Source organism: Marmota flaviventris, unplaced genomic scaffold, assembly GCF_047511675.1.
Source record: "Marmota flaviventris isolate mMarFla1 unplaced genomic scaffold, mMarFla1.hap1 Scaffold_44, whole genome shotgun sequence".
NCBI classification, from domain to species: Eukaryota; Metazoa; Chordata; class Mammalia; order Rodentia; family Sciuridae; genus Marmota; species Marmota flaviventris.
This window is the reverse complement of record NW_027288268.1, coordinates 1,450,233-1,522,321: the sequence shown is the minus strand read 5'-3', so window position 1 is coordinate 1,522,321 and position 72,089 is coordinate 1,450,233.

The following is a 72,089-nucleotide window of genomic DNA, read 5'->3' as shown; positions in this document are numbered from 1 at the left end:
AGCAGAAAATAATAATTTCTATAATAATAATAGTGTATAGTATGTATAATAAAAGTTTGTTAAAACATCACTTGAGGAAGCCCAATTATACATAATAGTATAATACACTCACATAATATTTATATTCCATATGTACTTCTATATTATACTCAGCATCTTAATATGAAGTGGTAGAACAAAGACAAGAAAAGCTTTTAAAATACTTGTTATACTGTCCTAAATCTGAGACATTTAATATCAGAGTTGATCAATACATTCTTTCCTTTAGTTACTCCTAATAAAGAAAATAATTTACAATTTGATATTTATGTTTCAATTTAACTATATAGTCTAACATCTATTCTTCATTCTATTTTGTATGATTTATTCTCTCAGAAATTAGTACTATACAGACTGCCATATAAAAGGGCGATTTGCATAACTGAAAATTTTCCCCAAACCAACTAAAAATTTTAAAACTAAAAACCCACCCAGAACAACATGACAACATTCACCCACCAAGAACATATGAAGGAAGAAATCAACTGTTCAGTATGTTCCCTTTTTTGAAACTACCAATAGAGAACAGATGCAAATAAGCTGATTTTAATCAAGTATGTATACAGAACCTCAAAATACACTTAACAAAAGATTTTGGTTGATGTTTTTCAAGTTTCTATTCAACAATGTGTTATGCTACTTTTAATGATGAGTTATTTGATATACATGAAGCAATCAACACACTACATTTGAAAATACACATTTGATTGATGGCAAGTGTGGCTTGAGGAAATTTTGGGAGGTGATGGGAATGTTCTGAACTTGTATAGTGATGACAGATGCAAAACTCTATAGAGGTGTCAAAAATCAATGAATTTTATACTTACAGAAGGGAAATGTTATGATATGCAAATTATACCTCAACAGTGCTGTTAAAAATGTATTACTTTTAATTTAAACAAATATGAAGACAATACAGACAAATGCAAGAATGGGAAGGCCTGGAGGCTGCATTCCACTGTTGCATTAACAAACCTAAATGGGCTCAGGCTGATATCATTAAATATATACATAATACCTTTTATGCATCTTCTTTGATTGACAAATTAGGGTACTTTTAGAAGAGGGGCTTGTACCTGGACATCTGGGATGAACTTCAGAGAGTTAAGAAACACCTCTGAAATTTTATGAAAAATGTGAATATGTATACATTTATATTTATATATATACATATTCACATGTATGTATATCATATATGAATTTTTCTGCAGAAAAGTTCATTCTATTATGTAGTACATGGCTGTATAAATATGCTACAGTTTATGTACACATTCTTGTGTTAGATATTTGAATTACTTCAAGTGTTTGGATATAGTTAACAAGGCTATTATAAATACTCTTCTGAACATCTTCTGGTGCCCATAAGCACCCATTTCTGAAACAGAGGAATCACTAAGTCACCTGGCATATTACCTCCATACCTACTATGTAACGACAATCCATTCCCCAAGGTGGTTGTGCCAATTTTTATTCCTAGCCCAAGTGCAGTAGTGTTCCCATTGCTCCACATCCTCACTAGGTACTGTTTTCTCAGATTCTTCATGTTAGCCAATTTTGGTATAAAGAGATCAATCATTTTAATCTGCATTCCTCTGAAGATTAATAAGGTTGAGCACCTTTTCGAATAAATCAAATATATGATTTCCTCTTTTCTGAAGTGTGTTCAATTATTTTGCTCGATTTTTTATTGAGATGTCTATCTTATTGAGCTGTAGGAGGTCTCTATTATTTTGTTGGACAAATATTTTACAAGTAGCTTCTTAGCAGTTTTCCTTTATAAAGACTTTTTGTTGAAGTAGAGCATATACATTTTAAAATGTACAAATTGGAGATCCGGGCTGACTGATCCGTGCGGCCCGCCACGCGGCTACAGACGGCGGGGCACCACCAAGAAGCGACCAGCAAGCAGGGAGAAACGTTGCTTCAGATTCTGTGGAATCCTGCCGGCTGAGCCCCCACTAAGCCCCGGGCTGAGTTCGGGATTTCAGACGGGGAAGGAAGCGGTACAGGTCTATCCCCCACAACGGAAACTCCACCAAGGAAACCAGCAGCCACCATGTTGGAGAGCTGAAGTAACCACTGCCACTCTCTGACAGATTGTAACAATAAAACAGGTGTGTGTTACTCAGCTCAGCTCCCATACAGCGGTGAATTCGCATAAAATCTCTCCTAGGCTTTCTGGGGGTGGGATTATCAGAGCAAGCCTGCATAAAGACTCGGGGAAAACTAGAGACACCTGACCTTCAACTCCCCCTCCCATTAGTGGCGAAAACGAAACCTGTCTAGCCAGCGCTGGGGGAGGGGCAAGTGGAAAAAATCAAAACAATAGAGTGCTGGGGTTCCCAATAGACACCCTCCACACCCAGCAAACGGCAGGCCCAGAGTACAGTTTGACTGCCGAGAGGCATCACTCAGGGGAAATCTGGTCTAGCAGGAGAAACCAGGACTAGCAGGAGAAACCAGGGAACTAGAGGCCAGGCCCTAGCGACTGGGCGGCTGGAGACCGCACTCCCACTGGCGACAGCCCACCCGCTGCCCCTGCGACTGGGTGGCTGGAGACCGCACGCCTGCCAGCAACCGGGAGCTGAAACCAACCAGAGACAGTCCAGTCCCACTCCCCCATTCAGACACCCCGGCAAGGAGCCTGGGGCCAGCCATAGCAGAGAGGTGACATCACTGGAGCTCGGCCATTGGAATTCCTTCCCAGTGGATTCCACTTTAGCAGGCATAGTCTACCAACACAAAGGAGAGACAACAGAGATATACAAAACCAAAACAAATCTATATAAGAGAGCAGAAACACACAGCAATCAAATAGAGCTGGAAAGTAACGTGAACATCATGAAAAAACAAGGGAAAAAAGGAGTACAAACAATGCAGGACAACTTAATTCTACAGGAGGACCTAGAAGCATCAGAAACAGGGATAGGGAAAGAAATCAAGGCATACCTAACTCAGATGGAAAGGAATATTAGAGAAGACATGAGGCAGCAAGTCCAAGCAATAAAAGTATATTTTGAAAATGAATTAAACAAACAAATTCAAATGGCAAAGAATGAGCTTTACCAGGAGATAGAGATCTTTAAAAAAATCAAACAGTAATCCTAGAAATGCAGGAAACTATAAACCAAATTAAAAACTCAAATGAGAATATTACAAATAGACTATATCAAGTAGAAGTCAGAACATCAGATAATGAAGACAAAGTTTATCAACTTGAAAAGAATATAGTCAACACAGAAAAGATGCTTAAATCCCACGAGCAATCTATTCAAGAGATATGGGATGTCATAAAAAAACCAAATTTGAGAGTCATCGGGATAGAAGAAGGCATAGAGATTCAAACCAAAGGAATGGACAACATATTAAATGAAATAATTCTAGAAAACTTCCCAGAGATGAAAGATGGAATGGATTGCCAAATCCTGGAAGCCTACAGGACCCCAAACATTCAAAACCGTAATAGACCAACTCCAAGACATATAATTATGAAGATAGCCAACATACAGAACAAAGAGAGAATATTAAAAGCTACGAGAAAAAGGAGGCAGATTACATTCAGGGGTAAAACAATTAGGTTTAGGACTGATTTTTCATCACAGACTTTGAAAGCGAGAAGATCCTGGAACAATGTATTTCAAACGCTGAAAAATAATGGATTCCAACCAAGAATACTGTATCCAGAAAAATTAAGCTTCAGATTTGACAATGAAATTAAAATCTTTCACGATAAACAAAAGCTAAAAAAATTCGCAGCCAGAAAACCAGCACAGCAAAGCATTTTGAGCAAAATACTACAAGAAGAGGGATTGAAAAATAGTGCCCAAAACTAACAGTGGGAGGTATCTCAGTAAAGGGGGAGAAAAATAACCAAAGAGGAAAAACTAGCCAAACTAAAATAAATAAATAAATAAACATGACTGGAAGTACAAACCATATTTCAATTGTAACCTTAAATGTTAATGGCTTAAATTCACCAATCAAGAGACATAGGCTAGTAACCTGGATTAAAAAAACAAATCCAACAATATGCTGCCTTCAGGAGACTCATATGATAGGAAAAGACATACACAGGCTGAAGGTGAAAGGTTGGGAAAAATCATACCACTCACATGGCCCTCGGAAGCAAGCAGGAGTGGCCATACTCATATCGAATAAAATCAACTTCAAACCAAGTTAATCAAAAGGGATAAAGAAGGACACTATATACTGTTAAAAGGAACCATCCACCATCAAGACATAACAATTATCAATTTGTATGCACCAAACAATGGTGCTGCAACGTTCATAAAACAAACTCTCCTCAAGTTCAAGAGTCAAATAGACCACAACACAATAATTATGGGGGCCTTCAACACTCCACTCTCGCCATTGGACAGATCCTCTAGACAAAAGCGGAACAAAGAAACTATAAAACTCAATAACGCAATCAATAACCTAGACTTAACCGACATATATAGAATATATCAACCATCATCAAGTGGATACACATTCTTCTCAGCAGCACATGGATCCTACTCAAAGATAAACCATATATTATGCCATAGGGCGACTCTCAGTAAATATAAAGGTGTGGAGATAATATCATGCACCATATCTGATCATAATGGAATGAAACTGGAAATCAATGATAAAAGAAGGAAGGAAAAATCCTACATCACATGGAAAATGAACAATATGCTACTGAATGATCAATGGGTTACAGAAGACATAAAGGAGGAAATAAAAAAATTCTTAGAGACAAATGACAATACAGACACAACATACCGGAATCTATGGGACACAATGAAAGCAGTTTTAAGAGGGAAATTCATTTCTTGGAGTTCTTTCCTCAAAAAAAGAAAAAACCAACAAATAAATGAACTCACACTACACCTCAAAAACCTAGAAAAGGAAGAGCAAAACAACAGCAAATGTAGTAGAAGACAAAAATAATTAAAATTAGAGCAGAAATCAACAAAATTGAAACAAACAAAAAAAAAAAACCATTGATAAAACTAAAAGTTGGTTCTTTGAAAAAATAAATAAGATCGACAGGCCCTTAGCCATGCTAATGAAGAGAAGAAGAGAGAGAACTCAAATTACTAACATATGGGATGAAAAAGGCAATATCACAACAGACAATACAGAAATACAGAAGATAATTAGAAAGTATTTTGAAACCCTATATTCCAATAAAATACAAGATAGTGAAGATATCGATAAATTTCTTAAGTCATACGATCTGCCCAGATTGAGTCAGGAAGACACACACAATTTAAACAGACCAATAACAAAGGAATAAATAGAAGAAGCCATCAAAAGACTACCAACCAAAAAAAGCCCTGGATCGGATGGGTATACAGCGGAGTTCTACAAAACCTTCAAAGAAGAATTAATACCAATACTTTTCAAGCTATTTCAAGAAATAGAAAAAGAAGGAGCTCTTCCAAATTCATTCTATGAGGCCAACGTCACCCTGATCCCAAAACCAGACAAAGACACTTCAAAGAAAGAAAACTACATACCAATATCTCTAATGAACTTGGATGCAAAAATTCTCAATAAAATCCTGGTGAATCGAATACAAAAGCATATCAAAAAAATTGTGCACCATGATCAAGTAGGATTCATCCCTGGGATGCAAGGCTGGTTCAATATATGGAAATCAATAAATGCTATTCACCACATCAATAGACTTAAAGACAAGAACCATATGATCATCTTGATAGATGCAGAAAAAGCATTCGACAAAGTACAGCATCCCTTTATGTTCAAAACACTAGAAAAATTAGGGATAGCAGGAACTTACCTCAACATTGTAAAAGCTATATATGCTAAACCTCAGGCTAGCATCATCCTATATGGAGAAAAACTGAAGGCATTCCCTCTAAAATCTTGAACAAGACAGGGATGCCCTCTATCACCACTTCTATTCAATTTAGTTCTTGAAATACTAGCCAGAGAAATTAGACAGACAAAAGAAATTAAAGGCATAAAAATAGGAAAAGAAGAACTTAAATTATCGCTATTTGCGGATGACATGATAATATATTTAACAGACCCCAACGGGTCTACAAAGAAACTGCTAGAGTTAATAAATGAATTCAGCAAAGTGGCAGAATATAAAATCAACACACATAAATCAAAGGTATTCCTGTATATCAGCAACAAAACTTCTGAAATGGAAATGAGGAAAACCACTCCATTCACAATATCCTCAAAGAAAATAAGATACTTGGGAATCAACCTAACAAAAGAGGTGAAAGATTTATATAATGAAAACTACAGAACCCTAAAGAGAGAGATAGAAGAAGATCTTAGAAGATGGAAAAATGTACCCTGTTCATGGATAGGCAGAACTAACATCATCAAAATGGCGATATTACCCAAAGTTCTCTATAGGTTTAATGCAATGCCAATCAAAATCCCAATGGCATTTCTTGTAGAAATAGATAAAGCAATCATGAAATTCATATGGAAAAACAAAAGACCCAGAATAGCAAAAGCAATTCTAAGCAGGAAGTGTGAATTTGGAGGTATAGCGATACCAGAGTTCAAACTGTACTACAAAGCAATAGTAACAAAAACAGCATGGTAATGGTACCAAAACAGGCAGGTGGACCAATGGTACAGAATAGAGGACACAGAAACCAATCCACAAAATTACAACTTTCTTATATTTGATAAAGGGTCCAAAAACATGCAATGGAGGAAGGGTAGCATCTTCAACAAATGGTGCTGGGAAAATTGGAAATCCCTATGCAATAAAATGAAACTGAATCCCTTTCTCTCGCCATGCACAAAAGTTAACTCAAAATGGATCAAGGAGATAGATATCAAATCAGAGACACTGCGTCTGATAGAAGAAAAAGTTGGCTACGATCTACATACTGTGGGGTCGGGCTCCAAATTCCTTAAGAGGATGCCCATAGCCCAAGAGTTAATAACAAGAATAAACAAATGGGACTTACTTAAACTAAAAAGTTTTTTTCTCAGCAAGAGAAACAATAAGAGAGGTAAATAGAGAGCCTACATCCTGGGAACAAATTTTTACCCCTCACTTCAGATAGAGCCCTAATATCCAGAATATACAAAGAACTCAAAAAATTAAACAATAAGATAACAAATAACCCAATCAACAAATGGGCCAAGGACCTGAACAGACACTTCACAGAGGAGGACATACAATCAATCAACAAGTACATGAAAAAATGCTCACCATCTCTAGCAGTCAGAGAAATGCAAATCAAAACCACCCTAAGATACCATCTCACTCCAGTAAGATTGGCAGCCATTATGAAGTCAAACAACAACAAGTGCTGGCGAGGATGTGGGGAAAAGGGTACACTTGTACACTGCTGGTGGGACTGCAAATTGGTGCAGCCAATTTGGAAAGCAGTATGGAGATTTCTTGGAAAGCTGGGAATGGAGCCACCATTTGACCCAGCTATTCCCCTTCTCGGTCTATTCCCTAAAGACCTAAAAAGAGCATGCTACAGGGACACTGCTACATCGATGTTCATAGCAGCACAATTCACAATAGCTAGACTGTGGAACCAACCTAGATGCCCTTCAATAGATGAATGGATAAAAAAATGCGGCATTTATACACAATGGAGTATTATGCAGCACTAAAAAATGACAAAATCATAGAATTTACAGGGAAATGGATGGCATTAGAGCAGATTATGCTAAGCGAAGCTAGCCAATCCTTAAAAAACAAATGCCAAATGTCTTCTTTGATATAAAGAGAGCAACTAAGAACAGAACAGGGAGGAAGAGCATGAGGAAAAGATTAACATTAAACAAAGACGAGTGGGGGGAGAGAAAGGGAGAGAGAAGGGAAAGCATATGGAAATGGTAGGAGACCCTCAATGTTACACAAAATTACATATAAGAGGTTGTGAGGGGAAAGGGGAGGGAACAAGGGAGAGAATTGAACAACATTAGATGAGGTAGAGAGCGAAGATGGGAGGGGAGGGGAGGGTGGATATAGGGGATAGGAAAAGTAGCAGAATACAACAGTCACTAATATGCCATTATGTAAAAATGTGAGTGTGTAACCGATGTGATTCTGCAATTTGTGTTTGGGGTAAAAATGGGAGTTCATTACCAAATTGAGTCAAATGTATGAAAGATGATATATCATGAGCTTTGCAATGTTTTGAACAACCAATAAAAAAAAAAAACAAAAAAAAAAAAAAAAACAAAAAACTATACACTTGTACATTGCTGGTGGGACTGCAAATTGGTATAGCCCATTTTGAAAGCAGTATGGAGATTCCTGGGAATCTGGGAATGGAACCACCATTTGACCCAGCTATTCCCCTTCTTGAATTATTCCCCAAAGACTTTAAGAAAGCGTACTATAGGGATACAGCTACATCGATGTTCATAGCAGCACAATTCACAATAGCTAGACTGTGGAACCATCCTAGATGCCCTTCAATAGATGAATGGATAAAAAAAAATGTGGCATTTATACACAATGGAGTATTACTCTGCACTAAAAAATGACAAAATCATGGCATTTGCAGGGAAATGGATGGCATTAGAGCAGATTATGCTAAGTGAAGCTAGCCAATCCCTAAAAAATAAATGCCAAATGTCTTCTTTGATATAAGGAGGGCAACTCAGAACAGAGCAGGGAGGAAGAGCATGAGAAGAAGATTACCATTAAACAGGGCGAGTGGTGGGAGGGAAAGGGAGAGAGAAGGGAAATTGCATGGAAATGGAAGGAGACCCTCATTGTTATACAAAATTACACATAAGAGGAAGTGAGGGGAAAGGGAAAAAAAACAAGAGAGAGAAATGAATTACAGTAGATGGGGTAGAGAGAGAAGATGGGAGGGGAGGGGAGGGGAGGGGGGATAGTAGAGGATAGGAAGGGCAGCAGAATACAACAGACACTAGTATGACAGTATGTAAAAATGTGGATGTGTAACCGATGTGATTCTGCAATCTGTATACGGGGTAAAAATGGGAGTTCATAACCAACTTGAATCAAATGTATGAAATATGATATGTCAAGAACTATGTAATGTTTTGAACAACTAATAAATAAAATATATCTACAATGGTGATGGTGATGATTGTAGTTATGATGATGATGATGGTGATGATAGTAATAGTCATGATGGTGATGGGGATGGATATGGTTTTGGCAATGGAGATGGTTTTGGTGATAGTGATAATAATGGTGGGTGGTAATGATGATGGTGGTGATTATGGTGATGAAAATTATGATGGTGATGATATGATAGTGGCAATCATGATGGTAATAGTTATTATGATGGTAGTGATGATGGTGAGTGATGATATCCATTGAGCCATTACCATATATAAGACACTATTTTAATAGCTTTAAATGTTTAAATCAGTTAACCTTTACAATAAGTAATTTCTCAGCTGTCCCTTGGAGCCCAGTGAGTGTCCTAGAAGAGTTATCATGGACTCATTCATCACAGCAGGACCCCAATCAAAATCAGGAAATACAGGAAAATGACAGGGATGTTGAAGCTATTGTTCCTATAGAATTTATTACAACTAATTGTTAAAACTACTTATACAAGAACATGGTAGCACTAAGTGAGGTGGTCTGACCATATTGTCATGAATCACAGTACAGAGATGTAGTTGATTTGCAAGTACCTAGTGGACAGCCTCAATTCAGTATTTTCCCCACATCTAGTATCTGGTGGACAAGTAAACAGGAATTCAGAAAGCCTCCATCACGAGCCTTGATGATGAAGAGACTCATGGAGGGCCACACATACACGGAAGGGTTCAGGAAAGTTTGTTGTGTTGTTAAACTTTGTCACTAAACAGTCAGCATGACTTTCTCAGGACAGTATGCATTTCTGTAAGCACCTATACTGATGCAGATATATTCACTCTGCCAGCCTCTCCTGTCAGTCCAACTTCCCAGTTGGGGAGAGAAGCCCTGCCTAAAATACACTCTCAACATCACTTTCATGTCTTACCATCTCATTTGATCTCATAAGTCATTTCTCCTAGAAAAGCAAGTTAGAATAGTTGCTTGTATTTGCACTAAACATTGAGGTTAAAATCACATAGTATAAAGTAAGGAATTCATATCTTGGGCACTAAGCCTAGAAAAAAATCCTATCTCCTTTATTACAACAATACAGCCCATCCCCTATATAATATATAATGAGTGTTGGGATCACATCCAATGCTAAAATATACCAGAAAGATGACTAGTGATCCACAGGCTATGTAGTCCATGCACATGAAGGGCAACATTGTTGTATAAGGATGCAATGATCGGGGGATGTTGGGAAAACAATAGGCTGAACAATGGTCAAAGGGCACCATTTTTTCAGGGCTCAGTGGTGCACACCTGTAATCCCAGCAACTAGGGAGGCTAAGGCAGGAGGATCGCATATTCGAGACCAATCTCAGCAACTTAGTGAGGCCTTAAGAATTCAGCAAGACCCTCTCTCAAAATAAAAATTAAAAGAGGGCTGTGGCTAAGTGACCCCAAGTTCAATCCCCAGTACCAAAATTAAAAAGAAATAAAGAGAGAGAGAGAGAGAGAGAAAGAAAAGCACCATTTTATTATAGTGCCTGTAATGGAGAGAGAAAGGGAATAGGAATGAAACCTAAGGGCATTCAGAATCCTAGAGCAACAGATGAATACTCTAGGGTCACATGAGCAAGTGAGCCATGCACAGTTGTTTAGCAGACTCACAGCTGCCCACTTTTCATACAGCAGGTCCCAGTGGGCCTCCTTGCTCCAAAGTCCCTCAGACACTTTGCAATAGCTGAGGGTGCTTGATGCCCACAAGCAATCACCAAGCAGCTAGAGTGGAACTAAATGAACACAGCATTATCTAAGTGTTGGCTATCTCCCAACTCTGAACAGTGAATGGAAAGACTTAAGTTCCAAAATTAGCTCTTACCTGATCAACAGGAAATGAGCTTCAGGGTTTTCCACAGCTGCCCTGGGTCAGGGTCAGAGTAACCTGTCAACATAATATAGCCTCTGATAATGGGAAAATTGTATTTCCAACAAGGAAGTTCAATTGATTTCTGCAGTGGAGACCCAAGAAATAGGCACCAAAGTGGAGGACCCTACTCAGACAGCAGCACTCACTAGTGAGTTGCAGAGGTTCACCACAAAAAAGCACTGGCAGTATGAATTCATTGATCAGTTGACACAATGCTCCAGGGAAAGTCTCTTGGAACTAATAAATTATTTTCTCATGTTTGGGAGGTTAGTTTTCAAGATGGTTATTGTAAAAAAAAAAAAAAAAAAAATCAAGGCATCTCTAGGTTATTCTGGAGTCTCACCAGAAAGGGACACATAAACATTTGGGATAATGTCCAAGAGGTTTCTAGGTTCTTGGCTAAGGGGATTATACAATTGTTAGTTAATCAAGTGCTAGAGATGACTCTGAAACCACATGACCGGGAAGCTAGAACAGACAGATGTTGAGTAGACCCTGTATAGAAGTCACCTCCTGTATTCATCATTGCCTCATAGACAGATGGGGTTGGAGGAACTTTGAAAGTTTAATTTTGTACATGCATACACACTAAGGAGATGGTGCAGGAATTTAGGGGTCAGCCTAGCCTCAGATGGTGAACACAAACTGGAGGTTATTATAATCTGGCAACATTAGACATTCTTCATCAGAAGAATTCCTCTGTGCTGGATGGATGGGATGTCCACTAAGAGTCAATTGGTGTCTTTGCCTCGGACCTTGGCCCTATTCCAGAGCCCATCCCCCAAGTCCTCCAGCATGCCTGCATTAGTCTATTTGGGCTATTATTAAAAAATGAACAAAAAAACACAGACTGAGTAGCCTAGAAACAACAAAAATGTGCCATAATTCTAGAGTCTGGGAAATCCAAGATCAAGATAACAGCGGATTCAGCATCTGATAAGGACCCATTTTCTGTTTTAAAGCTGTTCATCTTCTTACTATATCCTCACATGGTGGAAGGAGCTAGGGGATGTCTCTAGGGTCCTCTTATAAGAGCACCAAGCCCATTCATGAGAGCTCCACCTTCATGATCCAATTGCCTCCCAAAGGACCCCCTCCTAGTACCCTCACACTGGATGTTAGGTTTCAGCATCTTGATTTCAGAGCGGCACAAACCTGCTGAGCATAGCAACACCTTTCCTTACTGAAGAGGCTGGAATGGTCAAGCCCTATACTTCTAGATCTCTCTTTCAATGTGATTTCCGAGTGGAAATCAGGTTCCTCCAATCTGATGCACTTTTATGCAATGAGCAAGGCAAAACTGAGGATGGGGCTGTCCACATTGCCTCCTTCCTTTGGGGTCCTGGAGTCAGGATCTTGTCAGAAGCTTCATGGCTTCATGAACACTGCACAGCAGCTGCAGTGACAAGGTCCAGGCTCAGTGTCCTTCTGTCTCCACTCCAGTGTTGTGCTTTGGAGGACAAACAGACCAATGAGCTTTTCATCTCCACAATCCTGGCAGGACTCCCCATCTTCCTGACCATATGGAGTCTGTGGCTCTATAGCAAATAACCACCCCACCTCACATCCCCCAGCTCTGCAGGACTGCTCAGGAGGCTTACTGGGCCTAGAGTCTGCTCCTCTGGCCCTCCTATAATGTCACAGCACTCCTTCACCATCTGCATGTCTGTTCTGCTCAAAAGCTAGACTTGCTCAGAGAGGAAACACATTCGTTCACTAGCAAGAATCAGGGTTTCCCAGCTCACAGGTGCAAGGTTGCACCCCATTTAAGGAATACAAGGAATTTCCCTTTCTCAGTCTCTTCCTCTTTAGTTTCCTAGGGAGACTGAACACATGCAGCAAGTGGGATGTGATCCCTGTAGCATAAACAGCTCAAAAATGCTAAATAAAAGCATAAGAAAAAATATAAGCCCTCTCCAGTTGTCAAAGAATGATGTAAGGATAATGTATCCTAATATATCAATACAAAACTTTTTTTCTTTAATAGCAGTACCAGTACTGCATAAATTACCTTAAATCAGTTAGGGAAATAGTTGGCTGCTTCTATCCTTTAAGAAACCATGTGACAACTACTTTCCCCAGTTTTAGAAAAAAGTTCATGATTCTTGACCCATAATAACCCTGCTTAATGATATTTTAGTTAGTTTTCATTTCACATCATCTTTGTATTTTACCTGTCTATACTTTATAAAGTTTTTAATGGTGTGGTCAGATATTACTTTTAGCAACAGAAAAAGAAGCATTATTTTTTAAAGGTTTAAGTTTGTTAAAAGTCTTTGACCCTGTAACTTCATCTCTGGTGATTTTTTTTTTTTTTTTTTTTTTTGAGATGGCACTAAAGAGGGATTGTAAATATGTGGGGTTTTTTTTCTCAGTTTTCACATGATATTTCACATAGTATAAAAAAATCATGACATATATTATGGTCTCAGTTTGATAGTAATTACAAACATAAGTAACTTTTTAATAACACTACAAGTGGTGGTTGTGGGTATTATAGGGAATATTTAGCTTTTATGTTGCAGTCGAATTATTTATTCAACCAATATTGATGGATAGTATGTGACTATGTCAATCAATTCTAGGTACTGGGGACACAGCACTATTCTGAATCAACTAAGCCCTTGGGCTCATGTAGCTAATCTTCAGTAGGGGAAAGAGAAGCATAGATCTTTCCTTTAGTTTGTTCCTACCATGAAAAAGTACCGCATGCTGAGTAGCTTTGACAGGAGAAATTTATTCTTTCGTTGTCCCAGATCCAAGATCAAGGTGGGGGTAGGATTTGTTTCTATGATGCCACTCCACTTGGTTTGCAGATGGTATCTTTCCTCCTTTGTCCTCACGAAGTGATCCCTCTATATCCTGATTTCTTCTTTTTGCTTTTCACTTTTCTTATTTTGTTTATTTTTCTAAAAGTATGTCCAGAGTAACTTTACAATTATTTACTTCTGTCAGAAATACATGAAAGTATCCATTTTGCCTGTATTTTTACCAATATCAACTAATTTATATAACCTAATTTTCTCATTTCAAAGTTTTTTTCTACTTTTATATACCTCTTTGATATTGTGCTTGACATTTCTATTCTTTTAACATGCACTTTTATCCCAATAAAGTTTTCCAAAAACTTTGTTTTTAAACTGCACCATAAAAATATGCTATAAGCATTATAAGTCAATTTAACCATTTCCTTCATATTTTGGACATTCACACTGGCTTTATTTCCAACTTTTATTGTACATAATACTATAATGAATGTATTTGCACATGCAACTTTTTATATATTTTAGTTATTTTTTTCTTAAGACAAATTCTGAAAATGTAGTTGTTGGGTCAATTCTTTTTTCTTCTTAGGAGAACATAAGTCATACTGGATTAGGGCCTACCTTTGTGATCAACTTAATTTTAACTTAATTCACTCTTTAAAAATTCTGTCTCCAAATACAGTCACATTATGAGGTACTGTGAATTAGGATTTCCAACATATGAGGTCAGGATGTGAAGACACAATCAGCCCATAACAATAAATAAATGTATTAAATAAATTATGTTGAATATCAAAGAAAAATATGGCAGGAAGTTAGATTAGGAAATGTAACTTTAAATACACTAGCAAGAAATGTCTCTGATAAAGTGACTGGAAGAAAGAAGAGGAATAAGCTACAGAATTATCAGAAAAGAAAAAAAGAAAAAGTATTTCAAGCAGTAGACCATCCAATGCAAAGACACTGAAAAGAAAACCACCAGCTGTGTTCCAGGAGGAGCCAGGGGAGCAGTGAGGATGATGCTAGTTATTGGCATGGACATTGGTCATATGCTAGGGGCTACTTGCCTGACTCACAGGAGCAGGCAATTAAATGTTTAAAGAAATCTGTGTGCAAGTTGACAACATATCAGTAGCTTGAAATTGGCTATTATTGAAGTATTTACACCTCGGAAATTGGCAAACACTACAAATCATAGTGTGTTCTCACCAGGGGACCCAGTTGTTAAACATTTACAGTGCACCAGAGAGCCAGGGGGAGAGTTTCAGGAGGTGAGTTCAGAGAAAAGGCCAGGACAGATCCTGTGGGCTGGAAAGCCATTGCAAGGACATGGGCCCTTTCCTAAGGAAAAGTCTTTAGGAGGACTTGAAGAGAAAGGGCACATTATTGCATGTGTGTTTTAAATAGATCTCAATGCAGTACATAGGGGAAATAGACTCACAATGCATATGTCTGGAAGCAGGGAGAACAGAAAAAAAGGCTGTGGCTAGAATTCAGGCAAGAAAGAACAGCTTCTCTACTCAGCAGGAAAGAACTGGTGCTGTCTGACAAGGATTCAATTCTGAAACGTTTATTTTATAAATAGGGACACCAGCACAAATTGGAGAATGTGTGAGACTGGGAGGAGTGGAGGATGACTTTGGGGATTTTGTCTTGAGCCACAACAAGAGAAGAAAGGAGTACTCTCTGCAGAGAAGTTTGCTGGAGTCACTCAAGCTTGAGATGAGTCACAAAGACCCCCAGATGGAATCACACAGTAGGTATTTGGATAAATACACTTGAGTTTTAGAAGAGAGACCCAGATACATCTTATATCTCGAACACAAATATGCATGGTCTTCAGATGCAGAATGAAACAATACTATACATCCTCTAATGATGGTTTGCCATCATTAATCACTAGAGGGCAATATAAACTAATTTTCTCCTGTTTTACAGTCTTGAAAGAAGGGATTAAACAAATCTGATAAAATGATGAAGATTGTTAGGCCAAAAAGCCAGGTGTTCTAACCCAGAACGGAATGTACAAGACACTACATTTGATGATGTTGGCATTCTTCAATGTGGAAAACATTTATGTCAGGCCATACCAAATAGGAAGATTTGAAGGCTGACATGTTCAGAATGAGCAGAAATGTCATTCTTTGCTGAAGTTCAACCCAACATTTACTTACTATGTTTATTCAAGTGGTAGGCAAAATGTTCTGTACTGTTTCTACATGAGTTAAGGTACGTATCAGTTAATACTAGAGGATCGTGGTCACCCATGGCTCTTTTATCTTCAGGAAACAGCAGAGGACAGTCACAGTGTGACTAAGGGCCCTTGATACCCTTGGCACTCTCTTCACCTAGTTACAGTTTCCTAGAAAGGACGTGTAGGATGATCAGAGGTAACAAATGTCCAAGAGAATTTTTACCTCAGAGGCCACATCGAAGGAATGATTAACCATGTGTGATACATTAAAAGGTTAAACATGAAGGAGGAACAGAAGAAATGAGGGAGGAAGTCTCACAATTACAGGGTGATTTATTATCCATAAAAAATAAATAAAAGAATAAGGGAGTGGTTGATTTATACAAGATCTCTGGCCAGGAGCAATGCCTTGAGAAGGGAACTGCTGGCAGCCAGACTGCTTGGCTCCTGACATGCTGCCCATAAGCTACAAGTAGCAAACAGCTCAGCCCTGCTCACCTGCCTCTGTAGTAATTAAAATGTCCCAAAGCAGCCTCTGAACTACAAGCACCTGTCCTTACGGTTGTAATAAAGGGGGAGAGGGCAAAAGTAGTCTCAGATCCTGGTTGGATACCAATTCTTCCCTCAGTGACCTTGGACATGAGGTTGTGGGAATGCATCTGCATGAACAAGGAAGAGAACCAGGCAATGGATCAAGGATGTATTTTATCCAACACATGGCTCTGTGCTCAGCACACAATGCCTGTGCTTACACCTACAGAGTGATAGAAGCAAAGTCTCTACTGGCAGAAATGCTTCTTTTTCTGAAATCCTTGAAAGGTTCCTAGCAATATTATAAGACAAAAACAGTTTTCATTGGTTTGCTTTTCCCTGGAAGAATCAAAGAGACTGACACTTCCCATGAGTTCTGGGGTCAGGGTGAGGAGACCCAAACACTTCAATATGTGGTTGGGTATTTTTTTCTTGGTATAGAAAAAAGTAAACTTGTAGCAAATAGGGTTGAGGATATGGCTCAGTGGTTAAACACCCCTGAGTTCAATCACTGGTACAAAAAAAAAAAAAAAAAGATTGCAGCAAATAAAGTAAAATGTTTAAAAATAGTGCTATGGTAGCTATGTCAATCAGACAACAAATAGAGGAAATTTAAAACCATCATGATCATCAATCTAGAGTTTAAAATTTGGTATATGTAATAACAAACAAGCCTAATTGTTTTAAGCTTCTTTTAGTAGTAGAAAAAAAAATTGCATTCAAGTAAAATCTTTCCTGTAACCCCAGTTACAAACCCATAAAGGTGAATGCTGCTTAGACTGAAGCAAAAAAAAAAAAAAAAAAGAAGGAGCTGAGCCCACAAGTCCCCACCAGGTATTCCATGTGACTGTCATCAAGGTGCCATCTTGCAAACTGTTTTTTTTTTTTTTTTTTTTTTTTTTTTTTTTTTTGTCCGTAAGATGTATGGCTAAGAACAAAGTCCACTAGATAATGAAAGTAATTTAAAATTTTTTTTTAATCTTGAAAAACACACATGATTTCTTAATCCAAACCATCAGGGTCTGGGAGTGAGTAAGAAAGTGTTCCCCTTTCTGTATGAAGATAAGAATTCAGAGTTTCTATTTCATAGCCATGGCTCAACCAATATATTCGCAAACTTGTACTTAAAAGTAAATCCCAGAATTCCTTGTGGATTCCTCATGGCTGTTCTCTGTAGCAGTCACCAAGATTATAAACAGGCAACTCATTTTTCTTTCCCAATGTCTGCAACCCATTCACTTCCCACTAGCATCAATCTGTCTTGTTCTAATCCCACATAAGATAACTAAGCTTTATTACTGATTCTGAAACCATCTATATCATGACAACACTCTGCTCAGCCATCTTCAGCACTTTCTGCCTTCCCCAAGTAAGGTCCCGACCATCCTGCTAAGCACCCTTACTGCCCGTGTAGTCAAGGCAGCATGGATGGAAAATCCATCTATGGGGACTAAGCTAGACTAGGTAAACCTGAGGCTGCACTGAGCCAGAAAAAGGATTGCCCCAGCCATCTGGGGATAGAACATGAATTGAATGGCTAAACCATTCTGTAGGAGGCTAAAGTTTCTGATGGAAAGAGAACACAACAGGCCAGATCCAAGGACCAGCGACAGAAAGAGAAGGAGGAAGGAAGTCAGAAACAGGAGAGACAGGGGCAGGTGGGACATGGTAAGGGAAGAGCCCTCAAAAGGGAGAGGCTTAAGACTGAGCCTGCACCTCTAAGAGTATGTGGCAGCTCACTTCTAAGAATAGAAACTAGAGACCTAGGTGGAACCCAGTCACTATGGGAGAGCCACAGTCCCCAAGGAACCATGTCAGGAGACCTAAGACACTCCATGTGTTGAAATGCATTAATAGAGACTGCAAGGGGCTGTGTCAAGGGGCCTGTGCTTCTGTGTCAAGCACAAAAAGAATGTGAGCTGTCCTCATGCACCTGTAAGATGTGGTTTTCTAAGCACAGCCGAGCCACCATTCCTCCATAACTGTATACATGTTGTTCTCAGCCTCAGATTCTCCTTTCTTACCAACTTTCCCACAAACTTCCACTATGTCCAGACCAAATTGAAATCCTATGGTGTTGATGAAACCATCTCTAAAGTGTCCCTTTTACCCAATATAAAGTTTCAGCATGCTGCAAGGCAGAGACATGCAGTACACAAAATACAGCAATGTCTCTTTATTTGGAGGGAATATGTTCCAAAATCCTCAGGAGATGCATGAAAGCTCAGCGTACCAAATTATCTCTGTATTGTTTTTTTTTTCTATGCAATCATTCCTTCGTTTCCATGGGGGACTGTCTTCAGTAACTCCTTCAGACACCCAAATCCATAAATCCTCAAGTCCCTCATATAAATTGTATAGTATTTGCATGTAACCTAAGCACATCCTCATGTATACCTTAATTCCTCTTTAGATTACTTATAATACCTGATGCAATATAAACACTATGTAAATAGCTGTTGAACTAAATTTTTAGGAAATAATGAGAAGGAAAAAGATTGTGTATTCAATACAATTTTGTGTATGTGTGTATGTGGTGGTTGGAAAGGACCTCACACGTGCTAGGCAAGAGCTCTCCCACTGAGCCCTGCAATTTTTTATTTAATATTTTCAATCTATGGTTGATTGAATTTGTGGCTACAAAACCCACAGATATGGAGGTCCAACTGTATTTACACACCTATTATAAAGTTTAATTTATAAATTAGGCATAGTAAAATATTAACCAAAATAACTAATAATAAAATATTTTAAAAAGTATAGCAATACACTAGAAAACAAGATATTTATACCTTATTGTTTATTACTGAAACTTTCTATTTAATAATTTTAGACTGCAGTTGACCATAGGAAACTCCAAGTACAGAAAGTGAAATCACAGTTGAGGAGAGACAATGTGCTTACTTTACACAATTGCTTTAGGAAAAACATTAAATACTGTATAATTAAGCTGATTCAAAACCAGCCCTGGATTTCAGATGGAGGTACAGATTTAACAGTCTTCAGTATAAATATGGAAACTAGAACTAAGGTGATATTTTCCTGTAAGGGTAGGTATGTAGAGGGAAACAGGGCCAAAGAGATTTGGGGGTTCCATGTAAGGATCTGTTACTGAACCAAACACCATCAAAGGACAAAGTAGAGAGGTCAGCAAGGGGAAGGTAAGGAAAGCCTGGCTTCATGAGGAGTGTGTTTCCATTAGTGGAGCATAGAGTGTCATTAAAGAGAGGCAAAGGGCATTGAAAATGTTCACAAAGGATATTTTAATGTTTTTTTTTTCTTACATGAAGAAATTTTAATAGAGGAGAGGGGCCTATGTGATAAGGTTTTGAGGAGATAGGGATACACAGAAGACAGGTCAGTATCTAGATGACATGGGTTGAAAAAAATTGGACAACAAAAGGAGTAAGCTGAGAGGGTGGATATCCAATTGACCAAGCACAGTGCTGGTACAAATAAAAAATTGTGATGTGGTCTCTGGAGATTTTCTTATCATTGTCTCAGTTCAAATAAAAACACCACTTTTTCTATGAGCCCACCACAGATTTGATCAAGGACAATGATGCACATTCACTAAATTCACCAAAGCCACATGTAGAAAGCAAAATGTCCAATTATTCCTTTATGGTGAAAACGAGTCATCAAGGAAATGCAATGAAAACTACCAAGAGATTCCTCTAAAAACAAGTCATAATGGTTAAAATTAAAACAGCTGACAAAATCAAGTGTTGAAAAGAATATGGGTCAATTGGATCTCTCCTACTCTGCTGGTGGAACACATCCACTATAGAAAGTTACCAGTAGTTTCTAAAGTTAAACATATGCCTACTCTATTATTCCTAGATATACCACAAAGGGGAACAATCGTACATGTCCACTGAAGCACACAAACTAGAATGGGGCTAGCATCTTTACTTATAACAGTCAACAACTAGAGTCAACCCAAAAGCAAACCAAGACTAGGCTAGATAAGTAATTTGGAATATATTTATACAATGGAATATTGCAGAGCAGTACAGAGTACAAAGAACTATAACTACATGGACAAAGCCACAGCAAGAGGAAACTACACGCAAAGGAATACATAGGTTCCTCTGGTGAACAGATAGGGAAGGGGTACAAAGGAACCATTCAGAGTATTAGAAATGCTCTCTGTTCTATATCTGGGTTTACAGTGTACGAACACAGGTACATACATTTCTTAAGACTCAGGAAACTCTATAAGAACTGTGCACTTGATAATATGTGTGAAATCTAACAAAAATAAAAATAAAAAGTAAAAAAGCTTAATTAGATGATCAGTGGGAGTTATAGAATGAAACCAAGATTTTATTAGAAGAACAAGACCTGTTCCATTGAAAACAGAACCCTGAAGAGATGAACCATGAAATGTCATGAGATCAGAAGCCCCTACCAGGCAGAAGCCATTTATTTTTATTTTTTAAGTTGTCTGGACCTTTATTTATTTATTTATTTATGTGCTGCTGAGAATTGAACCCAGTGCCTCACATATGCTAGGTAAGCACTCTACCACTGAGCCACAACCCAGCCCCCAGAAGCCATTTCTAATGTAGCATGATGCACCCAATGCATAGACAAGTTTCTGAAACATAGTAGGGCCTCATTAAATATATAGTAATTAATAAACAGGGTTAATAAACCAAAAGAGATCTAATTAAGTAACACAAAGCAGTAGTGTTTTGAGATTAAGAAGTTAGTTCAAACCAGTAGGAGAAACAACAAGCAAAAATAGTGCTTTGGTAGCTTGCTCGCTCCCTCTCTCTTCATATGAATTAGTTTTTCTTTTAATGAGTTTATTCTTTGTAGTAAAATTGAGGCTCATATTCGTGGCTCCAATACAACTTGACTCAATTTTTACAAATCTGATACATTTGGGAAACCTTGTAAACTAAGTTTTAATTCAATCCGGAAATACTGGATTTGGGCCAAAAATCAATGATACCAAAATGAACAACAGTATACTGAAACTACAGTAAGGGATGGATAAAGGCCGCCTTTGTCAAACTTCTCCAACTTAGTAAAACCTGCTTAGCAGGGAGAGTGTGGAAACTTGGACAGAAAATCCTCCCATGTTGCCAGTTTCCATCTATTACAGAAAATGGTTATTTAACACAGTACAGGTGGAATAATCCCAATTAATGTTTCCCACATGCTACAACTTGGAGAAATAACATCTCATCCAATGACACAGTGTCATCCAATTGTCTGTGAAAAGCTGCTTAATGACCGGAACTATCGCATTGTCATACGGAAAAGCCACTTGTAAATATTATGTTTATTTGGTTTTCTATCTTTTCGGGCTCCAGTGTGTAAATTGTACAATCTCAGTGACCACACCTACACAATCAGCTCAGAACCATCAGGGCCACGGTCATATATAGCAGGGAGGTAGGGTTGGCAAACAGTCTCAACCCATGGGACTCTCACTGAGAAGCACGAGCATCTCATTTCAGTGGCTGCTGAAGTGGGCCACTTCCAGGCTCAGGAGAAAAGTGAGGCTTGATGAATTAATGAAACCTGCAAGAGCAATGGAACAGCTGGGTGAGAATGGATGCCACCTCTGGTACTCCCTGGTACTGCCACAAGGACAAGACTGAAAACAGGTGGCATGATTCTAAAGAAGTTCTAGAAAGAAGACTGTGAGGGAGGAGTATATGGCCAATTGTGTATGACCTCTCAAGATTCTTTATGTCCTTGCCAAGTCTTCTCGATTCAGGGGTCTTTGTCACCAGTCTTCAAGGGGAAATTTTCTTGTATGTGTGAGCCCAATACTGATCTGTTTAAAGAAGTCCCATTAACCAAAAACTACAAGAGGTTGATACAAAAATCAGATACCAACTTAATAAATAATGGCAAGATGTATCGATATCAAGAAGTGATATTAGTCACATCCAATAGGAAGTTTCCTTGGTCCTATGATGAAAGCCTATATCATAACCAGAAAAACGGAGCCAGAGTCAGTTTGAAGGCAAAGGTGTTAGAGTTCACATAGCTTAAGGCCACCATTTCCCCCTGTTGACACCAAGCCTACAGGTCAGACACCATCTCCTCTGCACAAAGCCGGAGAGATTTGACCAAGTCTGACCCTGAGGCCCCCATACAGGACATGCATGGAACTGCTTCTGCTATTAAGTCTTCCTGCACAGATGTTAACAGGACCCAGAGTTTTGTACATGCAGACATGTCTATCCTTCAGGACAACTTCTGTAGGCCCTTGGGCTCACATTTTTTATTGATTTTATTTGCTGAATTCTCAAGGTGTGACTTAGGAGCAACTCATAGTAATCATACACTATAAATTGTCCACAATTTCCTCTTCAATCCAATACTAAGTAGCTCTGGGATTGGGTCAAGTCAATTTACCTTGGAGACAAAAGCTATGTAATCTATGAAATTTTAGCATACAGTTTAGAATTTAGACAAAATAGCTAAAGGTCAATGATCTTAAGGAGAAATACTTGCATATTCCTACAATACAGGATTTGCACAGATACCACTGGAGTTGTACTCCATTTCTTCTTGGAACAATTCCTGTGAATTTTCTGTTCAGACTCTCTCTACCAGTTGAACTGCACATGAGGTAATTCACTTCTTGTCATACAATGATTCCTTAGATCAGTTTGGAAATTTCCAGCCTACAAAACATTGCTGCTTCATAGCAATTATGTAAGGTATTCATTATCATCATCCCTATTTTACAGATTACAAAAGGTCACATCAGAAGTTTTAAATGATGTGTTCAAGTTTCTAGCCCTGATAATTACAAGCTGTGGGTCAGATCTGGAGAATTCCAGCTTCAAATCCGGTGTTTTTGCCGGTAAGCAAAGGATATGCCTTTCTGTTGTGTTTGCCTTTTCACAATTTATAGGCAGTTGCGGCCCAATTTGTTTTTGTATCATTTGGCTTTAAATCAGTACAGTCAGTATATACAGAAAACAAGATTTAAATTTATAAAGTCATAAAATAGAGCTCAGTGTACATTCCACACATGTCACCCAGACATGGGGCTGCTCCACACTTGGGAAAGATTCGCTAATGCAACAAGAAATTGCTGTACAGGCCCCTGAGTATCTGGAGTTCCGGAAGGGAAGGATGCCAACCAAACTCGACACCAGGGATCCCATACGTTCTTCCTCGTGGACTGAAACTCAACACCTGCCTTCACAATGCACAGCAGGCCTATCCTTTTCCTTATTTGGAAGGTGCTATCACAGTGTGGATTTGAAACCTGATCAGCCCTGCGGCTGGACAGGCTCTATTGTGTTTCCTGGTAACATCAGATCCAGAGACCACAGACACTCTGGGTGCCTCTGTGCTCCGTATTCTAGAAAGTTCAATTTGGGAATCTCTAACTTTGAGACCACTGTCTGAATATGCTTCACTGTGCGCACTGATGACTATAAGACAGCTAACCAGGAAGTGTTGCCCAGCAGTTACTGCTGAAGCAAAAAGCAGGATAGTGAATATCTTTTCTCCTTGTTTTATCTCATCAATGTAAACTTATTAGTCAATTAATAACTACTTCTCTTCAATCAAATCTATTTCTCTTTCTTTGGAAATGGGCCTAAATTGCACATGAGAAAGAGGAATGGAGTTTAATTACTATATCTTGGGCCAGAGAAGTCAGAGATCCCATGTCCTGTTATCTTCTCCAATTTCCTCCCATCGAAGGGAAGAGAGAGATAATTTGTAACCTGTGCCCATTCAGAAATACACATGTAAAACAAAAGTTAAATGTCCAGATATCAGTGAGGTCTGAGATGGGAAAATCTTTCCATCTATTGCCAGAGCTGAGGAGGGAAGGTGCAGAAATTAGTGGAGATCAAGGACAATCACTTGCATTATTTCTTTTCTATTTTTCCATTTGCTGTCATAGTAAAGAATTAAATTCCCTGCTTTTTCAGGGCTTAATATTCTCAGGAAAATATCTTATTCATATGATAGACTAATTCAGGTAAAGGCATATAAAGCACATTATAACTAAGTTTTAATTATAATTTTATTTTTCAAATTATCCTGGCCATTTAAAGTTTCATCTGATTGGCGGGCTATAAGAACTAAATCAAAATATCTGTTGCAGATACATTTAGCATAAAGCAAATATTTAAAAGGAATTTTGCATGTATTAATTGCTGATTCTTTCATATGCCAACATAATTGTTAATATGAACAACTAACATTATGCTTATAATGATTCCATATGACTGCCTTGTCCTTTTTAATTTTTGCAACTCAGGGGATTAAACCCAAGGATTTGCACCTGCTGGGTAAGTGCTCCACCATTGAGCTACATCCTCAGCCTCACTGGCATTTTTATCATCCCATTTTATAGATGGAAACTGGGGCTTCTGTGGAGACCTCTGATTCACAAACCACTACTTGTGATGAGGGGCTAGTTTGCAGAGCAATAGTTTCCCTCTGGAAGTTATATGCAATTGTACAATTGTTTTAAGATTAATATTTTAACAGACAATCTTGAATGTGGGGGTTCTGGATTATTGACTAACTATATCCACTAACAATTCTATTTTTCTACATGTAGTAGGCATGCCATGAATGACCAAATAAACTTCCAAAGAACAGATGAATGAAAACTGCTTGTTTCCTCAATTTAATAACTTACTAATGTCCCTGTAACACATTTGCTACCTTATTTTCATCACTGAAAAATGAAGAAGACTGAATCTTAGTTGATATTTTCAAGCAATTTCAAAAATAATTTTATTAAAAAATTTAATTTCATATACACTATGTTGATCCACTGGATCCACACCTGTCAGATGGCAGGGTACCTGAAAACAAGAAATATATATGAAACAAGAAATATAAATGAAATAATGCAAAAATTTTTAAAAGATTAAAATCACCACAAACCCCAATATCAGAAGCAAGCATTCTCAACATTTGTTTGAACTATTTAAAGTCACACTATGTATATAAGCTCACATATAAGATCATGCCCTTCCAAGTTAAAAGAAAGGTATAATGATTACAATGTCATTAAAATAATTCAGTGAAAGAATTTTACATGCAAAAAGGCATATTAAATGGCCAAGATAACTGAGCAGTGATTACATTTTCATCATATTATATTTCAGCTTGGATCCCAATGTCATATGCAAATTCTCTAATGAGAATTTATTGCTGAGGTCATAATAACAACACAACCATTTCCAATCTGCAGTTATTAGAATTTGGTTAGACATTATATTAAATATTAAAGGTATATTAAAGTGCTGATATTAAGTTGAAAAGGAATAAACTAATATTCTTTGGAAATTTCCAAATAAGCACAATTGACTTTTTTAGTGAGTTAAACATATCAGCATGTTAGCTGTGGAAGAAAGGTCTACACCAGGCCCCAAAGCTCAGTGTTGATATTTTAGAGACAGATTTCTTTTACAAGCAGGCTAAATCCTAGAGTAATGCCTCCCGATTCTCTCTTCTAATAGTTCTCTCATTTAACTGGGGGTGAGGGAACAACTGTTTTTATTTTTGTTAACCTTTGGTAATTTCAGTAGCATCTACACTAGACAGGGAATTTTACACAATTCTGCTAGGTGGATGCTTGTATCCATTCTATTCACTAGGTGCACAAAAGCAAACAGGAGGAAGAGACCTTAAGGGTTGATGATTGCAAATATAGCGAGAGAATTGCATGTTTTGAAAGGCTCATGTGTCAGTCTAATGCATGTTGACACCTTTTTGTAGGTCCATCTAAATAGATAGAGCTTATTAGGAAGAAACTGCACATGTGAAATAGATAAAAGGAGAAACATCCTCTCCCATTACCTTAGGTGGAAATTGAACAGCTGCTTAATTCCCCTGGTTGGAGCCCAGCCCTCCATCAAATGAGCAATGTCTTTCAGAGGATGGTCAACGGCATGCAGATCACTGAGTCCACTGGATCAACACCTGTCAGATGGCAGGGTACCTGAAAACAAAAGGCTTTTGTGGATCAGTTGGCACCATCTGTGAAATACTCCTCACAGCTGTGGTCCACATTTTGCTTTTCCCCTCTATAGAAAGTAGGAGAAAAGGGGGATACTCAGATGGTTATCATGCAACTGAGTGACAGGTCTTTCTTTTCAAGGCAGGATGGCAGGATATCCCTAGTCAGAGATGGCAGGATGGGTCACCAGGGCTGCAAGCTCTGTGACAGTGGGCAAGGGAGATCATCAAAGTTTCTTTCATCCATCTTATTTATTTGAGATTGACAGCTGTTTGATTCTGGCCCTACTGGCAGAAGAATGGACATTTCACATTTTATTGACATTTCACTATTTTATGCCATCTGGTTTCATCATGGTGGCTGATTTAAAACTCCCAACGTGGAGCATCACTGTTCAATAAGAATAGTAGAGAACACACAGCTGCTTATTTGGTTATTTTGTCAGAATCTGAGAAGACATTTACATTTCACACTGGCCCAAATGGCTAATGACTGTTTGTTTTAGCACTTCTCAACTGTTCATCTCTATTAGTTTACACATCTCAACACAACACAGAGAACTGATGAACACCAGAAGTGAATGGCACACACATGGCCCTGAAGTCTTAAGAGCTGATCTTAATGTTGCTCAGACCGCCAGAAATATCAGAATGGATCTTGATTTCAAAGGTTTTTATGGGGGGGAAACTTCATAACCTCCTTTAGCAACCATAGTTCCATTAGGAAATCGATTGCTCCACTTCGAAAATTATACATTATCCACCAGGTACTGGATCAAATCACTTCTAAAGCACTGATAAACAGTTTATTTTATTATTTTTGGTGGTTTTCTGCTACCTCTTGCATAGGTTACAAAGGACTTTATGGGGGTGAATTTTACATGTGAATTACATTTCAATTTAAAAAGTGACAAAGAGCATCCCATTACATACACACACTTTATTTACCTAAGTATGTAGGCATGCATGCATTTACTTCTGTGTGTTCTTGTTTGTTCAGCTTTCAAAGGAAATACAGTGCAAGTAATATAAAGAACATCTCCCAGCAATGGCAACACTTTTGCTTCTCTTCCATCTCCAAATGTAGAACCCTTGATTCTCTCCAATCATAATTCCTATCCACAGCTTTTACTTCTTATATTTAGCTTGACATTTCCCATACAATTTGCCTTTTGTTTCTATTGGCATGTACTTTCCATGACCTTAAAGAATCAATTTATTTATTTTTGCTTGATTCTGTTACTTATTTTCCATAGTATTGATAAAGCCTCTTGTTGCAGATCATCTTGCTACATAAGCAAAACTCCCCCAGGTTCACTTTGAGATACTTGGTTCCCACTGTCAGGTCACCCACACCTGGTTTCATCTCCCTCCACCCAATCCATTTCTTCAGGGATCTCTGAGTACTGTCAAGCTCATTGTTCACTGTGCATACACACATGTTCCTAGTTCTTTGGGGCTACATCATTACCTATGAGCTGAGCCTTTTCTTCCCATCATTTGGCAAACTGATGAAAAACAGAAAACATTTTCTACTTTCTTTTTAATTCTCTCTTTTCATTAAGATTGTTCCCTATCCTCAGAACCTAGTCAATGCATGTTGCTGAATTATGGGAGCCATGTTCACCAAGGTCAATTTGAATTTCAGTCCTCTATTCCAGGGCCCTATCTGTCCCCACGTGACTGTCTCAGCTGCAAATGCACGAAGCATGCTTTCCATCCCATCTCACCCAGGTACATTGATAAAGCTGTTAAACAATAATAGGCCAGGGCCCAGGCACTGGGTAAACACCTGTTCTTTTACTCCAGGTATCACTGATCACTGATAGCCACTCTCGGTACAGACCTCCAGCCAATTCCCCTGTGATGCCTACAATGGGTTCCCCCCCTGGTGACTTCATGTATCTATCTGGAAACAGTTGCTTGTTCAAAGGTGTTTCATGACCAAGATACAAGCACAGTTATAATGATAGATTAATATTTAATAGAATGTTAAATCATTTGCTAGGTAAAATAAAAGGACCATGAGGGTTCCTTAATATGTCTTGCATGTAAGAGAAAATAAGGCAATTAATTATTGTACAGGGGAGCAATGTTGAATAGCTCAATCTTTGCACTCTACTTATTAAAAAGTTCTAAGGCTTACTAACGAGATATTTATAACATGCACATTATGATTCACTTTTGAGGATAGTACAGAATCAATGACTTTCACAACAGACTCTTCATTTTTCTCATGCCTGTTTTTGTTATTTAACATTACTTTCTATCTAGTAGCTTGTAATTCTGATGCAATGGAGTCTTTCTAGGTTGACACCCAACCTTAAAATAAAATTAAACACAAAAGAAACCCAAGGTTAAATAAAAAAGAGATTTGGGTCCTAAGAACAGGGATGGATGGCATAAACAGTGTCATTTAGGATTTTAGTTTTATTTTATGATTGACAAACATGGTCAAATGAAAGCTGCCTAGAGGTATTTTACCTGTTCTTGAAGACCCCCTACCCCTGTGACTATCACAAACACTAAGTATAACTTGGCTCCTCTTTAAAGAGCTTTGTCAGAAGTTTCTCCTTCCTTCATCCTTCCTTTACCCACCCAAACTGCACCCATATTCACCACCGCAAAAATTATGTGGGCTGCTGAGTCAGAGCTGTGGCTCTCATCTCAACCTTGTCCTTTATAATTGTGAGAAGTTGGACAGCTAATTAGTTTATCAGTTTCTTCATCTGTAAAATGAAAAATATGTATTACTTTTTGGAGGGATTTAAAAGGTTTGTTAAACCAATATATTTTTAGAAATACCTGAATCTTATCTGTCTCATGGTAAACAGATTAAAAAACTTTACAAGGTTGAGTTTCTACAGCTTGAATATCCTTTATCCAAAATGATTAGGACCAGAAGCATTTCAGATTTCAATTTTTTTCCAGTATTGGAACATTTGCATATTCTAAATGAGATATCTTGAGAACAAGACCCATGTCTAAACATGAAACTCATTTAGATTTCATATACACTTATAAACTTGAAACAAAGGTAACTTTAGATATTACTTTTAATAATTTTGTCCATTAAACAGTTTCATGGTGTGAAATTTACCACTTGTGAGGTCATATTGCTCTCAAAAATTCAGACTTTCAGGTTAGGAATGCTGAAACTGTATTATATTCTTGCACAAAATACTTTCTTCTACTTATGAGAAAACATTAGATATATCTGAATGGAGGGATATTTTGTTTTAAAAAGAACTCAGGAGCTGTCCCAGTATAGGAGAATATACTGACATAATAACTAAATGCAGTGTGGAGCCTGGATTGGATCCTAGAAGAGAAAAACAATATTAGTGAATAAACACTGCAGTTAAATTAATAGCATTGTACTGATGTTAATTTCCTGGTTTAGATAATGATGCCATTGTTATATGAGATATTAACATTAGAGGAAGCTGGGTAAGGCATACTCAAAAATCTTCTGTGCTATTTTTGCAACTTATCTGTATGTCTAAATCATTTTTAAACATTTCAAAATGTTATTTTTAATGTAAAAAAAAATCTTAAAATTCTATTTTGCTCTTTATAAAATCTGCACATTTTTAGTATAATTTCTTTTACCTCCTATTGTTCTTGGGGCCATCTTTTATATTTTTATCATTGTAAACTGATGTCATAAAAGAGGCTTTGTGGAAAGAGGAAACCAAGTATGGCTGTTGGCTTTGCCCATGTTCACAACACTGTTGATCTTGGCAAGGCAGCTGTATTGGGGTCAGAAGCCTACCTGGAAAGGGCTCTGTGGAGAAGGGGACACATGGATGGAGGAAGCAGGCATGTGCAGTGCTTTCAGGGAGGATGGCTCTGAAAAGAAGGAGAAAAGGACCAAGACATCAGTGACAATGGGGACCTGAGAGGGCCTTGGAGATGAAATCTGTTCCAGCATATTGGTTTGTTCATTATAATAATCTAATACAAGGGAAAAATGTGATGATGGAGGTGGAGCAGAGGGAGCTGCAGGAATAAAGCCCTGGGTTGGAGAGAGGTGGGCCTTAGAAGCAGGGAGCTCTAATCCTCTTTTTTTTTTTTTAATATTCTATTAGTTGTTCATAGACCTTTATTTATTTATGTGCTTATTTATTTATTTATTTGTATGTGGTGCTAAGAATTGAACCCAGTGCTTCACACATGGTAAGCAAGCGCTCTGCCACTGAGCCACAATGTCAGCCCCAGTTCCTCTTTAACAAGGTGAAAGGCAGGCTTATAGGCACACAGATAGTCAGCTGAGAGGTTGGGAGAGATGATGAAAAGGCTTTTTAGTTATGAATGGTCCTGAACTTTATGCTGATTTGACATGATTTTTGAACTTTATGATGGTGTAAAAGCAACATCTATGCGGTAGAAACTGTACTCTGAATTTTGAATTTTGACCTTTTCCCAGACTGGTAATGTGCCATACAAGACTCTACCAGAATGCTGAACAGTGCAGCAGCTGCAGCTCCAGTTGGCCCTGTGATCATGTGGAAAACAATCAAAGCTACAGAGCACTGTGATGCTAATCTAGGAAGTTCAGGGGACTAGGTATAGTAAATACATTTTTTTTCCTTATCATATTTTTAACTTACAATGGATTGATTGTGAAATAACTCCAACCTTAGTTAAAGAGCACCTATACTTAAATCTCCACAAAAATGATGATAAAAAATAAGATAATATATTGGGAACATTAGTCATTGTTCTCCAGAGAAACAGAACAGAGTAATACACACACACACACACACACACACACACACACACAACACACACACACAGAGTCCAGTTGTACCTCTTAACGTTGAGTTCCACATTCATGGTTTCAAAGAACTGTGGATTAAAAAAAAGACAAGTTTTCACTGAACATATGACTTCTTCCCCCCCCCCCATTATTTCCTAAATGATTTAATTGCATAACAACCATTTATGTGTCATTTACATTGTATTAGATATTATAAATAATCTAGTGATGATTTAAAGCATTACGCCCTATGCAAATACTACACCAAGGACTTAAGTGTTTACAGATTATGATATCCTTGGGGGTCTGAGAACCAACCCCTTTCAAACACTGAGGAATGACTATGTATGTTTATGTTTTGGGGAAGGGTATTAGACACAGATTGATTTATCATGTGAATTGACTCATATATTTATAGAGGCTGAAAAATCCCATGATCTGCCTTTTGCAAACTGGAAAGCTGATGGTATAATTCTGTAGCAGTCCAAAGACTTGAAAAAGAAAAGCAACAGACCAAGACCCAGAAATGCTGATGTACAATGATAGAAGAAGATGGAAGTCCCAGTTAAATAGAGAAAGTATTTGCCCTTCCTCCACTTTTGTTGTTGTTGTTTTGTTGTATTCAGACCCTTAATGGACTGGTTGATGTGCACCCATAATGGTGAGAGTATGTCTTCTTTACTCATTCTACTAATTCAAATGCTAACTTCTTCACGAAGCACCCTTATAAACACAATCTGAAATTCTGTTTTGCCTGGTATCTGGGGATTCCTTAGTTGACCCATACAATTAACCATCATACAAATGAAGAGTGAGGAACAGAGGTGTTTGGAGGGGTTCTTGGGAGATTCAAAACTATGTAGAATGGTTTCAGGGAGGATGAGCCAGTGAGCCCACTAAGGTCATGATCAGTATCCAGGGTTCCCTTGAGGTGAGTGTTCCTAAATTTAAATAAATTCTTTCTCCCTTGTGGTCTGTTTTTCTCCAACTGCATTCCGTTTTTTGAACAGAAAAGACTTTGAGCCAGGGTCTTAATGGTAGTGATAGTGGGAGGGAAGGGTGATGGAAAAGGGTATGTACCTAGGAATAATTCTCATGTACATAATGGTGACTGAAGAGAACCCAGTGGGACAAAAGAAGGAAACTCAGAAAAAGAGGAACTATGTTACTTTCAGTTTGTTTGTTTGAGTTGCAGATACTTAGTGTACTGTTCTCTTCCTGCCCTTATTCCACTCCTGAATGCCTTTATTAATTAGATTGTATATCCTATAATCTGTGGAATCTCAGAATAGGCAAAATAGGTAAGAATGAATGACTCATCCCAGGCGTTAAGAGGATCTGTATTTTTCTTTTTTTAAATAATTGTTGTTTTTAACTAGTAATGGTTTGATGCATAAGCATGTATCCTTCCATATCCTATTGTAAGCATTCAAAATATATAAATACACCTTTAACAAACATTTATGGAATCATATATGCTATGGATTTTTTTAAAAAAATGTTTTGTTTTCTAATTCTGTTTAAAATTTACTTTTTTGATTGATTCAAAATACATGTATATACTTTGGGCATATAATGTGATATTTTAACACATGTATACCATGTGTAATAATCAGATTATGGTAACTGGCATACTCACCACTGTCAACATTTTATTTTTCTTTGTATTGGAAACATTCAAAACACTCTATTAGCTATTTTTATGTGTAGTAGAATTAGTTGTTGTTGACCATAGTTAGCCTACTATGCTATAGAATATTAGAAACTATCCAACTGCTCTTCTGTACCATCTTTTCTCCATTCCCTTCTTGCTCTTACCTTTCCCAGGCTCTGGTAATCACTACTCTACTTTCTACTTCTTTGAGATCAAATTTTGGAGTTTTCATATATAAGTGATATCATATAGTATTTGTTTTCCTAATGGTAGTGATAGTGGGAGGGAAGGATGAGGGAAGAGGGTATGTGCCTAGGATTTGCAAGGGAGAATCTACATGTAGACATCCAAAAAGTCTCAACCCATCTCATTTTTAAGGAGTATGGTAGTTTGCACTGGGTTTGGGTCTTGATTCCAAGACAAAGATGGAATAGCTGGGTGGCCCACCAATTCTGCCTTCCCATTAATTAGGTTTCTACTCTTCTTATTCATGATGTTGGTCATTTGTTTCTGCCCTGAAGGACTGGATTTCTAGCTACAGCATATTTTACATTTTGATTCTCCTCAGCTACACTTAGCTTTGCAAATCCATATTCAAAATGCTTGACATGATGAGGACCTTATTCTCTTTAGCAACTTGCTTCTAGAACCGGCTCTTGTCTCCATTCATAGTTCCTGGGAGTCAGACATTCAGGATGATACACCGCACCCTCATCCCCAACTGTCTGCTTTCTATCACAGATAAACAGGGACTGAGCTTGCCCAAGATGAGGCAGAGCATCAGGGCAGGCAAAGCAGCCCTGATGCTTTCCTGAGGAGGAAAGCAGCTCAGGACATGACATTCAGGCAGAGAAGAGAACTCTGCTCACCAGAGATAAAATATAGACCCAAAAGCATGCCCCCAGTGATCTACCTCTTCCAATCACACACTACCTGCCTACTTACTACCCATTTAATCCATATCAGGGAATTAATCCACTAATCAGGTCAAGGTTTTTATAATCCAATCATTCTGCCTCTGAAAATTCTTGTATTATCTAAAACATGAGCTTTTGGGGGAACACCATATATCTAAACCATAACAGTTGGTCTATAACCCTAAATATCCATTAGACCTTTCTTCACTTTACTCCAGCAAGGTTAGAGATAGTTTCCAATTCATCTTCATCTCCCTCACTTACCACAATCCCCAACCCAAAATCAACATTTGTGGATACATTTTTAATTTTATTAATATTATTTTTCATTCCTAAGATTGAACCCAGGGGCACTTAACCACTGAGCCACATCCCCAGCCCTTTTTGTATTTTATTTAGAGACAGCATCTCATTGAGTTACTTAGGGCCTTGCTAAACTGCTGAGGCTGGCTTTGAACTCATGATCCTCCTGCCTCAGCCTTCTGAGCCACTGGGATTACAAGCGTGTGCCACCATACTCGGTGTGGATACATTTTTATTCAAAGAATGGAAAATGTGCTAGAAAAGAGTTCATCACATTAACATTAGGCCAGGGGATAGATTTGCTAGCTTGGACAAATGGGAGAAAAGTGGACATGGAATATCTCAGCAGCTACAGCCAAATCAGAACCTGAAGGACCTGCAAAGAAGGAGTGAAGAATCACCAAAAGTGAGATGTATATTTAAGAGATGATAATAAAGAGTAATTGAGTATAATGAGTTGTAGTTGGAATATTTTCCCCCAGGTATACTCTTCTTTCTCTGAATCCATCAGCCAATGGCAAATATAAGGCAAAGAAAATGACCATTTATTTATGTCCCTGGCCAGAATCATCTCTGGTACCCTGAGCTCATGGTTCCTTCCTTTCTTATGGAAAGGTACCAATAGCTCATACCTTCTTTGGGGCAACCAATAACATTGTTGCTCTGGGTCACTTCTTTTGTTCTCAGCATCTGCTTTTGTTTGGTTCCTCCAGTATCTGTGTTTCTACCATAGTCAATTCTTTGAGTTCCAGGTATGAATTGAGTCATCAGGCTCCTGCCACAATTAACCAAGTATGTGCCTCAAAACTCTTCTCCCTTTTTCAGTTTCTTAAATCATTCTCTCTAGAGACACTTGCAATGGATGCTATATGGCACAGAGCCAGATAATAGTTAGGGGCAACAGCATCCTGTGCAAAAAGCACACACCACCCATCCCGTGGCTGCAGAACTTTGTACCTCTCCTCCCTGATATACTGTCTGTGTCCCCATGACATATCAGTGATCTCCTATGCTTCCTTCATCTACATTTTGAGGAAAAAAGGGAAGAGCACCAACATACCCCTCTGGTGAGAGTGTCATCTATGACAAACTCAGGGCTGTATGCCAGTCATGAGAACATGGTAAGAGACATTAAAGGGGCCTTTCAGACATGAATATCATCAGCAGAAGCACCACTGTGAGACGAGACAAAGCCACATCCTAAAAACTCATACAAAGGAAACCTAAAAAGCTTTGCCTCTGAGAGTATGTGGACCCATGCTGCCTGCCTGCCTCTCATTGCCATGGTTCCTGAACTACCTGCTAGGATGCATGCAGGAAGAGGTCACCAGGGTAGCAGCTAACAAGGAGCCACCTGAGAAGATCAGCATCTCCTCCACTCACTGGCTTATGTGCAAGTGGCTTTGAAGTATGTGCTATGTGTCAGGCCCTGGCACTCTGCTGGGAATGGGTTCACATCCTCATAAGATGAAGCAGAGCCCCATCCAAACAAAGAGCAGGAACTCTGGGGTAGGAGTTGCTAAGACAAACCGAACAAGCATTGCTGGCAAATCAGATGAGAAACATGGGTCAGGATTTAGTGCATGGTTCACCTAGGAGTTTCACTAATCTGAAACCACTCAGTTGATGTCTTCCTAAGATGAAGCTGGTTCTCATTATTTTTCCCTCTAAATTTGTATGAAAAAATTTAAACATCAGTATTTGAAAACCAGCAGGTATTTCACTCATCCAAGTAATTACTAAACAACACTACTCTACTACTGGGGCTCTTCTCTCACACATTGCATTTTTGTATGCAACTCAGGAATTTGTCATCACCTTATACTGGAGGAGGCTGGGGTACAGGGCCACTAAGAATCAGTTCTAATACCAGACCTAGCTGTTCTTAGTAAACAGTGTGAAAAGAATATCATGATAAATACCGAGCAAAGTATACATGAAAAATCAAAGGAAGCATGAGCTCGTGCCAACTGAGATAACGAATGGAAACTCAGGACATGTGAGGACCAAGCAGGGCTGTCTGCACATTGATAAGAACCTTCCTTCTCCTTCCTCAAGAAGCAGTAAAAATTTTTTAGAAGTAGTTTAAACATAATATTTATATTTAGCAGGGTTTGAGTACTTTATAGGGGATCATTGTTTAACAAGTCCAAGAACATGACAAGAAGTCAGACTGAGTGGAAAAGTGTGCCTTGGTTAGATTCAGTCTTCCTGCATCTTCTTTCATTTGGGGACATATGGTTTGACTTACAGTGAGGGGAATAATAACCTGTAAAGTGTCTTTTTTTTTCTCAAGCATTCTGTTGTCAGAAATTGAAACTTGGCAGCCTGGGTTATATTTGGCTTGTAGTTATGTTTGTTTAGGTCCTAGATTTTTTTTTGAAACAGTTTATTGAAGTGTAATTGACATACAATAAACTGCATGTATTAAAATGTATACTTGGGTAAATTTTAATATCTGCTCTACCATTCCACCACTGAGTTATATCCCCAGGCCCTGTCACCCCTTTTTATTTGCTCCCTTACTTTATCCTTACTACCAATCCTTTCTCTACCTGCTATGTCCAGAAAACTATTCATTTGCTTTTGGTACTTGAGATTAATTTGCATTTTTTAAAGTTTTATATAAATGGGATCACCCAGGATGTGTTCTTCACTCAGGAGAACTGTTCTGAGATTCTTCCATGTTGTTGCATATACTATCAATAGTTATTTCTTCTTACTTGATCATAATACTCCATTGTTTAGAGATACTATAATTAGTTTTTTCATTTCTGTACACTTGGGTTATTTTCAGTTTGAAGCAATTATAAATAAAAATGCTTAGAATTTTGGTCTATAAGTCATTGTATAAATATATGCTTTCATTTCTCTTGGGTAAATTCCTAGGAGTAGAATGGCTAGAAGATATGGTAGATGTAGCTTAACATTTAAATAACCTCCAGACTGTCTTCTAGTTGGCATCATTTCACATCACTATAAGAAGTAGATGAGAGTTCTGGTTCATTCACAATCTCTCCAACACTGTCAGCCCCCCTAGTTTTTTGTTCTTTTAATAGATATGGCATTTCACTGATTTGAATTTTCATCACCCTGATGGCCAACCGAGATTTTAAGTATCTCTTTTCATTGCTTATTGTCAGTTGATCTATTTTAATTTGTGAAATGTCTCCTTGAATTGTTTGTCTACTTTGATTGGTTTTTCTTTTGGGAGGGGCTTATTAATTTGTCTTAAGTTTACATATGTATATAGTACGTGAGTTTGTATATATACCTTTTATCAGATATGGCTGTTACCAATGTTTTCTCTCAGACTGTAGTTTGGTTTGTGGTTTTGTTTGTCTGTTTGTTTGGGTGGTTGGTTTTTTGTTTTGTTTTGTTTTTGTCTTCTGATGAGCTGAATTTTAATTTTAATAAAGTACATTTTTCTTTTATGGAATGTCTTTCTGCCATTATATCTAACAAATCTTCACCTAGCCCACAGCCACAAAATTTTTCTTTATAAATTTAGGTCTATATACAGTTTTGAATTAAATTTTTGAGAGTGTATAAATTAGAATCAAAGTCAATCTTATTAAATATGAATAGCTCCTTGTTCTATCATCATTTGTTGAAAACTATATCCTTTCCCTATTGAATTATCTTTTGTTGAAGATCATTTATCCACGTGTGTAGTTTTGTGTCTGGATTCTTTATATTGTTATATTGATCTACTTGTCTCGAATTATGCTAATTATGTTTCATGAAATATGCTAACCATAAAATCTTAATACTTATAGCTCTGTGATAAACCTAAAAATAAGATATTGTTAATTTTCCAAACTTTCAAAACACTTTTGGCTGTAGCAGGCATTTAAACATTTCCACACGAATTTTAGTATTAACTTTTCAATTTCTTATAGAAATTGTTGACATTTTTATTAGGATTCCATTAAATCTATGGGTAAATTAGGGGAAACTTGACATCGTAACAGTATTAGTCTTATGAGCCTTGAGAATAGTGTGGGACTTCATTTATTTAGTTATTCTTTCATTTTTCTTGACATGTGTTTTATAATTTTCAGGTCTCATACATAGTTTGTGAAGGTTACTTCTATATATTTCATGTTTTATGCTAATTTAAGTAGTATTGCTTTACTAATTTCAGTTTTCTACTGTATGCTGTTATAATATCTAAGTAGGTTTAAATGTTTATGTTAATTTTTTTACTACAACCTTTGAAAAAACTATTTTATTATTTCTAATAGCTTTTCTTGAAGAATCCATCATATTTTTATATAAATAACCATGTATATCATATATGTGAATGTAGACAGTTTTATTTTTTCATTTACAATCTGAATACATTTTATGTCCTTTTACTACTTTAGTGGAGTACTCATAATCTCAGAAATGTACATTCGAAACTTATCACATGCTTTCAGTGCATCGGGATAATTGTGTGATTTTTATTTTTTATATTTTCATATGATGAAATACACGGATTGATTTTTGAATATAAAATCAATATTTAATTCATTTCTTTTCTTTCCTAAGATAAATGTGGAGCTCTTCAATCAACTGTCAGAATTGGTCCAGTTTTTAGACCCAAATCTCCTTGAATGGAGAGGAGCCCATGTTCTCTTGAGGAAGAATCTTCAAACAATGCTGAGAATGTATACCATTAATATTTCTCCTATCCCTCCCCAAAAAGACCTGCAATATTCTACCAGTGTACCCACACACTGAGGAAGAGGAAGCAATCAGAGGTTTCAGGGACTATGTAACACTCATTCTGATCTGACACTAGAACATCACTGGGGCCCACCACTCAGACTAAGGGCTTATGGAGGTCAGGTGATCAGTATAGTTTTAATCTAGTTCCTTTTCTCAGTGTGTCCAGTGAACTCTCAAACCCAACTTGTGGTCATTTCTTTAGTTCCAGAATGAATAATTGGACTAGATATACCAACAATTAGCACAATACACAAGCTAGTTCCCTCATATATGAAACAGGGGCTATAATGGTAGATAAGGACAAATAGAAATCACTAGAACTGCCTCTACTTGGAAAACTAGAAAATCAAAAGCAAAACCACATTCCAGAAGGATTACAGATTAGTGCCACCATCTAAGGCCTGAAAGATACAGAGATGGTGATTCCTAATATATCTCCATTCAACTTTCTTATTTAGTTTGTTCAGAAGACAGATGAATCTGGGAGAAGAACTGGATCATCATAAACTTAACAAAGTGTTGACTCTAATTGCAGCTGCCATATCAGATGTGTTTTTATTGTTTTGGCAATAAAAGCAATTATTGCTTTGACACATCCCCTGGTATGCAGTTACTGATCTAGCAAATGCTTTTTTCCTCCTGCATACATTGTTAAAGACACCCAGAAACAGTTCACTTTGAGCTGACAAGGCCAGCAATACGCTTTCTTTGTCCTACTCAACACTTCCACCCTTTGCCATAATTTGGTTTTCGGGGATTTTTATTGTCTTTCCTCTCTACAAGATCAACATGGTCCATTAATTTGATGACACTGTGGTGTATGGATCTAATAGGCAAGAAGTGTCACCTACTCTGGGTTTATCGGTAAGACATATATGTGTCAGGGGGTTGGAAACAAATCTGATTAAAATTCAAGTATCTTTTACCTCATGACATTTCTTGGGTTCCAGTGGTATATGGCATGACAAGATATCCCTTCTAAGGTGAAGGGTAAGATTTTTGCCTCTAGCTCCTCCTACAACCAAGAAAGAAGTATAGTATTTAGTGGCCCTCTTAGGATTTTGAAGTCAACATGTCCGCATTTGGGTGTATTACTCTAGTCCATTTACCAAATGACCCTAAAAGCTGCTAGTTTTTTTTTTTTTTTAATTTTAAAATATTCACTTTTTAGTTATAAGTGGACACAATAGCTTTATTTTATTTTTATGTGGTGCTGAGGATTGAACCCAATGCCTCACTCATGGTAGGTGAGCACACTATCTCTGAGCCACAACCCCAGGCCCAAGCTGCTAGTATTTATTTATTTATTTATTTTAGTTTTAGATGGACATAATATCTTTATGTGGTGCTGAGGATTGAACCCAGGGCCTCACATGTGCTAGGTGAGCATTGTACCACTTCAACCACAACCCCAGCCCCAAGCTGCTAGTTTTGAGTGGGGCCTAGAGTAAGAAAAGTATCTATTATTTATATAAGTTGCTATGCCATTTGGGTCATATGATGCCTGCAAATTCATTGGTCTCAAAATATCAGTAGCAGATAGAGATGCTGTTCGGGGCCTTCATCAGGTCCTTATGACTGAATTATAGCATAGGACCCCAGGATTTTTAAGCAAAGCATGCCATCATCTTCAGACAGCCACTCTCTTTTGGGGAGAAAGTTCCTGGTCTACTACTAGGTCTTTTCTAAATGGGCAAAGGACATGAAGATATTTGTGTCCCTAGTAAATGCTCAACAAATGATGACTTCACCCAAGCAAGATTTTAATAATGAAGTGGATAAAATAAACCATTCTATGGACACAAATAAGCCTCTCCCATCCATCCCTGAATAAAGTAGCTATGGTGGTAGGAGTGGAGGTGATTTCCACTTACCAAGACTAACCTTATGATCACTGCTGCATGCCAAATCTACTAGCAGCAGAGACCAACACTGATATCCTATTATGGAACTATTCCCTGAGGTGATTAGCCAGTTAGTTACTGGTGTCAGGTTGATTACACTGGACTAATCAACTAAGTTGATTGTATTTCTTAAATTGTAGGTAAGATTTGACTTCTCCTCATACAATGCTTCCTCCAAATCTACCAGCCACGGACTTGGAGAATGCCATGTCCACCAATATTCCACCAATTATTCCATATAGCATTGCTTCTGATCAAGAAGTTCATTTCATAGTCAAAGAAGTGTAGCAATGAGCCAATGCTCATGGAATTCACTGTTCTAATGTTCTCCACTAGCCCGAAGAAGCTAGTTTAAAAGAATGGTGGAATGGCCTTTTAAAGACTCAGTGACAGCACCAGGTAGGTGTCAGTACCTTGCAGGGCTGGGCCTGGTTTTCTAGGAAGCTGTAAATGTTCTGAATTGGTGCTGATTATACAGTGCTATTTCTCCCCTAGACATGATTCAGGCTCTAGGAATTAAGTAACCCACTAACATAATCTTTGTGTCTTGTTTCTATCAACCTTATTCTCTGCTGGTCTAATGTTCCTAGTTCCAGATGGGAAAATTATTCCATCAGGAAACATGACAATGATTCCATTGAAATAGAAATTAAGGCTGCCTCCTGGCTACTTTTGGCTGCACATGGCTACAACAGGCCAGGAAGGAAATGAATCTACAGGCATGTATGATCTATCTAGACTGCTAAGGGAGAATTGGACTACTACTCTAAATAGGGGTGAGGAACAGTATGTCTGGAACACGGGTGATCCCTTAGGGCATCTCTCAGACCATGCTCTGTGATAAAGATCATTGGAAAACTATAACAACCCAATCCAGGCAAGACTACTAATTCCCCTTCAGGAATGAAGCTCTGAGTCACCCTGAGTTCCCAGGTAAATAAGTCATCTCAAGTTTCCAGGTAAAAAATCACAACCCACTGATGTGTTTCCAGAGAGAATATAGAATGGGTATTGTTCAAAGTAATTATTAAGCACCAGCTATGACCATGTGACTGGTTATAGAAATAAGGACTCCAATTGTCATGAATATCTACATCCTCCTTATTTTATTATAAATGTGTTTGTGTGTATATGTACATATATTAAAGCAAATACATTTGCTTTATTCCTTTAACATGTAGTATAAAAGGTATTGGCTTTATATGAGTCAATATTTAAGCACTGTCAATTTAACATCATAGTATCAAGGTTATATTATATCAGGAGAAGAGTAAATGTTACTCAAGGACTTCACCTCCACTTCTGGGAAAGGGATTAAGTTCATTTGGGGTTGTATACAGGATAGTATTGTGTTTGGTGGAATTCTGACCTTCCTATAGTCTTTGGAGATTTAGTCTGGCTTAAGGAAATATGATCCAATGTCAAGTTGAGAAGGGGTGGAATTGGGGTGGTTAATTTTATGTGTCAACTTGACTGGGCTAAGGGCTGCCCAGTAGCTGGTAAAGATGTTTTTCAGATGCATCTATGAGAGTATTTGGGGAAGAGGTAAGCATTTGAATGAGTGGACAGAGTAAAGAAGATTGCTGTTACCAATATGGATGGACGGTATCCAATCCATTCAGTGCCTACACAGAACAAAAAGGTGGTGAATGCATGAATTATCTCTGTTTTTGCTGGGATGTCCATTTTCTTCTGCTCTTGGACATTGATTTCTAGTTCTTAGGCTTTCAGACTCAGATCAGGACATATACCATCAATGCCCCTGGCTCTCTGGCTTTGGGGATTAGAGTATACCACCAGCTTTTTCTGGATGCCAGTTTACAGATGATGAATTGTGGGTTTCCTTGACCTCCATAATCATGGGAGCCAATTTCTCGTTATATATTTATTATTTCTAAATACATCCTATTGACTCTGTTCTTCTGGAGAACCCTGACTAATATAGACTTTTTATATCTATATTCACAAGGGGCATATATATATGATTATATATATATATAAAATACCCACTCTTTATTAATAGTTTTCTCTGGTTTTAGTATCAGGGCAACTCTAGCCTCATTAAATAAATTCAGAACTATTTCTTCTCTTCAATGTTCTGAGTGAGTTTGATGGGAGCAATACACATAAACACACACATACATACACACACACACACAAACTCTCTCTCTTCCTTGCTAACAGGTATCTGTGTTGATGATTCCAAAGAGCACACCCTCCTGGCAAGTAGAAAAACCATGAATTTCATCTCTTTTCTGAAACATCTGCTGATTTACCTTTGCTGGGGTACTTATGTATTATCCAGCCATTTAGTGCTGAAAATAATGACATAGAAGGAAAAAGATAAGGCATAGTTACATAGTTTCTTTTCATTCAATCTTTCCCTATTCACCAGTTGGCAGAAATGAAGTAAGCATAGTTGAATTTGTTTTATGAAGCACTTCTACTCTGTGGTATGAATAAAATACATAGGCACGTATGAGCTGAAAAATACAAACTGTGTCATTTCAGTAATTCCACAGATAGGTTAAATTATCTTACAATTTGCATTTAAAACCAGCACTACACAATACAAAGATGAACAGTAAAATTCATGCCAAGGATTTGAAATTTTTTAGTTTTTTTTCTTCTTTTTTTTTTTTTAACTTAGAAAGACAGTAAATAGCAAGTGGAAAACACCATGACAAGTTGAGAGAAAGCATGGAATAAAAGGAAAAGGCTATGTGTTTTAGTATCTGCAAGGGCAAAGGGCACTATATTTCCATCTTGATGTTCGGGCAAAGGGCACTATATTTACACTTTGCACTGGATTTTAGGGTGGGCATACTGGAGGCTTTCTTAGAGTTGAACCAAGAACTAAAGAGGACAAGAGAACAAAGGGTACCTTCAAATGGGTGTTGCTGCTACTCTCTGATAATGAACAAAAGTACAAATAGAGTAAGTGCTATAGTTGGGATCTAAAATGCCCCCCAAAGGCCCGTGTGCTGAAGGCTTTTTCCCCAGTCTGTAATTATACTGGGAGGTGGTAGAATGTTTTTAAGAGGTGAAGCCTAGCGAGAGGAAGTTAGGTCACTGGGGGAATGCCCCTGAAGTGGATATTGAGACTCTGGGCCCTTTTTGACTCTGCTTCCCAGTTACCATAAGGGGAAGAGTTCTCCACCATGCCCAAAGCAACAGGGCCAACCAACCATGACCCGAAATCTCTGAAATCATGACTAAAATCAATCTTTTTTTTTTTCCTTAAAAGTTTAAGGATCTCTCAACTATTTTGTCAGAGTAATGGAAAGCTGACTCACATAGTAGGTTGGTAAATTCTTGATATGACTGCTTCTCCTTTTTTAGTTTTTGATTCTAGTGGCCTGGTTTCTTTTCCCCACCCTCTTCTTTGGTTCCCAGGATCAAGTATGTGTCCTGGAAACAGGCCTTGAAAAAGCTGTCCAGGCCTAGAAAAAGTTGTCATTGGAAAGTATAAACACAAGCTTTCCCCATCCTCACCCAAGTATCCCTAGTGAATTCCTATGGCCAGCTAGAATCAACCTGTTTTGGAGACCCCAGCAGCTCCCCTCTATTGTACAGGTTGGCAATGATCAATCATTGTGTTTATGGGCTCCTGTGGTCTCTGAGGCTGGTGATCAGGAAGGCCTTACCTACCTCCCCTTTTCACCCCATGGGATTTTTGGATCATTCAACAGGGGTATTGATCCCAAGATGGAGAAAACTGACATCTGCCAAGGAGGCATGTGATGCTTAAGTGATCAATTGGAAAAACAAAAATGTAATACCCTACAGAGGAGTAAACATTCCAGAGCTGCCTGCATTTGAGAGATCTGTTCACTTGAGTTAATGTCTAATCTGGAAGTGTGGGAAGGTACTATTTCTGCACAGTTTATCATGCCTGCTTATGTTGGTATTTTCTCTCTGTGACCTCACCCATCTTTGCTTTTTTTCAATGAGTAAAACAAAAGACAAAAATGGGATTAGAAAATTGAGTACAGTATCCCTGAAGCAATTCCAGTTCTGACAGTCCATTCTGCTTTCATTAAAAAAGGGGAAAAAAGTAAGATGAAATGTATAAGAAGACCCCATCAAAGAAGAAAGTATGATATTGCTGAACACAGAGGATATGCATACCAAGAGAAACCTTTGGCTGGCAAGATATTCCATCACCTCCAGGCAGCTGCATCTCCCCTCTGTCATGATGTTTCTGACACAGTAGACAGCTTAAACTGCTCTTTAGGTAAAGAATGTTGCATTTGAGTCTGTTGTTTGTGTGTGAAAATTTGCCAACTGAACAGACAGTGAACTTTTGTCATAAATCCATGCATATATAACAGAAAAGTCTTCCCTGAAATTTTGTCATGGAGAAAATCAGAAGCCTCCACTACCATTTTCATTATTATGTATCCGTTGATCCTTAAAGGCCTCCAAAAATAATTCTAGGGAGTTTGTTCATTGTACAACCCATGTTTCCTAGGCTACTCTAGCTTAAAAATAATGTTCAACTAGAGTGATAAGTGAGAATGTTTCTCTGCTATCCATCACCCTAAGAAAATGTAAGTCACTGATATCTTCCCTAAGATGTTCCTCCTGTACTACACAGATCAGTACTCCTGCCATACCTGGTGGCTTCCCCGATCCCTCTCCACTCTATGACCCTCCTTGCTGCAGATACTATATATGGCGGCTCTTGCTGATAGCTACCTCTTTGCTAGGGCCTTCCTTCATAACTATAGGACACAGTAATGTGGCTCTGACCTTCCCTAGATATTGATATTTTCCCCAGACACAATGTGGTTTAGATGTAGCTCAAATTGCAAATCAAAGGAAAGTCTTGCATTAGCCTTCCTAAATATAAAATTGAAAACATAAATTATCCTGCATTAGGCCAGTGTTTAGATAATGGGAGGGGGGTGTGGATTCAGTTCTTATCCAGCAGAAGTATAATACAGTACTGCAGAAGCTGGCCACTATAATTCTAATCCCCATGATAATATCATTGGTATCTAGATACATCCAGCAGTTGCCTTTTAAATTTTTGCCTTTTAAAATTTAACCACTAAAGACATATTTTTCAATATTTCAGGTGGTATCAATTTACTCCCTGAGAGGCAATTTCTAAAAGTTCTATTATATCACATGACCCAAATTCACAGTCAAATTACTTTCTACTTATTTATGTTTCCATTTTCTTTTATTCAAAAGCAATACTCAAACTCTAAAAAATGTTCACAAAATAATTGGAGAAGCTGGAGAACTGACTGGGTATTGGATGTTGGTAAGGAATTTAATTTTTTTAAAGGGGTAATAATGATATTGTGGTTTTATTAAAATGAACAGATGTTTATTTTCTTTTGATACATTTCCAACTATTTAGGAATGAAATGATATGATGTCTGGTATTGTTTCAACATAACCCAGTATAATGGGGCAGGAGGGGAGGGAGTGGGAATGTCAAGACTGGCCATAAATTTATTGTAAATTGTTGAGACTGAGTGATAGGCTTATTATATTCTTCTATTTTTGTATAGTCTTGAAATTTTTCATGATTCGAAGTTTTTAAAAGAAGCATTAAAAATTTAACTCTTATTTGTGATAAGAATCTTATTATTATTAGCTTATGAATGTCTATATCGATGAACCAAATTAACACAATTCTTGAAAGAAAACTATTTTGAATCTCCTAAATAGCCCTTTCCCCCTCATTTTACTTGGTAATACAATGGGGAAAAATCAGTTATTCTTTCAAAGTGATCTTTTTTCACCAAAATCAAATTCCTGCATAGCATTCACTACAAATACCACTTTGTGGCCATTTACTGACAACTTAGTGAATAATAAAGAAATACATGCTGTGTATGATATATCAAAGTATATGAGTACATTCTACTGTCATTTAAAACAAATAAATTTTTTTTAAAAAGAAAAGAAAAGAAATAGATGCTTCTGCACTTAGAACCCTAGTTGGACATTTCTCCATGATGGAACTCAGGGTCAGCACAGTTATGAAAGTCTGAGATACCAAGTACAACGTGGAAAGTTGAAAACACTCTACATGACCAGTCACATTATATATATATATATATATATATATATATATATATATATATATATATATATATATATTTTAAAGAAAGAGTGAGAGAGAGTGAGAAAGAGGGAGAGAGAGAGAGAATTTTTAATATTTATTTTTTAGTATTTGGCGGACACAACATCTTTGTCTGTATGTGGTGCTGAGGATCGAACCCGGGCTGCACGCATGCCAGGCGAGCGTGCTACCGCTTGAGCCACATCCCCAGCCCCCACATTATATTTTAATAGCATTTACTGAGCTCTTGGGATGGGCAAGCACCTTGCCAAAGGCTTTACCTACTTTCACTTAACCTTCATTAATGTCCTGTAACGTGGATACCATGATCATCCCTTTGGGCAGGTGAGAAATCTGTTTTAGAAAGTTGAGGTAAACTTACCCTGGGCAAGTGATGAGAGGAGTATAAGCTAGGAGAGGAGTCCAAGAATGTGTGATTATAGAGCCTGCATCCATAGTAGGTTTTGAACTCTATGTCTACAGAAAAAAAAGGAAGAGCTTAGAAATGGCAGGTTTCTGTTTTCAGATAATTAGTGTGCTGTGTACAACACCAGACTACGCATCCAGTGATCTGTTTAAGAAATCAAGATACAAAAATTGAATCACCAAAGATTAAAAACAAAGGTCACCAATGCTGACAAGAATCACAAGGCTCTAATATTCATAACTTAACTAAGTTCATTATAATAAAAAGACAAGAAAAAAGTCAATAAAATAAAAAATTGTATAAATGTGTTTGACAATCAGAGAAAAGGAAATAAGGTTTCACATGTGGTCTCAGTAAGTTTTGTTAAGAATTATAGAGACCTTTGCCTTTTATTGGTATTTGAGAGTTCATTGACCCTCTTATGCTGCAAAGAAATTTATCAAAAATTGTCCATTATGACCTGCAGCTCATCTTTCAAGGTCGCTGAGTTCTATGACCATCTGAAGCCTCAAGTAAAAGGACCTTGAGAACAGTGATAATGAGTCACTTGGCTTTATCTAAAATGTGCCACTGAGCATTTGAATCATGAAAAAGCATAATGTGGATATTTTATCTTATGTCCTTTTGGGTTTCTCCCTGTCCCTGGCTTGCCCCTACTCAATAGGGCTGGCTGACATGTGCTGCCCACAGCAATTAGACATGTAAATGAACACTGTCAGGCAGCTACTTTTTCCTAAAATGTGCACACATAATCACTCTCAACAAGGCGTATCAAAATCCCATCAGAAAGTGAATCATTTGTCAACCTGACCTTTCATAAATTAATTGAAAGCTCCACATGGGGAGGAGGGAAGTGAAAGCAAAGAATAATATCAGGGTGGACACTTGACAAAAGCACTAGAGGATCCCTTTGCAGCCTTTGTTGCAAAATTCAGGACTGAGTGTCTGGTGTGGATGGGAATTTAAACCCTGAGCCAGAGATCTAACTCAACTCTCAATAAGCTCTGTGACCTTGGGCAATGGCCATCAGGAATGTCATAGCCTCTTTGGTGAACCAAGGCCTGTGGATTCTGTGAAGTCTTCCTGTATAGAAACTCCATGTTTCTCTCATGGGGCTATCTACAAACTGCAAGGAAATGGATCTTCATGTTTCTCCAATAACTAATTGTGTGTAAAAGAGGGTTTACCAGTTATGAAAACACTAAATGCAAGATGACAGCCATTTCACAAATGAGTAATAATGCATAATAATGAGTCAGTCCTAAAGAATATACTATGAAATAAGGGGATTTTACAATTATTTTTTTCACCAATCAATTTAGAGAATAAATATCAGACAGGAAAGGCCATTTACCATACAGTATGCCTGTGCACACTGAATTTGAAGCTTGGGTAGCGTGGTGGATTTTTGTTTTGTTTTCTCACCATTTCTTGCAACATCTCTTGAGTGTGATTTTTTTTCTCTCTGATCCTCTAAGCATACTGATTCTTCTGTTTAAGTCTCTATCTTTGACTTAAAGCCTATTCTACCTTTATGCCCTATCTTCTAGGATCTTCTCTTAACCTTTAAAACTGGGTGAAGAGCCTTCCTTCAAGCCCCAGAAGATCCCCATGCTTGCCTCTGTGTTCACGTGTGAGGCCCACAATTGCTAGGCCCTGCTTGCTCCTCCTGTTTCTCAGGGGTATATCTGTGCTCTTCTATCCCTAATACCAAGCCGAGTACCAGACATAGCAGGTAAACATTATTTATTGAACGTTGAATGACAACCGTCTCTTAGGATCTCATAGACTCTCATTCTATAATCAAACAGAAATATTTTTTTCACTTGTCAAACTGGACAAATTATCCCCAACTTAACGACTGTTCAACTTACAAATTTTGATCTTTACAATGGTGCAAAAGCAATATGCCCTCAGGAGAAACTGTACTTTGATTTTTAGAACTATACTTCCTCTTTTGAAATATGCTTCAAATTCTGAATTTTGAACTTTTTCCAGACTAGCAACATGCTGTATGATACTCCATTGTGATGCCCGTTGTATTCTACTGTAAATGTTTGAGCACACTTAAAGTAGGTGAGTGTAAGATATGGTGCTTGATAGGTTAGGCACATTTGATGCATATTAGACTTATGATTTTTCCAACTTTTATTGTGTGTGTATGTGTGTGTGTGTGTGTGTGTGTGTGTGTTTTAACCCAAGCCTCATGCATGCCAGGCTAATGCTCTACCACTAAGCCAAATCCCCAGCCCAATATTTGCATTTTTTAATAGGTTCATCAGGATGTATTCCCACTGTAAGTTGAGGAGTATCTGCATTTAAATTACCCCAGAGAATCAATGTGATTGGTAAGCACTTGGAAGCATGAAATAATTCATAAAGATAAGGAAATTTTTTTTTCTATGATACTTAAAATACATTAAACTTTCACTTTTCCTACTTTTGTAGGGTTGCTTATAATACAAAAAAAGAGAAGTTTCAAAGATCTATTTTAAAATTTAAAATGCTACTAGAAGAAAAAGATCATGCTATTAAACTTTAACATTTTTTAAATGTCTGTAAAACAGAAAACACGATTTCCCTTTCTTATTGTCACACTCAACCTTCTCAGTGGAGCACCTGTGAGAAGCATATGAAGATAGCTGTCACAATCGCTAAAGGTTACCCTTTGATGATCGGAAAAATACTCTTTCACTACAGGAGTTTAGGTTCCTGAGCAGCACTGCATAAATGCAATTCTCTGTGGTCAAAGGCACTATCATTTCTCTGTACTATTTGGGTTTCCTGACCCTGAGGACTTTGGCATCTCGTTTAGACTTTGGTTTACTCTGGTTAAAGATTTTCCAATCCTTCATTAGGAAACAAGGCTATGAAAACTCTGCTACTACCCACCCCCAATGCTCACAGGAGCTCACCTCCCAGTCTCCATGTTTAAGCCCTGGAACAAGGCTGGGGTCACAAGAGTTACACATCACTGTTTTAACTAATGCTCTTTTGGCTACTTCTGAGTAGATTTTAAAGCTTTTGGAGAAGTAGAAATGGTATTTTGTGGGTTACCATAATAGTGGAAATGCCAAGAAATAAAATAATGTGTGTGTAAGTGTCAGCATAGGTAGTAATGAAGACGTGGCCATCTTAATTGTGAGCCATTGAAACAGAATTGTTTGGTCAAACCATGAATCTCAGGTTCCCTTCACCCCTCTTCACTCTTCAGTCCATCTGGAATGTCCCTTCTCCATCCTCCCCTCAACTCCATCTCTGTCCCCTTATCCATATTATACAAATTCTCCCTGTCCTCAAGTCCTAGGTCAAGGATTATTTTTCCCTTCTCATAATCCCTCAGTTAGATTGAATTTATTTCTGCTCCATGGCCCCCTAAAAACTTCATCTATATTTCTGTTTGCTCACTTATTTATTAATTTAATAGATCTTTACAGAAGGCTTAATGCACCAATTTTTATTGCTTGCTTCATACTTTTATATAGACACATGTTTTAATCTCCTTTATCAGACAGACAGCTTTTGAGGGCAGTTTTCATGTCTGTTTATTTTTATTTTTATTTTTTTTGAGCATCACCAAATATTTTTGGTAGGAATATTGTTAGTATTAGTTTCATTCTTTTTCCTCTTTTCCATCAGATTCTAATATAGTTTAGGTGTCTCCTCCACTGTGTCAATTTCAACAATGCCTCATGGAGTTACACAATCCCTTTCTGCCCCTTCCTTTGATCTCTCCTTCTCCTGTCTTCCTTCTCTCCCTCCCTCTCCACTATTCCTCCTCATTCATTTCTTTCCTCCTTCAATTTATTCAACAAAATTACAAAACATTTTCCTGGATGTGATGATAGAAAAAGGAACCCGAACAAACAGCCTTATTCTTGACGGATCTTAGGTTGAGATTTCTAATGAGTCCTCCAAAACCCAAACTCACCTCTTTATAAGGAAATTGAAGGCTTGGGATTAACTGACATGTCAACTTTCAGAAAGCAAGTGCCAGGACAGAGCTAAAAGAAAGGTGTACTTATATATGTGTGCTTGCACATATATGTGTGTAAATATATTTTAATTTAAATTAAAATCTATAAAAATGAAAAATTTGACACAGTCCCTCTGCGAACTCTTGTGGGAGGAGGCAAACAGATTCTTAATTACAAACCTCATGTCAAGCACCTTGTTGGAGGAATGGAGGAATGTATGGGCTGGGGCATAGAGAGGAGGGGGCGTCCCTGACTCTGTAGGTGAGGGAGTAAGCTCTGAAACAGAGTTATAGAGCAGATTATTCTATAGTTGAATCCTAAAGGATGAGTTGGAAAGACAAGAAAGGGAAGATGGAGTACTTCAGGCCAATGGTCTGGAGCCCTGTGCAGATCTGGCAACCTCTGGGTGTAGCCGGAGAACAGGGCTGGGCTGCCTGGTAGATGTCTGTGCTGCAGAGTGGCAAAGGAGGAGCTTGGAGTGGTGGTGTTCAGGTCACAAAGTGTTTCTCATGTCAGTCTAAGTAGGCGTTACCTTATCCTAAAGATGGTAAAAAGTCTTAATGGGTTTTAACCAGGGGAATAATTAGATTTTAATTTTAGAATATTTTTCCGATAACCATTGGAAGAATAGCCCCCGAAGCAGGGTAAGCCCAAAGATAGTAAGATTTGTTAGAAAGGTGTTTTTTGATTTGTCTTAAAACAACAACAACGACAAACAACACTCAGGCAAGAAATAGTGGAAACAGTTAAATATACGAAAAGAACCAGTTTCGAGTGAGAAGATTGTTTCTTTTTTAAACATGGCCACATCAAAATTACTGAAAAATAACTATAACTACAAAAAATTTGTTGAGATATACAATATCAAAAGGTATGAATTATGACATCACAGACAAAATGTGGGGGTGAAGAGGAATTGTAGAGTCATTTTTAAATATGTGATAGAAATTATCAGCTTAAAGTAGATTAATAAAAACTATCCACATAAGCGTTACGGTAATTACAGAACAATACCAGGAATACACACACAAAAGAGGAAGAGAAAGTCAAAGCATCTTTCTACAGAAAACCATCTACTCACAAAAAGAAGAGAGCAGAGAGGAAGAAAGGAATTTCTTCCTTGTTTACAAACAAAGAGAAAGCAATGAATAAAATAGCAGTAGTAACTCTTTACCATCTGTGACTACCTTGAATGTAAATGAGTTAAATTCTCCAATTACAAAATATAGAGTTGCTGAATGACTAAATAAACAAGATCTAACTACATGTTGCCTGCAAGTGAGCCATCTTACCTTTAAGGGCATCCATAGGTAGAAAGTGAAGTAATAGAATATTCCATGCAGATGGTATGCGATGCAATAATAGGGGGCTTCAATACCCCACTTTCAACAATGGATAGATCATCCCGTTGGATAGAGGGAAACATGGGACTTGGTGGACACATTAGACCAAATAGACCTAACAGATATTTAGAGAACAGTGTAATATACATTCTTCTCAAGCGCACATAGAACATACTTCAAGATAGACCATATGTTTGGCCACAAAGAAAGTATGAAAAAAATTTTAGATTTAATCACAGCAAGTATCTTTTTCAACTACAATAATATGAACCTAGAAATCAATAACAGGAGGAAAATTCATAAATACATGCAAACTAAGCAACATGCTTCTGAACCAATGAGTCAAAGAAGAAATAAAAAGGAAAAACTACCCTGGGCTGGGGATGTGGCTCAAGCTGTAGTGTGCTCGCCTGGCATGCGTGCAGCCCGGGTTCGACCCTCAGCACCACATACAAAGATGTTGTGTCCGTCGAAAACTAAAAAATTCTCTCTCCTCTCTCTCTCTTAAAAACAAACAAACAAACAAACAAACAAAAAACCAAAAACAAACAAAAAAACTACCCTTGAGGTAAAGGAAAATGAAAACACAACACATCAAAAGCTAAAGGTTGCAGAACAAGCTGTTCTAAAGGGCATATTTTAGGGTGATAAAAACCTTAATGTAGAAAGAAGAAAGATCTCAAACACTCTAACATTATAACTCACGTAAGCAGAAAAAGAAGAAGGATGTGAACCAATATAGCAGAAGTCAAGAAATAATGAAGACCAGAGTGGAAATAAATGGAACAGAACCTAGAAAACCTACAGGAAAAAAGTACTTGGGTGGCGGAACATACTAATAATCCCAACCACTCGGGAGGCTGAGGCTGGAGAATTGCAAGTTCAAGGCCTGCCTGGTCAATTTAGAGAGACCCTCAGCAACTTAGGGAGACTCTGTCTCAAAATTAAAAATAAAAAGGGCTGGGGATGTGGCTCAGTGATAGAAAAGAACAGAAAAAAAAATGAACAAAACTCAGCAAACTCTTAGCTAGATTTTTTAAAAATGAGCAGATTCAAACAACGAAATGTGGAAATGAAAGAGGAAACACAAAAACAATTTTTCAAAAATTAAAAGGACCCTCAGTGAATAGTATGAATAATTATACACCAATGAATTGGATAACCTAGAGGAAATGTGCAAATTCCTAGAAATATGCAACCCACCAAGATTGAGACAGGTGGAAACAGAAAACCCAAGCAGACCATAACAAATGAAGAGTCAGAAGTAATGAAATTTCCTGACAAAGGAAACGGACTGGACACCTTCATTGATTAATTCTACCAAATATCCAAAGAATTAATACTAAACCTTCTTAAACTCTTCCCAAAAAACAAAAGTAGAGGAAATACTTCCAGTCTTAACAAAGAAAAACAAAGCTGAAGACATTATACTTCCTAATTTAACATTAAACTTAAAAGCTATAGTAATCAAAATAGCATGTTACTTGCAGAAAAACAGATATTGAGACCAATGGAACAGAAGAGAGAACCTAGAAATCAACCTATACATGTGTGGTCAACCAGCTTTTGGCAAGGGCACCCCATGGGCACCACATAGGCACCAGGAGAGGAATGAAGATGGACTCATCTTACACTGTCTACAAAACATAACTCAAAATGGATCAAATACCTCAATGTCAAGCCTGAAACCATAAAATTCCCAAAAGAAAGCACAGGGACAAAAGTACCTCAACACTGACATGAAAGGCAAAACAAGCCAGTGGGATTAGGTTAAACTAAAAAGCTTCTGCACAGCCAAGGGAATAGCAAAACGAAAAGGGAGCTTACACTAGGGAGATGGTGTTAGAGAATCACATGTTTACAAAGGGTTAATAGCCAAAACATATCTTTAAGAAACACATGACTCAATAAACACACACAAGGGAAAGAAAAAAAAACGACTGGCATTATTTAAAAATGGGTGAAGGACCTCAGTAGATTCTTCCCCAAAGATGACAAAAAATGGCCAACATACATGAAATAATGCTCAAAGTCACTAGTCACCAGAGAGATGCAAATCAAAACTACAATAAGTCATCACCTCATACCTGTTAGAATGGCTGGTATTGAAAAGACTCCCAGGCTCATTGCAGCATTATCTACAATAGCCAAGATATAGAAATAACCCAGTGTTTATGGATAAATACTTAAGAAAATGTGAAATATACATATAATGGAATATTATTCAGCCTTAAAAAGAATGAAATCCTGCCATTTGTGATATCATGGATGAACCTGGAGAATGCTATTATGCTAAGTGATATAAGCCAAATATGGAAAGAAAAATATTACATGTTCTCATTTAAATATAGAATGTAAAAAAGGCTGTTATACAGAAACAAAAAAAAAAGTGGGATTTCCAGGGGCAAGTAGGGTGAGGGCAGCATAGAAATGGGGATCCGTTGGTCAAAGGGTGTATAGTTGCAGCTATGTAAGATGAATAATTCCAGATATCTAATGTATAGCAGGAAGAATATAGTAAATAATATTGTATCAAATACTGGAATTTTGCTAAGAGACTAGATTTTAGGGGCTGTTACCACACACACACACACACACACACACACACAAAGGTAACTTTGTGAAATGAAGGATTCTGAGTTACATTTCACTATGCATGAATACATCAAAATACATTATACCCCTTAAATAAATACAATAAAAATAAAACATTGGTTACATAAGGATCACAACTTCACATTTTTCTACCATATATATTTTTTAATTATTTCTTGGAAAAACTAAATAGTATTTCTGTTAATATGCAGTAAATAACTAGCTGGAGTAAGGAGAAAAGCCATTGAAAATCCTAGAAAGCATATACAGGATAGAGTACCACATTAATATTCAGTACACAGAACTTTTAAAGGAGAGGATAAACATAAAATAACCATGTTGACAATTATTCAATACCAAAGGTTCATGTTAGAACTTGCAGTCAATTTAACTTCTAGTTAACTATCTATAAGTCACCTGGCCTTGACCAAAAACATTCACACCGAGTGAGCTTTATGTGACAATGTCCTGAATAAGCAAAGCTGGAGGCTATTTATAATAGCTAGCTTAAAGAGGTCCCCATCCTGCTGAATTGATGAAGTTTCCATTCCTGACTAACTTCAGGAGACAGACGAGGCACAGAAAAATGAACTTGTATTTTTGCAGAAGGAGGAGAAATAATGATTTTTCTTTTCCTTTTTGTCATAAGACCTATCAGACTCTTCAAATCATGGGCAATGTGTACTAAGTCCAGAGATAATTTAATTCTGCTTTTAAGTTATAGTACATTAGGTTTGACCAAAATGAAAGACAAGACTTATAAAAACTCATCTCTCTGGTTAAAAAAAAAAAAAATCCCAGAAAGCTGACATATGGCAAGAAAGTTATGATATGAAGTACTGAATAAAAATATCTTCTACAAATAGACGTGAAGATCAATGAAGCATTGCTCCTAATGGTAAGAAGCTGAGATCCAAGTTTATCAATTGGAGAAGGGATAAAATGTTGTATAGTCGTACAATGAAACATTCAACGGGTTAACATAAATAACCTGAGGTATCAGGAGAGACTGAATGTACAAATGAACAACAGCCAGACCATATATAAAAATAGTACTTTGACCCAGGACCTGCAGCAACCTGCCCAGGAAACCAATCCCTTTATCTCCAATAAACAGCTCAGGAAGCCAGTCTGCTTGAATTCAAATCTGCAGGAAGTCAGATTTCTATCACCAATGACAGTGAGGAAGCTCAACAAAAATCCTCCCCAAACAATCAGCTCCAAATAGCCAACACTTGATTATTACCTCCCAGCTTCCTTAATTTTTGTCCTCACTCTCAATTTAGAACCAAGAAAAGTCAAATATGCCTCCCTAACTAATTATATAAACTGCCCCACTGATAGTTAGCCTTTCCTGCTTCCCCAGGACTCTCCCTTTTAATCTACTATAAAGTAGCAATGTTTTTTTTATATATATTTATTTTGTAGTTTTCAGTGGACACAACATCTTTTATTTTACTTTTATGTGGTGCTGAGGATCGAACCCAGCAACCTGCGCATGCCAGGCGAGCGCACAACTGCTTGAGCCACATCCCCAGCCCCAAAAGTAGCAATGTTATACTCAACAGCACTACCACAATATGTGAAGCACACCTAGAAGTGCAAAGTTTGACAAAGCTGGATTGTGGGCACATGGCTATTTTATTTTTCTCCTTAATTTCCTATGTACTCAAATCTCTAATGATATGAAAAAGAGATGATAATAGTAGCTATACAAATTATAAGATAAAAATATTTCCTTCTTTTTTGGCGGGGGGCACTGGTTACCGGGGATTGAACTCAGGGGTATTTGACCACTGAGCCACATCCCCAGCCCTATTTTGTATTTTTAGAGACAGGATCTCACTGAGCTGCTTGGTGCCTCCCTTTAGCTGAGGCTGGCTTTGAACTCGTGCTCCTCCTGCCTCAGCCTCCCCAGTCACTGGGATTATAGGCCTGGGTGACTGCGCCCAGCTATAAAATAAAAATATTCCTTATGCAGAAATTGTCATCTCTACTTGCCAGAAAAAACATCTGTAGTTTTGTTTGGTAGTTGGTGTCTTTTCAGAGATCAACAGAAAACAAGTACTTTTTGTGATTTGACTTACTTTCTATGCAACAAGGGAGGCAAGATATTGATAACTGCTCCCCTTTTCTTGGCTTTACTCTTTCCATGCTGTGAATGTGAGTGTGCATGCATGCATGTCTTCCTATGATCCCTTGGGACCTTACCACCCCTCTTCCTCATCCATATATTTTCTTCATGCATATTTTTATTCTTTTTTTTAAAAAAATATAGGTTAATTTTTTCCCAAATAAAAGAGTGGTATGTTCATTGGAGAAATGAACCTGAGAATGAATCTGACCCTTTAAGATTCTTCTCTAAGAAACACTGGTATCATGGTTAATTTCTATATTTCTTTATAGATATAATATATTTTTGAAGATACTATATATATAAAGAAAGACAGACTTTACAGTCATACCATTCAATAAACATATTAGTAATTCTAATGTATTTTTCTAGTAATTGTATTTATATAGTACATTTAAAAAATAATACCATGACTTTAGATTTCATTACTATTTTAAAGAGATGCCAGCCACATAATTTCTATAGCCAAATATGGCCCTTAGAGTATCTATAATTGTTACCTGGAAGAATAACTTAACATAGGAGAATATTAGGAATAAATACATGAATAAAATATGTCAATAGAGCAATGAGGAAGCATAGGAATATCATTATCTACATCATCATTGATAATTAAAGTATAATAAATAGATATTTTTCCCATTAGTTCTCTAAAGCTCATCTATTTATCATAAGAATTTTTGACAAAATTCCTTAAGAAGGAATTGTTACAAATTACCATGATACCAGTGTTCCTTAGAGAAGAATCTTAAGGGATCAGAATCATTCTCAGGCTTAGTATGAGTAACCACTGCATTGTGGAGACATGTTTCCAAGTCCAATGGAAACCTTCTGATCGTCTGCAATGGTCTATCTTAAGAATTTTGGCACAGATCCAATGTAATTCCCTTACCTATAATTTGATTCTTTTCTGATCATGACCTGCCCTATAATTTTTTAAGTCATTAGAAGAAAGAAATCATGAGAGTTCTTTATATGACTCAGTGAAAGTCATTTTGATTCAGTGTTACTTTCGTAACATTATCTGTCTGTGAGATAATTATGTTTTATGGTTTTAGAAGTTATAGAAGCTAACACAGCTCCAACATAAAATGATTTAAATCAAGAATATATAAAATATAGAGTGAAGGCATTGACCAGGGCAAAAAGTCTGTGATAGAAATGTCTTTTATTACAAATCAGCTACATCAAAGGAAGAACATGCAGATTTATTCCATATTTAATGCAATACTTCTGGGCAGCAAATCTAATCACCCTGAAGCCTCGTGTGACATGAGATACAAGAATGACCTAAAAGGTAGAGTCTATCATAATCTAAGTTTCAAATATTGAATTGACTCAAGCATTAGTCCATTTAGTCCAAGGAATAATTACTGTTGGCCATTCATTTTTGTATACAGTGTTGATCAACTCTTGCATGCTAAAACACAGGCATGTGGCTTTGGGATGCAAAGGTGGGAAAATCTGGGTCTATCTCTGACTTCTTTTTTTCCAGGTCAGCTACACAACTGCAGATGTCTTAGAGACACCTCCCTCCAACTCAGGGAGCCTGAAACTGAAGGCATTATCTCTTCAAACTCTGCCTTCCAGTCTCAATCAATGCCATTTACCTCTTACAGTTTCCCAGCCAACAATGAAATAAGCCCTTCTCAATTGCTCTGATGAGTCCTTTTCCTTTAACTCCCCCAACTTCCATTCTGTCATTGCACATATTAACTGACCTATTAATCAATCAAGAAAGTGCATAAACGTCCCTCGAACCCAGGCCCCCCTCAGCTTCTCAACTTCACTTTCCCTATCTCTTCCATGGCCTTAGGTCAGTTCCTGATCATCAGTGAGCTAATCAAGGGCAACAGCTTCCAACCAGCTAAGTGCCTGAAGTTGTCTTTTATAAAAATTCATCTGATCATGAATTAAATATGTCTGTGAGCTCCCTGTTGCTAACTGGCAGGAGACACCAAGATCTGCATCGTTTGACCCAACCTATCTCCTTAGCTTCATCTTCTGCATGAAGCCCACACTTTACAGTTGTGTGGCCTGGGCCATAGTAGAAATGGATCCTATGTAGAAAGATGAAAATTGACAAATAAAACTTATAAAGCATTAAGTATGCTCCAGTTTTCTGTCCTAGCAAACAAAACTGCTTAAAGTAATTGGAGATCAGGAGTGAATTTACGATTCTTAGAATTCCCAGAGTCCCACATGGGAAATAGAGACACAGGGAAGGAAGGCTCAGTGCTCTGGGTCTGCACCCTACCCACCTCTTGTTCCACCCCTGAATTCCCTATGTGACCAGTCTTATAGGCAATACTGTGGACACCCCTGTCTGATGTCAGAGCTCAGTCACAACATCCTGCAAATGGCCTCTGACCCCACTTAGGGATTGAAGATGCTTCTGTTCTCTGTGCATTCCCACCCTGCAGGAAACTGTAACGAGGAAAATGCCAAGAGAACTGCCAGCAGAGAGCCAGGGTGTCATCCAAGCACAATGTTCCAGGAGACCTAGAACATGGAATTCAGGTTGGCAGGTCCTTGGTCCCATAATCCTCTTGCCAGAGTGACACCCCCTAAAGAGCTGGACTCAAGACAGGAGTTCCTATCACCCAAGGCTAAGGCAGTAGTCGTCTCCAGCACAGACAACACACCAGAAACATAGAACACCACATCATTTCTTCTGTTGTAAAGTTTTTCACAAGGAAACTTAGACACATCATTGTCGTCTACTTCATTTGTTTCCTTGTTTATTTTTGTTTCTTTAACCCTTGGCTTCCTTAGTGGACCTTGATTCCTCTTTTGTGAACCCCCCTTGCCTATAAAAATGCCTGGTGTCTCTTGATAACAGTCTGATAAATGAAGAGATTAATTAGTGAATTTGTCAATCATTTCCCTATGTACATCCCACTCATTCTTCTCTTTCTCAGTTTCTGTTCTCATTACTCAATGTCTAATCTAACAGGGGTTTTAGGAAGGAAAAATAAAGTTAAATCCTTCTCCATTGGTGGGAGGGTAACAGGCTCTCCCACCTGTTAGGCAATGGAGGGGTAAGAAAACAGAGACAATAAGTTAGGGCTCTAAAGACAGCACTATGAAGAAATCACAAGAATGAGACTTATTCCTGTAGAATCATATTATCATATTATCATAACACATACTTCTTAATTCTCCCATAGGATTAATTCTAGAATAGGGCCAAGTAAAAAGATTGCTTAAATCTTCTTTTAATTTTTCAACATCCCTAAGAGTATACAAAGTATTCATTCCTAAATGAATGGCATAGCATGGCATGGCAGAATTTGGAGGTATATGGCCATCAACCCAGAGTATTACATTTCTGAATTTATACAAGAGAAGTGATAGAGGAACCTTCTTAGTCAATGTAATCCAAACACTTAGAACAATCTAAAACATCATGCAATACAAAAGGGTCAATACCATCCAGTGTTTAGAACAATGTCTGGTACTCCTAAATATAGCTTACCTTATTTTCTTTATGTTATTCTATTTTTTCTTCCCATCCTCCTCTATTTCCTGATTATTATTACAAACTTTTGAAGGTGCACTTTCAACACTGGCACTTACACCATACTTCATGAGTTCTTATATAGCATTGTTTCAGGTTATAAAAAAGACTTTAAATTGGAATAACCATGAACATTAAGATGATAGCACGCCAATCGTTAAAATCCTCACCAAAGATTATGATGCATGTAACAAATTTGATGATTCATGTTATAACCATAAAGAGTAGTGAATATTTCTGTTGTCATCTGAAATAAAGGCTCCAAGTATCAAAATCATAACTGCTTTACATTTTGCTTTGCTTGCCAGCTTTGAAGTTATATAGATTATTTTAAAATTAGATATATTTATATTTAAGTTTTTCAAATTTTACACATCAAATGAGATTCTACTAATAGTTACTAACATTTAAGTCACACTTTTTAAATTCATATAACTTAAAATTCATAAAATATGATGAGATTGTATATTTTCAGATTCTTTCTTAAATTCTCAACACTTAGGTTATACTGCCAAACATTTCATTATAGAAATAAAAAAAATAGAAAGGCAGAGAGAGGGTGTAAAGGAAGAAAGAACACAATTTTGGCAGTGATAGAATAATTACTGACCACAGCTGTATCCTCTTCCCCATGAGCACATAGCTGGACACCAGTCTCAGTTTCCTTGCATGTGACTGGCCAAGTCATAAGTGATGCGTGCCACTTCTAAGACTGGCCCTTGAACATGTGCAACTTTTCATGTCCTTTCCCTTTCCATGGTAATGGTGAAAGCCTTGTATCAAAAATGACAACGTCACAAGATCAAAGAAAGCTGGCTTTCCTAATCATTATTTGGATGATTAGTTATCATTAGTTCATGCCACCCACTAATCAGGAATACACATTATATGATTGAGAAACTGATTCTTATTGTGCTTTGTCCTAAAGATTTTCAAGTTGATATACAGCTCATATCTGTTGTACAGTGGCCAGGTTACCTTATCTAATATACACACAAGATCTCATCAGGAAGCATCACTACACTTTATGCACAAATTAATGGCTTATATTGAAGTAATAGGCTTTGGAGTGTTTGGCAGCAAGAGCATATTTTTTTTTCCAATTCTATTTTACTCACACTAACATTGAAAGTTTACTCGCTTTTCCTAAATCAAAACCTGTGGGATAATGAAGTGGTGCAAAGGTGTGCTATATGAGAAGAAATAACAACTAGGTTCTAATACTTACTGAGGAAGCTCTACAACTTGGGCAATTTAGATTAGGAGAGAGTTTCTTCAACCTGAAATACATGCTAGAGGCAAAGATGTGTCATTGGAAACATGCCTGAAGCAGATCTAACAATGACTTAGGAATCATATCATGACCACTCCTGGTAGCTCATTGCAAAAGTACTTTAGCCCTTGCAAAGTACACTTCTTCACAACTTCCAAGAACTTGTGTTGTTCTATCAAAGTGTTGAAAGGAGAGAAGTGTTAATCACCAAAAGGGGTGCTGGGTTGATGATATGCTAATTTATGATGTCATGTTAAGGGGGTACCTTGAACTTGACTAGAAGTACTATTATAAGTAGTACTGTTATGGGCAGCCACACAAGGTGACTTGTATTCTTAATTCCATCATTAAGAATTCCATGGTAATAGGCAAACAGATATGCCCCTGGGAACCACAGGAAACCAAATGTCAATCTACACATAGAATCTACTCCCATTTCCTCGAGAAAATTGGGAAGACTTACACATCATGGAGATGCTAGAAACAGTGGTGATTTAGAGGAAAACTATTATCACCTCTCACAAAGACCATCAGAAACTACCTTTTTAGCTTGATAATACAATATAGTTATATTATCTGAGGTCTCTTCCACTCTTGGGGCTCAACATAGTGACATTTGATACTCTATTTGAAGTGGTGTGTCACCAACTCCTGCTTTTTCCCCTTCTTTCATTGCCACTGAGCTCATGAATTTTACCTACCAGTAAATAGTAGGTGAAAACTGAGTGTAGGCGGAAAGGATATTTTAAGTAATCATAATGTTTGAAACAACTAAAGCTTAAACAACAGGGATAGCAAGAATCATAACCCACCCAGTGTACAACCACTTAAGAAAAGGGATCTGCACATTTTAGACCAGTACCTGACACAGAAGACATGAAAGCCACCAAGTAGAGAAGGATTTGGAGCACGGTGAGAAAGATAGCCCTATAGCTCCCATAATTATTAACAAACTATAAGGTGCACATCATATTCCCCATGTGCAATGTTAGAATGGTTCCCTCTAGTCTCCAAAGGGTCTCTAGTCTGTTCAGAATAAGAGTATCTTCATGGACTTGCCATTATATATGGAGAGAAGGAAGAAGAAAAGCATTGATTGGTTACCAATTAATTAGGTTTGATTTTTCATTTTGGTTTCTGAAATATAAATGCCTATAGTTAATTTCTTATTAAGCAAGAAACCAAATTCCAAGATTTGTACTGATTTCACATGTCAAAGCCAAATCAAATGTGTTCTGAGTAGAGTTTCTTAGACTTTCAGGTAATTGAGGCAAAATCTTTGAGAAAGTTGAAGTGAAAGAATGATGTAGTAGCAATTAGTCCTACTCCTTTGATAAAAGACATCTTTTTGTGTCATCTACTTGGTTTCCATAACCCTAAGTCCTACCAGATTTGTGAGAATGGGGGCTGTGCACTAGTCATCTAAGGACCCCCAACCCTTTGTGCGGGGCCAATGTAGTGACATTTTGATAACTCTTTTTGAAGTGGTGTGTCAGCAACCCCTGCTTTTTCCCCTTCTCTCATTGCCGCTGAGCTCATGAACTTTACCTACTAGTGAGTAGTTGGTGATAAATGAGCAAAACAAGACAAGATCCCTGCTCTCCTGTGACTTTCAGTCTAATAGAAGAGAAAATGATAAATAAAGCATGGAGATAAATATATACTTAATGCTCTGAAATGCAAGAATAGGTTTAGTATATGATGAAAGAATAGAATCGAAAGACTGTATTTGGATTGAGAATTCTGGGGAATGTTTCTTAAGAAAGTAACATATCAACAGAGCAGGGGTTGGTGGGTAAAGAGTTGGAAGTGCCAAGCAGCAGAAATGTATAGTCCCTGAGCAGGAAAGATGCTGGTGTACTGGAGGTGAAGGTTCACCTAGAGCTCTGGTTCCCAGTTTCTCGAGTATGCTCATGCTTCACCTCCAATGACTCCTGCATTTTCCACCTCTCCCTCAGCCTTTCCTTCTGTGCATACACCTGTCCTCTTCCTACAACTTCCACTGATGCTGAACCAGCTACCTGTGGCCCCGGCTTCAAAAAGTCAATGGCCAATTTTGAAACAAATTGCTTGATGTATATGTAGCATTTTGTCCTGTCAGCGGCTCCCTCCTTTTTGACAATTTTTCTCCTCTCTTGGATTTAGGGACACATATTTTTCTTGATTTTTTTTCTTCCCTCTCTAGACAACTCTTTTTTTCTGTCTGTCTCTGAAATATTGGTCTCCCATATTCCATGTTCAATGCACTTCTTTTCTCTTTCACAAAATGTTCTTCCAAGATATCCTCCACCTTCCAACACATTTAGCTACTATCAACATTCTGATGAATCCCAAATAGTTTTTCCTCTCCAGTTCAAGCATCTCTGCTTCTGTTTCTTGGTGGTTGTTTCAGCGCATCGGAGTCACTGTGTGCCGTGTTGGTGGTGATTATCCAGTAAGGAGCACACTAATCTTGCTACACTATCCTTCTACCTATGAGCATATTAGAGATAATGTCACTGCCCCACAGTTCACACCCCACCTCACGATTTATTCCCCAAAGGAAAAGTTACAAATCTTACTAATCAGCTCTTGAAACATTCATTGGGTTGAATTTGAAGAATAGGTGGGATCAATGTTCGACAGCAACAGAATGGCACTCCCCCACCCCCCTCCACCCCTGCCATTTTGTTTATTCCCAGGTCTTGCTCTTCTAGGAAAAGGACATTTAAGCAGAGTTCAGCCAAGGGGACAGCCAGCCAGCCTATTCCTCCTGGTCTCTTTGAGTTCAGAAACCCAGCACCTTCCTCTCAGATTCAGCCATCTTTTCTTATGGGTCAGTCCTGCTTACATTTCTGGGCTTAAGTCTTGTGCTCTGGGCTTGCTTTGGGGTATAGGATGCTTACCTTATTATTACTAAAGCATGGCTTATATATCATTTACCTTTTTTCTTAAGCATACATGTGAAACTACAGAGGGAAGAAGGGCACTAAAATCCATCCCAGTCCAAAAGCATCACCAATCAACGGCACCTCCCAACTGCCCAACTTGAGTGTCTCAGCCTCTTTCTTCTTCCTTACTCAGAGTTATCTTCCCTCTAAAAATTCTTTTCTAGTAGAATCTAAATATATTCTCCTTATCTCTGTTTCTTTAGTTGGAGTTCAGTATTTCTCATCTGGAATACTGCATACAGCAGTGTCAGTATCCTTCTTCCAGAACAGACCACCTCCAAAAATTTTTCCACACAGATATCTACATGCAAGCCTACTCAGATTACTCTCCTGCTCCAAATCCTTTGGTCACCCCCAAAGATTTCAGAGCAAACCCTAGCTCAGTCCTCTCTGGTCCTATCTCTTACCATCATTGGCTATAATTCTCAGGAGGCACCACACAGTGGTTCAAAGTCTTCCCCCATTGTCCTGACAGCCCTCTTTTCCAACCACTTTTTGGATCCTGTTTGTGACCCTCCTGTACCTTTCCCCTGTGCTTATTCTAATTACTCGCTGCTTTTCTGTGCTCCCATTGTACCCTGAATGTTCTTGTGGCTCCCAGATAATCCACAGGTTCTTAGACAAACCTGTATCTCTCCTGCACAGGATAAATCCTGGATCAATGTTTTCTGGATGAATGACTCAGTGGAGGTGAAAAAAAAGAATGAGGTGTTTCCAGGGTCAACTTGAGCACATGGTGACAACAGCAGCTCTAGGGTCAAATGACTTCTGTGAACCCAAATGTTTATTGAATGAACTCCCAGTTAATATTAGGGTTGGAAAATAAATGATTGCTCTTTGCTGTGAAGAAAATGAAGTCATGTGATGTCAAGTTTGGTCCAACTACTAACTATTCTGATATCAAGACCATTGACATTAATAAAAGCTATTATTTACTATTAAAAAGATAAAAGTCAATATTTGCTGTATTCATTCAACCACACCACTAGTGACAGCTAAAGGGCATGAAATTATTCTTGATTTAGAAGCCAAAAAAAATCTCCTGGGAACATACCTAGTTTTCTTTCAGAATATATGATTCTCCATTTATTAGTTCACTCAACTCTACTATAGTAGAATGCAGAAATCATTGCTAATTAAGAAACTTTACTGTCTTCCTTCTTATTAGCCATATTCTCTTTTGCAAGTCACCTTCAAATTCTCCCCTACTGTGATAATTTGAAAAAAATTAAAGTTACTGAGTAACCCTGATGAGACTCAGAAATTTAAAAGTAGCAAACATCAGATAGTATAGCAGGGAAATGCTTTTAATTCTGATGTTTAATGCATGCCTTTGGAGGGGCAAAGGGAAGAAAAAGAAAAGGGTAAGAGAGAAAAAGAAAAAAGGAAAATGTTTTTCTATCTAGTGTTTATAATATCTGGCACTACCACACATTACAAGAAAGCATGACTTAAATGACTTGCTTGGTTACATTTTAAAAACATCACCCTTTAGGATTTAATGACTGGATTTGGGATTAGATTACCTCAAAAGTGCATACTTGTTAAACTCTCAGAACTTTTTTTTTAAATCTACTGGTAAACTATCTCAACATAAGCATATGAAGACACTTATTGCTCTTACTATTAACCTTTTGATTCACTTCTTTCTCATCCCCCAATGTTACTACCTAATTTCCCCCTACTGTCATTCTTCTTTTTATTATTGGCACAAAGTTAAAAAAAAAACAACAAGAAATAGTGTTGGCAAGGAGATAAGCAAGTTGGAATCCTTATGCTTTGTTTATGGGAATATAAAATAGTACAGCCACTGTGGAAAACTGTATGGAAATCCCTCAAAAAATTAAAAGTAAAATTATCATGTAATTCAGAAAAATCTATCTGGAAATATAACCCCCAAATTAAAAATAGGCTCTCTTAAGAGAAATTTATAAATTTATAAATTCAGGTAAATTATTCACAAAAGCTAAAACACACCCAAGTGTCCCCATTGACAGATGAATGGATACACAAAATATAGTGTATATCTACCATAGAAAAATGCTCAGTCTTAGAAGGAAATTCTGATATGTGCTATAACATAGGTGAACCTTGAAGATACTATGTTATATGAAATAAGCCAGTCAGAAGAGGAAAAATACTGTCTGATTCCATTTAAATGAAGTACTCAGAGTAGTCAAAAGCATAAAAACCAAAAGTAGAATGGTATAGAATAGGGAAATGTAATATTATTATTTAATGGGGACAGAAGTCCAGGATTGCAGGATAGAAGAGTTCTGTGGATGGGTGGTCATGAGGGAAGAGTGACAATGTGAATATACTTAATGCCATTGCTATACATTTTACAATGCTTAATATAGGAAATGTTATTTTATGTGTATTTTCTCATAATAAAAAAATAGAAAATATGTAAAACAACTAAACATTAATAATCTAAAAATAGAAACTAGTCTTTTCATGAACAAATACAAAAACACTGTATATTTAGGCACTGAACTCACCCGAAGTCTTCTTAATGCTATTTGAAAAATATTAACCCATATCAATTCTTGGTTTTTTTATCATTAAAAAAATATATATTTTTTTAAGGTAAACCTCAGAATCACAAAGTAACCAGAGGTAATACAAGTAGATGTAAATGGTAGCAGAGGAAAATAAAATACTGGTGCAATAGTCTGCTGGTTCATATTTATGAACATGAGGCAGAGATGGTTACTCCAGGCTAACTGGAATCTTTCTTGTGATTATTTGCTGACAATCAGTCCATTATGCTCTTAGTGATGATACCCAGCATTGTCACACATCTTATTTTGACTATTTGCTATTCTATTTTTTTTCCTGCTACTCCCACAATCAACTGTTAAATCTCCCTTTAGGCTTATTATTTTCTGTTTCCCTTCTCTTTTCATTCCTCATTTGCTTTTGCTTTGCTTTCACATAGTTACAAGCATTTTTCTCCTCACTTGAGGCCACTGGGGAGAAACCAGAAGCTACATTCATCTCTGCATTGCACATTCTGTACACTCTTCTGAAAGGATAACAGAAGTGTTGAATTCTAGTGCTACTAGGGACTTTTATGATCACTGAAGATATCACAGGTTAAGAGACCTGGACAAGATTATTATGGCCACTTGGTGACTGAATTGGGAATAAACCAGTTCTTTTAATTCCCTGCTTCTGGCAAAAGAACTGCCATATATGTGAAAAATTTCTTTCTTCTACCCATAAATTTGCATTGCTAGGGTTTCTATACGATTTTAATTTCTCTTCGTAAGCTGCAAGGATCTGTTATCTTCTATTCCAAACATTTCATACTGTTTGCTCTATAGCTCAGGAAGGAATTTGGGCCACAGCTGGAGGCAACTGGGCAGAGAAGAGCCTGTGTGAAGCTGCCACAGCTGCAGATCTCTGGATCATGAGTGTTAGCCCCGATGGCTACACAGTCTGTCATTTGCCTGGGTGTTCATATAATGAAGATGAAATTTGGTTTGTATTTAATTATTGTTTTGATAATTTGATGGCTTTGAATCATTTGCCAATGGTATGTTAGAAATTCTTTTCCTTTGATCTTATCCCTCTTCTTAATGCATCAATTAAATACCACTGATTAAGGCTCACAAATAAAAAAAATAGAAATTTTCATTTAAAAAAATATTGAAGGAAATGTACAATGTACCCTTCATCTCCTTCTCTCAGAGGATGCCCAGAGATTAAGGAAAAATGGTAAAGCAAGAAAAGAGCATTTAGAAATCTAACTGGCTGACCGGCAGGACTCAAGGGCCCCCAAGAAAAGTTGGAGGGTGACATCAGGAGAGGGAAATGTTATCCTTGAGACACAGAGACTCAAAGGACGAAAGTGGTAGAGAGAGAGCTAGGTGGAGACACGGAGGAGTGGTCTTGGTAATGGCTGCCCCTTGGTCTGCATTGTGACCTGTAGAAGGCTGGAAAGGACAGAACATCCTTCAGGATTTATCCAAAGTCATAACAAGAAAGAGAAAATGTCTGCCTCTCAGACAATGGGGGAAAACACTAACAAGAAGCTTTGAGTTCTAATAAAGCTTCATTCTAAAAAGAATGTGTGAGACAGTGAAGAGTAGCCATGTTTCCTTTTAGAAACATGAATGAGATTCGGCCTCTCTCCTTGGAGTTCCCCCTTTGACCTGATTGTCACTGGCATGAGCATGCTTGTCCTATGCTGTTGTTTATTGTTTAGCAAATATCGAGTGTCTCTTAAATGCCAGGGACTGTACATCCTGAGGATTCTGAGATTTAAAAGCCAGCGGCTCCTCCCTAGGTGCTCACAGCCCAGCAGGAAAGAAACTCAGGGGACAGCAGGGAAGAGTTAACTCTAAGGGGGAAAGAGAGAACAGTGGGTAAGCTGGGGAGATTCACAAATGAGGACATTTTAGAGCTGGGTCATACGGGTAAGCAGAATTTGTCAAGGACTTAAAGGAGTTAGAATTACCAAAGTCCAATGGCAGAGTTTAAAGTGAGACTATGAAAAGGTCCAGATCTGTGATTTCCTCTATATTCTGAAAAACAGATATTTTAAAACTTAGATGGATTGTTATTTTAAAATCTCCTAATCATTTTTCTTTGACCAATTGTTGAGATTAGTTTGGATTTTGAACATATGGCATTTTCAATATTTGCAGCCATTAAAAACAATTAATTCACTTATTATTGAAGAGGCTCCCATTCCATTTTCTAGCATTCATCTAGAAACTGTAAGTCCATATAAATTTTGCTTCAATCAGTGGTATTCCTGTTCCCAAATGTTTTAGAGGAAATGTTGTAGAGAGTTGGGTTCACCCAAACATATGCAGGCCACAGTGTTCCAAATCCAGTTCCTAGCTTGCAGCCTATTTTCTAAAATTATTAAGTTTTCTAAAACTATTATAGCTATAGCTCTGACTAAGTAACAGGTGAGCAGCTGTTTGACTTTTGACTATGTTTACAAGCAAATGCACAGTTGAAGAAGGTCTAACATCTATAGCATGCTATGATATAAAGTTCTCAAAGTGTTTCTTTTTTTATTTTGTAAATATGTTTTTTATTAGTTGTTCAAAACATTACAAAGTTCGTGACATGTCATATTTCACACATTTGATTCAAGCGGATTATGAACTCCCATTTTTACCCTATATAAATAATGCAGATTCACATCAGTTACAATCCACTTTTTTACCTACTGCCATACTAGTGTATGTTTTATTCTGCTGCCTTTCCTAACCTCTACTATCCCCCCTCCCCTCCCCTCCCTTCCCATCTTCTCTCCCTACCCCATCTACTGTAATTCATTTCTCTCTCTTGTTTTCCCCCCCCTTTCCCCTCACTTCCTCTTATATGTAATTTTGTGTAACAATGAGGGTCTCCTTCCTTTACCATGCAATTTCCCTTCTCTCTCTCTTTCCCTCCCCCCTCTACTCCCTGTTTAGTGGTGATCTTCTCATGCTCTTCCTCTCTATTCTGTTCTTAGTTGCTCTCCTTATATCAAAGAAGACATTTGGCATTTGTTTTTTAGGGATTGGCTAACTTCACTTAGCATAATCTGCTCTAGTGCCATCCAATTCCCTGCAAATTCCATGATTTTGTCATATTTTAGTGCAGAGTAATACTCCATTGTGTATAAATGCCACATTTTTTTTTTTATCCATTCATCTATTGAAGGGCATCTAGGTTGGTTCCACAGTCTAGCTATTGTGAATTGTGCTGCTATGAACATTGTTGTAGCTGTGTCACTATAGCACACTCTTTTAAGGTCTTTAGGGAATAGTCCAAGAAGGGGAATAGCTGGGTCAAATGGTGGATCCATTCCCAGCTTTCCAAGGAATCTCCATACTGCTTTCCAAATTGGCTGCACCAATTTGCAGTCCCACCAGCAATGTACAAGTGTACCCTTTTCCCCACATCCTTGCCAGCACTTGTTGTTGTTTGACTTCATAATGGCTGCCAATCTCACTGGAGTGAGATGGTATTTTAGGGTGGTTTTGATTTGCATTTCTCTAACTGCTAGAGATGGTGAGCATTTTTTCATGTATTTGTTGATTGATTGTATGTCCTCCTCTGAGAAATGTCTGTTCAGGTCCTTGGCCCATTTTTTGATTGAGTTATTTGTTATCTTATTGTTTAATTTTTTGAGTTCTTTGTATACTCTGGATATTAGGGCTCTATCTGAAGTGTGAGGAGTAAAAATTTGTTCCCATTTTGTAGGCTCCCTATTTACTTCTCTTATTGTTTCTCCTGCTGAGAAAAAACTTTTTAGTTTAAGTAAGTCCCATTTGTTGATTCTTGTTATTAACTCTTGTGCTATGGGTGTCCTATTAAGAAATTTGGAGCCCGACCCCACAGTATGTAGATCGGAGCCAACTTTTTCTTCTATCAGATGCAGAGTCTCTGATTTGATATCAAGCTCCTTGATCCATTTTGAGTTAACTTTTGTGCATGGCGAGAGAAAGGGATTCAGTTTCATTTTGTTGTGTATGGATTTCCAGTTTTCCCAGCACCATTTGTGAAGATACTATCCTTCCTCCATTGCATGCTTTTAGCCCCTTTATCAAATATAAGATAGTTGTAACTTTGTGGATTAGTCTCTGTGTCCTCTATTCTGTACCATTGGTCCACCCGCCTGTTTTGGTACCAGTACCATGCTATTTTTGTTACTATTGCTCTGTAGTATAATTTAAAATCTGGTATCGCTATTCAAACTGATGCTAGCCTGAGGCTTAGCATAGATAGCTTTTACAATGTTGAGGTAAGTTCCTGTTATCCCTAGTTTTTCTAGTGTTTTGAACATAAAGGGATGCTGTACTCTGTCGAATGCTTTTTCTGCATCTATCAAGATGATCGTATGGTTCTTATCTTTGAGTCTATTGATGTGGTGAATAACATTTATTGATTTCTGTATATTGAACCATCCTTGCATCCCAGGGATGAATCCTCTTGATCATGGTGCACAATTTTTTTGATGTGTTTTTGTATCGGATTCTCCAGAATTTTATTGAGGATTTTTGCATCTATGTTCATTAGAGATAATGGTCTGTAGTTTTCTTTCTTTGAGATGTATTTGTCTGGTTTCGGAATCAGGGTGATG